Genomic DNA, 70,577 nt, shown 5'->3' on the forward strand with positions numbered 1-70,577 from the left:
GGTAAATTTGTCTATTTAATCATTTCCTCTCATTTCCATCTCAATTTTAAAAACATCCAAACAAGGGGAAGGGCTAGTTACTCTCTTCCCCCTTACTAATTTTAAAAACATCCAAATAAGGTAGAGGGTAATCATTTCACTCTACTCTCCTCCCCACTACTCTCCTCTCCTCCCTCTCTAAACTTCCAAACAAGCCATTAAAATATCACTTTTTTTTAAGGTATAACTTTACATAATACACAATAAACAAAATAAAATGATAAAAATAAGCTTATCAAAAAGGCGAAGAAAATTTTTGTCACTAAATATACATTTTATTGTAGTGAAGACTGATAGTGTGATTTTGGCAGGGAGGGTGTCAAAGTGAAGGGATACTACGTGTGGTCTTTCCACGACGATTTTGAGTGGGATGCTGGTTTCACAGCTCGATTTGGCCTTACTTATATTGACTTTAAGGACAACTTGAAAAGACACCTTAAATACTCTGCCTACTGGTTCAAGATGTTCCTCCTAAAATAAATCATCATTGTGCCAGTGTGACCTGAGGGAATAAGGAGAGCTAGCTATGTCTTCTCTCTCCAAACTTCGTCTTGTTTATTGGAGAGATTAGTGTGTTTTGTATGTGATGTCTTAAGTAGAAATGTTTGTTTATGTAAGGAGATGTAATCTTCTTCATCCAAACCCGGTCATGTTTAGACATCTGTCTAAATAAGGAAAAGTCCTTTTTTCATGTCTCATTTTATTCTATTTTACATTTTATTGTTACGCATGTTAAAAATTATCAAATATCCTAAAATATAAACGAATTAAAAATTAAAAAAATATTAAATATTTATGTTGTAGCAATCAGAAAAAGAGACTTTTTGCGTGTGCGTGTGGAGAAATACACCCATTTGGCATTCATTTGTAAGAAAATTTATATATAGTATTCACAACATAATAAATGGAACATACCTTTAACTATAATTATTCAAGTACCTTCAAGACAAAACCTAAAAATTTTATAAAGATTCTTTTAGTCTATGATCGACCTTTATAAAACTTTTTTGATGGAAACACAGAACTCAACAAGGGACTCCTTTTGTGTAGTCTCCTTATAAACTATGCCCAAGTCCCATTAAGGAGTTATTAATTGTTATTTGATGTGATTTTTCATAAATATCTATTCACCTTATAGCTCTTCACAATTAGAATCCTAATGGCTGGCTCTTTGTTTTGTGACTCATAATATTAAAGAAGCAAATGTAATAACTAATAATTAGGATAAAAACTTTATTTGGGCCATATTAAGTCTATCATACAACAATTCCCTCAATGAAATTGAATGTTCAAATAGTGTATAAAACTTTATTCAGGCCATATTAAGTCTATCCACGAGAATTCTTCTGTCTTCAAATACTTTAGTCTTCACACACTCTCTCTCTCTCTATCATACAACCCTTACAATAAAATCGCACATAAAATACAAAGTACAAAAGATTGAATAAAATTACAATCAAATTTGGCACGGAATTAAAGCCAATACAAAATAATTGTAAAACATAACTTTATAAGATATATGTTCAATTCAGCACAACCAATGCTTAAACTTCTCTTTTGAACTTGGCTCCACAACCATATCAACCACATTATTTACAACTCTCACTCTCTTCCATCCATGACTGTTTTGCCTCTACAATGTTCTAAACCAAATGCTCCTCTTTGCCTTTTGTTACACCATACACTCTACATTTAACTATCTCACAAATCAACTTATACAAATTCATGAAAGCTCTCTCTCATTTCATCACCACCAAAGCACCTTTAGTGACTTCTATAACTCCACCTTTGGTAGAATTTCCATAGCCCAATGAGGCCCATCGGGTCACACGATATTTAAAAAAAAAAAAAAAATTCCATAGCCCAAAGAATCTAGCTAGCCTAACAAAAGTAAATTTCTTTCAAGCTTGGATATATGTCTCACATTACCCAAGGTCTTAAAAGTTCCATCTAACATATTAATAATCTAGCTACCCCCACAACTTTACATTCAATCTTGGCCAACGTAATAGAATCCCATCACAAGTATTGTACATGTAAAACCTATCTTTATTCCACACATGAAAACCCACAAATTTTGATAGAATATGTAGCTCTGCTAACCTTAATTAAGAACATCACCATACTTTTCATCTTCACTATTTGTTACAATAATTATTGTATCAGTAGAATCGCTAACCCCTTAAATCTCTAACTCCTAAATCTTCTAAATGCAATCTTAGAAAGATAATCTTTCTTCGAACTAATTCTCCAGTGGTTTTACATTCAAATTCTTGACGTGTATTCTGGACAATTAGGGGTTTATATTCAAATTCTTGACGTGTATTCTCAACATGTAAGCTTGAGAAAATTTTGCAGCAAACGGAGCATGCCACTTCCCAAAACCAATCTCATCTATCATTTGGGGGTGTGTTGATTTTATCCCCACGTTCAAGGGCTATTGCATTGTCAAATATACCTGGTTGGGGGAAGGGATCCAGTGAAAATTTCCTTAAGGATTGAATGGAATGATTTTGGAATTGGAATGGCTTCAATGACGTTCTTTAATAGAGGTGGACAGCATCAACAACAAGATAAAGTAATAGAACATAACCTCAAAAGAAGCCCAGCACGAAAATAGGGTTGGGAATCTCAAGTATTGTTGGCTACACTCATTCAGCCGGATGGTTATGGCATTCCATTCACCCTAGAGTCCAAATGACTTACCAGAAACTACTATATGAAGTTATAACACATAATAAAATCAATGATTCACGAACATTTCGAGTTTGAAATACTAACATAAAAAGTTAAACCACCACCTGTCATTGTCAGCACATCAATTTCTTGACAGATTATTTCCATGAAAATTTAAGACAGCATCTACTTGAAACATAAGACTGGATAACATTTCTAATGCTATTTAGTCAAACATGGAAATAAAATATTCATTCAAATCAATCCACAACTGTCCTACAAGGCTCCTACAACTATAAAATTTTATATATATATATATATATATATATATATATATATATATATATTATTTTTCCAGGCAACAACGAAACAAATTGTAGAATGATCAGAAGCAACAATCCATTCATATATATTTGAGCCCCTAGGTCTTCCGTTTTAAACTATATATACAAAGATTATATGATGGGAAAATGTTAAAAGGGTCATAAGTGTGATATAGAGATACTGAAGAGTACACTAAGTTGCAAAAAACCCGATTGAAGATTAATCTAGAGTTAAGTCAGGAGGAACCACAAGCAGCATTTGAAGAAAAAATGACATAAATTGTTCAATTGCATGCTAATTCTATAGGTTAACTTTATTAGGGTAATATTTTCTATGTAATTGACTAATACTTTGACAAACACACATTACTTGTAATTGAGTAGATCTAAGTTGGGTTTAATGTATCAAGAAGTATGTTGTTCAAACATACCAAGAGGTATCATTAAAGACATGACGTTTGATCCAAGAAATAAGTGAAAAAAAGTTGTTTCTTTAAATCTCGACACTATTTGCTTTATGAAGAAGCTCGACATAAACTTGATCTATCGAGAATTATGATTTCAAATTTATCATATCATAATTTTGGTCTAAAAAGACATAAATAATTAGGATTTCTCTCTTTACAACCCTAGAGATATATAAGGCAAATTTTAAAAGTCATCAAGTGCGAAAACAGAGACCTAAAACTCATATACTCTGTGTGAAGCTACTATGCTTGTACGTCTTAGGTTTTTGTAATAAAGTGCTTCCAGATCTTCATCATTTATGAAGTGAAGAACAGTGCAGCTAACAACAATCATTCAAGTGCTACTTAGATTTTATACAAAATTTTACTGAAAATTTGACTTTAAGAATGTCAAGTTCCACTTAAAAATATGCATAGAACTTGACATTACTAATGTCGACAAGTTCTATGCCAATTTTGCTAAATAATTTTTTTATAAAATTTTGCGGAAAACTTGGCATTAAGAATGTCAAGTTCTACTTAAAAGTATGCATAGAAATTGACATTACTTATGTAGACAAGTTCTATGCTTGTGGGGATAAAAGGCCCAAAGTGCATTTTTGGGTCATGGGCTTTGTTTGAGGATGTTTACCTGTCCGAGGACGGATTGACAGTGATAAAGACGTCAGACCTAGAGACCCACAAGCAAATTGTGACGAAAGAAGCTAAGGGAAGTATTCCGAGAAGGGGTATCTCCTCGGCTTAGCAAAGTAAGGGTCAGATGGTATGTCATATTGTCTAAAATGATCATTTATGAGGTCTTAAGGATGAAGATATATTTCACAGGAGCACAGAGAGCAGGAACAGTTGGGAAATATCTAAGAGAAAGCTGCTACTACCGCATTGAATGTTCTGTACCTAAGTCTTTGGCCACATTAATGAAGAAATGATATCTGAACAATGATTTTCAACCTTACAGTTATTACCTAAAGACTTCCAAAAGGTGCTGATGGGATAAGTATCAACGTTAGTAGTCTAGACCTACACGTGGAGACCAAGAATGAGGGAGAGGAGGAAGTATAAGAGGGAAGAAAGTCCCAAAGAAAAAGGGGGATCGAGAAGGAAGAAGAGAAAACACTGTAGACTGAATATCTGTAATCAATCTTTAAGAAATAAAAAATATAAGAATCTACTCCTCAGCTTGAGTCCGAGGACAACTTTCATCATACAAACTAATCATTCCTTATCATTTTGTAAGTTTGGGCCATTGTTGTTGTCATAGAAGCTCATTAGAAACAAGATTTCTAACACACTATCTACAAATTTAGTGTACTAGGCTTTTTGGGCCAAAACTCTTCCTCTTGTTGGGCTTAGGTACAAATTGCAACCTTACAATGCTTATTTTGCTACTTAATTTTTTTTTTTTTTAATTTTGTGCAAAACTACTTGACATTAAGAATGTCAAGTTCCACTTAAAAATATGCATAGAACAAAACATTACTAATGTCAACAAGTTCTATGCTATTTTACTATATAAATTTTTTTTAAAAAAATTTGCAAAAAAATGTGACAATAAGATTGTCAACTTCCACTTAAAAATATGCATAGAGCATGACATGACTAATGTAAACAAGTTCTATTCTTATTTTGCTACTTAATTTTAAAAAAAAAATATTTGTGCAAATGTTGATATTAAGATTATCAAGCTCTACTTAAAAATACGCATAGAACTTGACATTACTAATGTTGACAAGTTCTATGCTTATTTTGTGACATAAATATTTTTAAAACATTTTGCAGAAAACTTGACCTTAAGAATTTCAAGTTCTACTTAAAATACATGCATAGAACTTGACAATATTAATGTCAACAAGTTAGATGCATATTTTTCTACTTAAATTTTATTAAAAATATTTTGCGGAAAACTTGACATTAAGAATGTCAAATTCCACTTAAAAGTAAGCATAGAATTTGACCTTACTAATGTAGAAAAGTTCTATAATTATTTTGCTAACTTTTTTTTTTTTTTTGCACAAAGCTTGACATTAAGAATGTCAAGTTCCACTTAAAAATATTCATAGAACTTGAAATTACTAATGTCGACAAGTTCTATGGTTATTTTGTTACTTAAATTTTTTTTAAAAACTTTTTGGGCAAAACTTGACATTAAGAATGTCAAGTTCAACTTAAAAATATGCAAAAAAAACTTGATATTACTAATGTCATCAAGTTCTATGTTTATTTTGCTAATTATTATTATTTTTTTAATTTTACGGAAAACTTGACAATAGAAATGTCAATTTCCACTCAAAAATATGCATAGAACTTGACATTACTAATGTCACCAAGTTCTATGCTTATTTTGCTACTTCAATTTTTTTTTAAATATTTTGTGGAAACATGACATTAAGAATGTCAATTTTCACTTAAAAATATCCACAGAGCTTGCCATTACTAATATAGACAGGTTCTATGCTTATTTTGCTATTTAAATTTTTAAAAATATATATATTTTGCATAAAACTTGATATTATGAATGTCAAGCTCCACATAAAAATATGTATAAAACTTGACATTACTAATGACAAGTTCTATGCTATTTTGCTATTTAAAATTTTTAAATTTTTTTGCAGAAAACGTGACATTAAGAATGTCAATTTCCACTTAAAAATATGCATAGACCGTGACATTACTAATATAGACAAGTTCTATTCTTATTCTGCTACTTAAATTTTTTAAAACATTCTGCGCAAAACTTGAAATTAAGAATGTCAAGTTCCACTTAAAAATATGCAAAGAACTTAACATTATTAATTTCAACAAGTTCTATGCTTATTTTGCTACTTAAATTTTTTTTTTAAATGCTGCGGAAAATTAACATTAAAAATGTCAATTTCAACTTAAAAAATATGCATAGAACTTGACATTACTAATGTCGACAAGTTCTATACTTATTTTGCTACTTAAATGTTCTTAGAAAAACTTGCACAGAACTTGACATTAAGAGAATGTCAAGTTCCACTAAAAATATGCATAAAACATGACATTACTAATGTAGCAAGTCTTATATGCTTATTTTGCAACTGAAATATATTCAAAAAAAAATTGTGCAAAATTTGACATTAAGAATGTCAAGTTCCACTTAAAAATATGCATAGAATTTGACATTACTAATGTCATTAAGTTCTATGCTTATTTTTCTACTTAAATTTTTAAAAACATTTTGCGCAAAACTTGACATTAAGAATATCAAGTTCTACTTAAAAATATGCATAGAACTTGACATTACTAATGTCGACAAGTTCTATGCCTATTTTGCTACTTAATTTTTTTTTTTTTTAATTTTGCGGAAAACTTGACATTAAGAATGTCAAGTTCCACTTAAAAATATACAAAGAACTTGACATTATTAATATCAACAAGTTCTATGCTTATTTTGCTACTTAGATTTTTTTTTTTGAATGTTCTGAAAAATTGACAATAAAAATTTCAATTTCCACATAAAAATATGCACAGAACTTGACATTACTTATATCAACAAGTTCTATGCTTAATTTGCTACTTAATTTTTATAAATAAATATATATATATTTTTGCAAAACTTGACATTAAGAATGTCAAGTTCCACTTAAAAATATACATAGAACATGACAATACTAATGTCGACAAGTTCTATGCTTATTTTTGGTAATTATATTTTTTTAAAATAATTTTGCACAAAACTTGACATTAAGAATGTCAAGTTCCACTTAAAAATATGGATAGAACATGACAATACTAATGTCGACAAGTTCTATGCTTATTTTTGGTAATTATATTTTTCTAAAATAATTTTGCACAAAACTTGGCATTAAGAATGTCAAGTTCCACTCAAAAAATATGCATAGAACTTGACATTACTAATGTCATCAAGTTGTATGCTTATTTTGCTACTTAATTTTTTTTTTTTTTAATTTTGCAGAAAACTTGACATTAAGAATGTCAATTTCCACTGAAAAATATGCATAGAACATGACATTACTAATGTTAACAAGTTCTATGCTTATTTTGCTACTTTTTTTAAAGAAAATTTTGCAGAAATCTTGCCATTAAGAATGTCAAGTTCCGCTTAAAAATATGCATAAGATTTGACATTACTAATGTCAACAAGTTCTATCCTTATTTTGCTACTTCATTATTTTTTAAAATTTTGTGCAAAACTTGACATTAAGAATGTCAAGTTCCACTTAAAAATATGCATAGAACTTAACTTTACTAATGTCAACAAATTCTATCCTTATTTTGCTATTTAATTTTTTTTTTAAATCTTGGTCAGAACGTGACATTAAGAATGTCAAGTTCCACTTTAAAATATTCATAGAACTTGAGATTACTAATGTGAACAAGTTCTATGCTTATTTTGCTACTTAATTTTTTTTTTTAATTTAAATTTTAGTGGAAAACTTGACATTATGAATGTCAATTTCCACTTAAAAATATGTATAGGATTTGACATTACTAAAATCGACAGGTTCTATGCTTAATAGCCATATCAAGTTATACTAAAAAATATGCATAGAATTTGATATTGCTAATGTCAAGTTTTATGCAAAAATTTTTAAAAAAAAATATTTAAGTAGCAAAATAAGCATAGAACTTGTTGACATTATTAATATCAAATTCTATGCATATTTTTAAATGAAACTTGACATTCTTAATTTTGAGTTTTGTGCAAAATTTAAAAAAATTGAAGTAGCGAAATTATCATAGAACTCGACATTGCTAAAGTCAAATTCTACTTGGAGCTCAACATCAGCAATATCGAGTTTCAAAACAATGGTATTTTGCTATAGAGTTTGAAAATGTGGCTACTTGGCTACATAATTTAAAAATTGAGGCTATTTAACCATATTTGCCCACATATCAGTATAAAAATTACTAACCATATTTATCTCAAAACACATACTCTAAGAATGTTTCATCTCTAAAACTAAACCATTCCCATAACCATAATAATTGTCTAATCATCATTTTCATCATATGGGTCAAAGCAAATTAGAACATAAAAACAAATGCAAACGCAAATGCAAATGCAATAAAGAAATAAATTTTAACCTAACTATAAGAATCCATCCAAAAAATTGAAGGAAAAGAAATAAAGAAATATACGAGTCTTTATAGTATATCTTTGTTCCAGTGTAATTTTTGGGGCCAAGCTTTAATTATTTATATTAGTATATTTATTATAAGAAAATAATTTAATTTGGGTTTAAAAGAGCTACCTGAGGGTATGCATGATTGGTCCTAACATATATAGGGCAAGTAGAGTTCGAGTTGGGTCCTATCCTCTCGGCGACCCACATCACACTTTTTTGTCAATGGGTTAGTGATGCAAATATATTCTTACAATCGTTATATTTAGTACAAAATATAGGTGTTAGTTGTGGATCCATGTATATGTGAGATATCCTATAATCTTAGCAAGTTGAGAAAACCGTCATCTCTCTCATTATTTTATTTTTTATTTTTTAAAAAGGGTTTACATCCAAACTAATTTAGAGAAAAATTCATTGAATTCACTACGTGACATTTAAGAAAAACTATTTAAATATATTTTTAATCACATAACCTATATATTGAGTCATGTTACTTATTAATAAATCGTTATATGATAAGTTAGAGAATAAGTAAGATTGACAATCGGTAGAATGTAGTTGTTTTTGGGACCTAATATTCTTTTAATGATGAATTTTTGAATTTTTTTTTGCAAATATAAATTAATAAACAAAAAGAGCTATGGAAATCTAGTTCATTATTACTTTAGCCTTTAGGTTTTTAAAAATGATATGGACATTTCTGTGTGGGCAATTAGGTAAAGTGATTGGGTAATTCTGTATAATAAAGGGGTCAAAGTGTAATTTTGGAAGCTAAAGGGTAGTTTGTTAAATATGGGAGTTGGGTTTGGGTTCGGCTTGATGGGGTATTGGGTTAGGAAGTGTGGTGCTTGGGCTTATGTTTTGGAGTGGGCTGATTGAGTTTGGGTTTAAAACATGTGGGTTTGGGTTTATTGGCGGCGGGCTTCAGGTATTGGGTTAGGCTTTAGAGGTTTGGGTTTGAGAAATTCAGAGAACCACACGGGTTGGGCTTTTATACAATCTAACGGATCGAATTTGTGCGTTTGGCTAGAGTTTATAATTTCAGTTTTTAGTTTTTAGGTATCATGTACAAGTTTTTTTTTTTTTTTAACCTAATTTTTTTCCTTTTTTTTTTCTCATTTTTTCACAATACAAATATACTTTAGTAAACTTTTAGCAAAAAAAAAAAAAAAAACTAAATTAGCTGTTCCTAAACAAAGATTGGACTAGGTTGGATCTTTATAGATTTTGCTTGATTATATATATTTTTTAATAAGGGAACAATTCTTGATTATATCAAATTATGTAGCTAACGTTCTTCATCTTTTTTTTTTTTTTTTTTTTTTGTGGGTAAGTTGAAGCTAACGTTCATCCTACTAATTAAATATGTGCTACCTAAGAATCGTTCATAATGTATACACTTTACAAAGCAAAAAGCCATAAATCACAACAAATATATTCTGCCACAATTCATATTATATTATAGGTCTATTTGGATAGAATTTATTACTGAAAACTGAAAATTAAAAACACTGTAACAAAATAATTTTTAAATATGTGAATAGTATCGTGGGACCCATTTTATTTTTTTTTTTCTGAATAAAATGCTTGTGTGAACAGTGCGTGAACAATGCATGAACAGTAACTTTGTTTCCCGCACAGTGCTGAACAATACCGATTACTGTTCATGAACAGTAACCAGTACAATGAAATAACGTGCATGAATAATATCAATTACTGTTCATGCACGCTAAAAAATAAAAATAAAAAGAAGAGAAAACGCAAAAACGCAAAATGCAGAAAAATTTCATCCGGATCCAAACGGTAACTATATCAAATGAAAGAAAGTATATATTATTTTATATAAAGTGTATATCTTGTCATAGAAATAATTGAATTTTTTGACTTTTTGTATTTGGTGTGCGTGCAACATACATAAAATGAAATTTATGTTTAATTAATTGACGTGAATCAACAAAATTTTTAATGTTGAATTTTGTTTTTTAGACCCAATATTATATCCAGATTTCTTTGTGATAGTTTTGGTAAGATTGCCAAATTGGCTTTTATTTGGTTGCATTTGGGAATCTTCATCATAACCAAAGATTTGTTGAAGTCGAGCAGAGTTGAGGGAGCTAGAGTTAGTTTCTTCCTTTCTTAATTGTTGGATTCAGTAAAGGGTCAATAATAATAGGATTTGGAATGAAACTTCATTTCCCCTTTCAAAAAAAAAATAATAATAATAATAGGATTTGGAGGGTGTAAGTCGTCTTCAGCAATTTTTTTTTTTTTGCTGAAAAAAAAAAAGTTAATTTTATGATGAATACGACTTGCACACTCCAAATCCTATTATTAATTTGGCAACAAACTTTAAATATATTTACAACTTGACATACTTCTATTTGCAAAGCTCAAGTAGTAAATTTTGCATTTTCCTTAGCATTACTGTTATTTTTTTGCTAAAAGAGGAACGAAACATAAGTACAACCCAGAAAAGAAATACAACTGGATATCCAAATAGAACAACATTGACAAAGAAGTAGCATCCCAAACTATAACACGAGTGAATGCTTCCACAATTGAAACTGCTACTGATCTTTTTAGTGAAAAGGATTAAGTAGTTGGGTTCATATGTAGCACTTAGTCAATCCATAAGACCTTGCAGGTTTTGAATGAAAGTGTCTAAATATCTCTCTTGCATGCCTTCACTAGCAAGTTCCTCCTTCAACTTGGCATGATTATATTTCACCAGCCCAGCTATTTCACTGTCCTCGTCCATCACAGAGATAATGGCCTTACTCAGGCTTTCCTTGGAAATCCACCCATTATCTTCTCTCTCCACCTTCACTGCAACTTTTAGTTCTTCTGCCATTAACCTGGCACCCACAATTTGATCACCAAGGAATGGAACGCATACTATTTGGCAATCACTAAAGAGAGACTCTCACATGGACCCATATCCACAATGGGTCACAGAATAGCCAATAGATGGGTGCTCCAATATCAATGTTTGTGGCACCCATCCCCCATACACCCATCCTCTCCCTTTAACTCTCTCTTCAAACCCCTCTGGAAAAGCTTCCTCAATTGTTGCGCAACCATCTGGAGTACTCAAGAGCCAACAAAAATGGTTGCCCACATAACTCAAACCCCAAAAGTAGCTCCTGAAACTGGTCCCTTTGTAGTTTATTTTGACTCCCAAATGCACAATACACCACAGTACCTTGCTTGAAATTGCATAACCAATTAGTCAATTTCTCGTCTAGCTTTGTGGCCAGTGCTTCAGGTAGGACAGGTCCTGTTAGCAGCACAGGCTTAGCATAATGCTGCCTTAAGTAGTCACAGTATGGCCCTTCAAACTCATGATATGTCCTATAGGCCAGGGCATCACTCCGAATCAAGCCGTAGGTAATTCGAACATAAAGAGACATCTCTGTTCCAAGAGCCTTGGCAAACACTTTTAGTTGTGCAATCTCATAGTCCTTGGACTTTATTCGCACACACGAAGGAGGATAGCCAGGAGGCGGTTGCATGAAGTCTTCTACAGTCATATCCTCTGGTTTCTCCTAAGTAGGAACCTTTAGTGCTTGCGTTGCTGGGGTTACAATGGAATAACTTATGGCCTTGGAGCCAATTTGGTGTGCTAAGGCTGGCATCCAAGGGCTGAAGTCAAAAGAAAATGAAATCAGGCTTGAGACTGCTCAGAATGGTTTGAACTTGGTCTTGGGTTTGGTCAAAGGCAACACGAAGATGTCCACGAAGTGGTAGAGGAACATCTGAGGTAGTCTAGGCACCAGGGGGTAGTCTATCTACACTGGGAACAAGAAGGGGATAGAAGTGGATGAGGTTTGGATAAAGGATGAGATGTTCTACCTTTGCTTGTGCTCCTTTGGGCAGTAAGAAAGACACCCTATGGCCTCTCTCTGTAAGCTTGTTTGAGAGGTGCAGGTAGGGAGTGATATGGCCAAAGGCAAACCAGGGAAACATGGCTACATGAAGTTTTGTGCTTCTTGAATTGCTCATCTTTGCTTGATTTTTTTTTTTTTTGGTGAAAAAATCCACTTGAGAACTAAAGGGATTCCTTTATGTATATCTGATAGAACCGGATCTTCCTAGTGGAGAGAAAAAAAAAAAAAAAAACAGTTATACCCAGTAAAAAAACTGTGATACCCCTTGATATCTTCACTTTTTCCATTTTGTCCTTAAATTCAAATCAATCCACAACTGGCCTACAAGGCTCCTACAACTGTAAAATTTAAAATTATATATATTATTTTTCCAGGCAACAACGAAACAAGGTGTAGAATGATCAGAAGCAACAATCCATTCATATATATTTGAGCCCCTAGGTCTTCCCTTTTAAACTATATATACAAAGATTATATGAAGGGAAAACGTTAAAAGGGTCATAAGTGTGATATAGAGATACTGAAGAGTGAAGAGTACACTAAATTGCACAAAACCCAATTCAAGATTAATCTAGAGTTAAGTCAGGAGGAACGACAAGCAGCATTTGAAGACAAATGACATAAATTGTTCAATTGCATGCTAATTTTATAGGTTAACTTTGTTAGGGTAATATTTTCTATGTAATTGGCTAATTTTTTAACAAAATGCATTTGACTTGTGTTGAGAGTAAAATTTTGATGTTCCCAAATAAAATATGGGGTAGCCAAGCCAAAACTCGACAATGAGCCTTTAAAATAAAGCCCAAAGGCTTTCGGTGTTGTGTAAGTCCGCCCAAGTAAGAAATGTAAGCTACATCCTAACAAGAAAACAACAATAAAACATAATAAACATGTTACTATTGTTAGTTTGTTATAATATTAGTCTTTTTAACAGCATCATAGTTCAAATAAGTCCTCCAGCGATAAAGGTGAAATTACTTTTAAAATTTTAGAAGTTAATGATAAAATAAATTTATGAAGGTATTCAGTCCCGAGGGTCTTTGTGTGTCTCGGTTAGGGAAATTTATAGTACTTTCAGCTATTATTACATCAGTGTGAGGGAAATTTCAATTGTTACAAATATATTATATCTTTCATCATAATAATAATAAAAAACAAGGATTAAAGGCTTCATAATTGCAAATAAAAGAGGAAAAATAGGATGGAATGAAGGGAGAGAAAGATCCCCAGCTTAGTGCAGCAAGTATTAAATTAAGATTTTGGGGAATGTATAATAATAAGGCATGAACGAGGTGAATGTGGGCTATTTTGAGTAAGTGAGGTGGGATTAACACCAAGATCAAGGCTTTTTGTGAGTGGTTTGTTTATGACTAGTTGAGAGACATTTATGGGTTGTGTTTGTGTGAAAAGGGGAAGAGAACATCTGAGATTAGATGAGTGTGGCCTGAGGATGATGAGTGGTGAGCTTGAAGGAAGCTAAACCATGAGCAAGATAGCAAATAAATCCAGAATTTCAGAGAGGGTAGCTGCTGTGTTTTGTGGGTTGAGTGCTTATGCTTTTATAATGGAGTTTAGAGAGGCATTAATTAACAAGAATTCAAAAAAAAACGTAGGCCTGATTCAAGGAAGCTAGACAGCTGAAGTAATAACTTGGATTTGGCCTAAAAATGAGAGATTTGCTTTTGGGGCTATTTTGCTTCTTTGGGCAATATCACACATGGGTAATATTTGGGGTAATCTTGTATTAAATGCTAAGCTTGCTGAGATTGTGTTCGGCCAATGGGATTAAGGCAAGTATTAAGGAAGAATCCTAGTGCTGCAACTGAGATTTGGACCCTAGGAAGTAGGATTCAACGTCCCAAACCAGGTGTCAAAGTTTAAGTCCACTTTAGAGGGTTCCACTGGAGATCCTTTTATGCCCTCCAAACCACATGTTCCCAATTTTTCCCCTTTAGGATTCATGGGCTTACATGAATCACGTCTTGAACGTTTTTAACACTTGTAGCGTCAATTTGTTAAAGTTTGGATAATTTGGTTTCAGCTCCCCTTCCGCTGGAGGTGCAGTCTTACGGAAGATGATGGAGTCCCATCATCCTTTAGACTTCAGCTGATATGACAGCTCTTGGGCATTGTTAACGTCAAGTAGAGGGTGGCAGAAAACTGATGGGACAACCCCTAGTTCATCCTCAAAGGTTTGGTTCTCTTGTAGGGGCTTCTAGTTGTTTCTTTAGTTAGAGATGAACAAGGGCTGGTTGCCCTCTCTCAAGCCTCTCGCTGGGGACTTTTTTGGGCTGGAACTTTGCTCCATTTCAGCAATTTTAGTTGGGTCACATGGCCTTTTCTTTGCTTGGGCTTGTTCCTTACTCCATGAAATTCTTGGTCCTACAAAATAGGCATTCAAGAAATGTTTTTCCATGGGTTTTTTACTCTTCATGGGCTTTAGTTGTTAGTAGAAATAAAATGAATTCATGAGCTTTAATAAATATTTATGATAGATTTTGAGTATTAATTTACATGGGCTTTAAATAACAACTTGTATAGTTTCTCATAATTTTTGCTATGGATTACTTTGTAAATAATCTTTTCTTTGGGGCCTTTTAAATAATGACCTCTAATATTTTTCTTGAGAATAATATTTATCATGAGTTTTAAATAAGTATGGTAACAACCACTATGATGGAATAATGTGATGTTCTCATAAAAACTATAGATAATCATAATGGACATGTAGGATGAATAATTACCACGAGTTTTGGTAATAAATATTATGAATGTTGTGACGTAAGATAAATAGTGAACATGAGTTTATATCATGAACTAAATAAAAGTCATGGGTCTAATAATAACTTTCCATGGGTTTTCAGAATAGATAATTCATAAATTCCATGAGCTTGTAATATTATAGTAATAGGTTTAAGAATCTAAAGTATTGTTCATTATTGGACTTTTAAGTGGAATAATTATGATATAGTATTTTTGCCAAGTATTAATAACCTTGGGCTTTTGATAGAATAGTGTCAAGTAGTTAGCTTGGGTTTTTAATAGTGCCAATGAAAATTGGGCTTTGATGTTGCCAATGAAAATTCGGCTTTGATATTGTTAATGAGAACTGGGCTTTGGATATTGGCATGAGTTTGAATCATGGGCTTTGATCATGGATTTGAATTCCATTGACAAATTTGTTTTGCCATGGACTTGAATCATGAGTTTTTCGAATATTGTCAAGCATAAGTATTCTTGGGCTTTAAATAGAATATGATGTGTATATTGGGTTCATAGGGCCAGTTTTGGGCTTAGCTAAATAATGATAATAAAATTGGATCAAATATGAGTTTTTAGGCTTTTGTGATAGTTTATATCATGACCCAATTTAGATAATGAGATATGAAATATTTGTGATTAATGAAATAATAGAGTAAAAATATTTGAGAAAATCCAATAACTTGTTAGTGGTATAAATAGGTGGTACTCAAATAGAATTAGGTGTAAAAAAAAAAAAAAAAAACACCCTAACAACTTGTAATTGGGTAGATCTAAGTTGGGTTTAATGTATCAAGAAGTATGTTGTTCAAACATATTAAGGTTTATCATTAAAGACATTACGTTTGATCCAAGAAACAAGTGAAGAAAAGTTGTTTTTTTTTTTTAAATCTCAACACTAGTTGCTTAATGAAGAAGCTCGACTCGAGCTCGATTTATCGAGAATTACGATTTTAGATTTCTTGTATTAGAATTTTGGTCCATAATGACTTAAATTATTAGGGTTTCTCTCTCTACAACCTTAGACATATATAAAGCAAATTTTAAAAGTCATCAAGTACAGAAATAGAAACCTAGAAGTCATATACTCTGTGTGAAGCTACTATGTTGGTACGTCATAGGTTTTTGTAACCAAGTGTTTCATGATCTTCATCATTTATGAAATGAAGAACTTTGCAACTAGCAACAATTAATCAAGTGCTACTTAAATTTTATTTAAAATTTGACATAAGAATGTCAAATTCCACTTAAATATATGCATAGAACTTGACATTACTAATGTTGACAAGCTCTATGCTTATTTTGCTAAATAATTTTTTTTGGAAAACATCACATTAAGAATGTCAAGTTCCACTTAGAATTATGCATAGAACTTGACATTACTAATGTGAACAAGTTCTATGCTTATTTTGCTATTTAATTTTTTAAATGCGCAAAACTACTTGACATTAAAAATGTCAAATTCCACTTGAAAATATACAAAGAACTTGACATTACTAATGTTGACAAGTTCTATGTTATTTTGCTGTTTAATTTTTTTTTTTTTTTTAATTTTGTGAAAAACTTGACATTAAGAATGTCAATTTCCACTTAAAAAAATATATAGAGCTTGACATTACTAATGTAGACAAGTTCTATTCTTATTTTGCTAATTAATTTTTCAAAAAATAATATCAAGTTCTATTCTTTTTTGAAACCTTTTTTTTTTCTCACTCTTTTACAAAACAAATATACTTTAGTAAACTTTTAGCAAAAAAAAAAAAATTCCACTAATATATCCTGAGGTTTGGTCTAATGCCAACGAAGTCCAAAACTTTTTAAAACTAGCCAATTTAGTCCTTAAATAATTTTTTTTTTCTCAACTATTTTAGGGTCTAAGTTGGCTTTGTGACCAAATTGGTTAGTTTTGAAAAGTCTTGGACCTGGTTGGTATTAACCCAAACCTCAGGGTATGTTAATGGAATTTACCACAAAAAAAAAAAAAAAAAACGAAATTAGCTGTTCCTAAACAAAGATTGGACTGGGTTGGATCTTTATAGATTTTGCATGATTATATATATTTTTTAATAAGCCAACAATTCTTGATTATATCAAATTATGTAGCTAACGTTCTTCATCTTCTTTTTTATTTTTTATTTTTCCTTTTTGGGTAAGTTGAAGCTAACGTTCATCCTTTTTTTTGATGAATAAGCTAACATTCATCCTACAAATTAAATATGTGCTACCTAACAATCGTTCATAATGTATACACTTTATAAAGCAAACGGCGCATAAATCACGACAAATATATTCTGCCACAATTCGTATTATATTATATCAAATGAAAGAGAAGTATAAATTATATTATATTAAAAGTGTATATCTTGTCATAGAAATAATTGCATTTTTGACTTTTTGTATTTGGTGTGCATGCAACATACATGAATTTTGTTTTTTAGACGATGATTGTGTGAATTTAATAAACAAAGACTATGAATATGTGAATAAAAAACAATTAATTATGATTAACATGATTACACTGTGAATGAATATTATTTTCATATAACAACTATCTATATTAAAGAGTGATTACAAAAGTGTTTACATACTCAAAAGGCACTTACAAATAGCTTTTACGAATTAATTCAAAGTCTCTTTCCATGTGTGAGGAGTCATGACCCAAAGCCATCAAACCTTAATATCATTGTTCATTTGTAAGATATCAATACATATTTTTTTGTGAACAAGGAATACATTCATTTGTAAACAATGAGTACTATTAGTTGTTTAAAAAGAAATATATTTACCTTCCAAGAAAACTCAATCCAAGTCAATTTTTTGAGATAATTTCTAAAAAATCTCTACTTTTGCTCAAATTCCACAAAACAAGAGTCACAAATTGAGCTAAACTCTACAACAATTCTTCACAATGGCAAATTCGTAGAGCACAAAGTTCATCAAATTCCTCTCTCCATGTACTTGTAAAGTTGTATAACAAGAGAAGTAAATGTATATAACCCATATACATCGGATTCATTGTAAATTTGTAATTAGTATAAAGGTAGCCATTAATGATTTCTACTATCAATCTCGGCAGTTAAGCTGAATCACATCAATTCTGGATTTCTCATTGTCTCTAACTCATACTACCTCTACTAACAGAGACTATATCAATTTCCAAACTAAGAACATTTGCATAGGAAAAAGAGAAGGAGAGGACATTTCATTTGAATCATAAACGTGAAATTTCAATATTAAGAATCCGTTTAGATACAGCTGAAAACTGAAAACTAAAAAACACTATAGCAAAATAATTTTTTAATGTGTGAAAGATGTTGTTCACGCCTAAAATCACTGTTTATTGGCCTAAATTCACTGTTCATGACCAATAAACAGTGAACGGTGCGCGTCTCAGCAAAAAAAAAAAGGTTGAAATGCAAACATGCGCATTTCAGCCCAATCCAAACCCTCTCTAATACCCAATGTACGTAATTAAATTATTTTCTAAAAAAAAAAAACTTTTCTCAATCCTTTACAATTAATGCTTTATGGTTCAAAAACTTTCTCCAAAAGAAAAATATCACCAGAAGGCCAACTTTGTTGTACAGTGAATTGTAATTATAGTTATGGCAAGTGTACTGATTTGTTGTATGTTGAACTAATTCTTTATTATTATTATTATTATTATTATTATTATTATTATTATTATTATTATTATTATTTTCTTTTCTATATTAAGAGGAATTGCAGCATGCATTTATTTTCAGAATTACTAATTCGGTACTTTTCTTTCATATCTAATCCGTACAATGAATCTAGTATTACAGAAGAATTTATAAATTTTTATGTGGCGAGAATCTTGTGATCAATTTACAATTGTGATGAACTTATGTGAAGGTGATCTTATATGAATCACAACTTGTTAAACTTCAATCTCAGAGAGAGAGAGAGAGAGAGAGAGAGATTGCTAGCTGATATAAATTATACATAATTAACCATAGTGTATGGTATAAGTTTTTTTTTTTTTTTTTCCTTTAAGTCAAATATTAACAGAAATTTCATTTGAAAAGGTCAAAGATGCACTTTTCTTCTTGCATATCTATCAAATTCCAACAAAATCCCAATATATAAACAAAATATATAAATTAAAAAAATAAAAAATAACCTTGGCACTAAGTGGGCGGCCCAAGATTGGATGTCGGGGGACTGGGGGAGGCAAATTAAAATTTTTAAGCGACAAATACATACACATGCATATGAGTACTTGAGACCAATCTAAATTTTATTGAAAAAAAAATTATGTGATGTAAGTGATATTTTAATGCAAAGAAAAAAAATAATATTTGTTATATTGTGTTGAACTGATAGAATTTTTAATTGTTAGACTGACTTTAATTACAACTCATATTAATTATGATATTTTTGTTAATATAGACTAATAAATAATTAAATTGTAATATTTCTAAAACTATATTTTAAAATATACTAGTACTAGTATTATTCCCGTGTGATGCATGGCTTGATGAAATTTCATATGTGAGATAATTTTTTTTAAATAATTAAAAACTAAATTATTGATAAGAACAAATAAGTTGTTTCTATCAATTGAAATTTATATGCATATTGTGTATTTTGTTAAAATATTTATTGTTATTTTATTTAAAATGTATGTTTCGTGTTTTGTTAAAACACTTATTGTTACTTTATTTGAAGAAATTGATAAGAACAAATAAGTTGTCTCTATCAACTGAAACTTAGATGCTCATTGCATGTTTTATTAAAACACTTATTATTATTTAATTTAAAGAAAATGATAAGAAGAAATATGTAGTTGTCTCTATCTAAAAAATGTTTGTATCCAAAATATTGCTGTAATTTTGTGAAGCCACTTAACACAACTACCACTTCTAAACTTAACTTTTATTATTTTATTTAAAATGCATGTTGATTATTAAATGGTGCAATAATAGAGACAGAAAGTTTCACAACAAGTTAAAGGTAATATATTGGGATTGATCATCTAACATCACTTTTATCTTGTCTCACCGGCCACCAATCCCTCAATGGTTAAAAAAAAAATTATAAATTGTGTGACCAGTGACTAGACTTATCGATAGATGTCTCAAAAAAAAAAAAATGTATCCTGAGGCGGTGGTTACCCACCTCCCTAGAACTTTCTCGGACCATCACCCGGTATTGATTGAACTATGGAAACCCAAAGGGAATGGATTGATGAGGCCATTCCGGTTCCAGACTATGATGCTTCTTCACCTGGATTTCCATAGGCTAGTTAGAGAAGCTTGGCCTGAGGAAGCCCCCTTATAGATGGCCATTACAGATTTTACTAGGAAGGCAAAATATGGAATAAGGAGGTCTTTGGAAATCTTTTTACTAGGAAAAAGAGAGTGTTAGCCAGATTAAATGGGACTCAAAAGGCGTTGGCTGAAAATCCTAGCGAGTCTCTTATGAGGCTTAAGAAACACCTTATTGATGAGTACTCCTCTATTTTGCTTCAGGAGGAGGAATTCTGGGCACTTAAGTCCAGGTTAAATGCTGCAGCGTTTGGGGATCGAAATACCTCTTATTTTCACATGAACACGGTAGTTAGGAGGCAAAGAAACAAAATAAGGTGTTTGAAGGATGGCATGGGAGAATGGATAGAGAAGGAAGAGGCGGTGAAGGAGCACATTTTGATTGGGTATAAAAGACTTTATTCCACTGGTTTGGAAGTGTCTCATAGATATTCCACAGTGTCGGAATTTTCTGGTAGCTTTCTCACTAATGAAGAGATAAATTGGTTGGGGAGGGAAGTGTCTGATGAAGAAGTTAGAACTGGTTTATGGGCGTTGAGACCTTTCAAAGCACCAGGGCTGGACGGTCTGCATGTTGGGTTTTATCAACATTTTTGGCATGATGTGGGGAAGTCAATCTGTGAGGAGGTGAAGGCTGTTTTTAAGGATGGCTTAGTCTCGGGTCACCTCAATGATACTCTTGTAACCCTAATTTCGAAGTGCAAAAGCCCTGAATCCCTGAATCACTATTGACCGATTAGCCTGTACAATTCGGTCTATAAGATCATTTCAAAGATTTTAGTGGAAAGGATCAGACCTTATTTTAGTAAGCTTCTTTCTCCTGTCCAATCAGCATTTGTGCCAGGAAGGAAGGGAATAGATAATGTCTTAATTGCTCAAGAACTCTTCTATGCATTGGATAATAAGAAGGGTAAGGAAGGGTATATGGCAATTAATGTTGATTTGGAGAAGGCGTACGATATACTGGAGTGGGGTTTTATACACAAGGTCCTTCAAGCATACCACTTTCCTCAAAATATTATCAAGGTGATAATGAGATGTGTCACTTCAACTAAAATATCTATTTTGTTTAACGGAGGGGCGTTGGAGGCTATTAACCCTTCAAGAGGGCTTAGACAAGGTGATCCAATATCGCCGTATCTTTTTATCTTGTGCATGGAGTACCTAGGCCATTTAATTGATAAGAAATGCTTAGAGGGAGAGTGGATACCTTTGAAAGCCTCCAGGGGCAATATAGGTATATCTCATCTATTTTTCGCAGATGATTTAATTCTTTTTGCCAAAGTGGATGAGAACTCCTGTGAAGCTATTTCGAAAGTGTTGGATGAGTTTTGTGAAAAGTCGGGACAAAAGGTGAGCACAGAGAAGTCAAGAATTTACTTCTCCCCCAATGTTCAAGCTGAAATGAGAAGTGAAGTTAGTTCAAGATTGGGAATTCAAGCCACGTCTGATATTGGGAATTACCTTGGGTTTCTGATTCAGCATAAAGGGGTTCCAAAGAGTAGGCTGAACTTTATTGTAGAAAAAGTGATGAGTAAGCTGGCTGGCTGGAAAGCGAGGTTTTTATCCTTTGCAGGAAGGTCGGTGTTGGTGAAGTTTGTTATGTCTTCTATTCCTAACTATGTAATGCAGGCGGCGGCCCTCCCCACCCATATATGTGAGAAATTAGACAAGGTTAACCGTGATTTTTTGTGAGGTTCAACTAGTGAAAAGAGACAGCTGCATGTGGTTGGGTGGAGCAAGATCATTAGGCCAAAGGAAGAGGGAGGCCTTGGGATTCAAGCTGCTAGAGCAAAGAATTTGGCTTTGTTAGCCAAACTTAACTGGAGAATGAACCAGAAAAAAGAAAGCCTATGGGCTACAATAATTTTAAGGAAGTATTGCTCAGTAGACAGAATGAGAGCTAGAGACCCAGATAAGCTTCTAGCCTCTCCTAATTGGAGAGCTATAAAGGCAGGTTTCCAAACCTTTGTAGATGGCATTTGTTGGGGGGTTGGTAATGGTGAAAAGATTAGAATCTGGGCTGATTGTTGGATTCGGGGTAGTTCTTTGAGAGAACTTATTGAGGGGCCTTTGACTTAAAGAGAGGTTGATATGAAGTTAGCTGATTTGCTTAGTGGACAAGATCAGGGCTAGAAGTGGGATGCTATATCGTTTGAGTTGCCTTCGAGTATTAAGGATAGGATTAAAGCTATCCCAAGGCGATAGGTTGGTAGAGAGGAAGATACTACTATATGGAAATATTCAAAGGATGGAGAGTTTACCACAAAGTCGGCCTATGCGCTTATAATTGGTCCACACCAGTTAACTATTCCTTTCCAACGGCAGTGGATATGGAAGATAGACACACTGCCAAAAATTGTTAATTTTCTCTGATTGTGTATGCATAACAGCTTGTCGATGAGATCTATGTTGGCTACGAGAGGCATTGTTTCAGATAGTCGCTGGCCTTTGTGCAGTAATTCCCCGAAAACCACAAGCCATTTGTTAAGAGATTGTATGGCGGCAAAAGACTTATGGTACAAACTGAAGGTCCCCCCCGAGATGGTTAGATCATTTGTGGATATGGACTTAAGCTATTTGCTGAAGGAGAACTGTCAAAGCAAGGTGTCCCACTATTCTTTAACGCCATGGAGCTTTGTTTTCACCTTTGCCATACGGAATTTGTGGAAACATAGGAATGAAATGGTTTTCAATAATTCTGCCTTGAATGCTAATTTACATAAAGTTAGTACAAGCCATGCCCTAGAATTTTTTTATTGTATGGGAAAGCTGAAAAACCAAAGGAGGATGGTGGTTTATAATGTCAATTGGAAAAAGCCTCCGACAGGTTGGTTTAAGTTAAATACGGATGAGGCTTCTCTTGGTAATCCGGGTAAGGAAGGAGGAGGGGGATCATTAGGGATAGTGATGGCAATTTGATAAAAGGCTTCACTAGATCAATCGGGTTCACTACTAGCATTACAGCGGAGTTTTGAGCATTAAGGGATGGTTTACTGCTTGCGAATCAGTTGGGAGTGCAGACTTGGAAATTGAATTAGATGCTAAAGTGGTTGTGGAGTTAGTTCAGTCAAAGTCTCCATCTAATGCATGCTATTCCTCTCTGTTGGTTTATTGCAGGTTGCTCATGAGTAGGTTCCAACATTGCAAGTGCAGCACGCTTTCCGTGAAGTTAATAGAGTAGCAGATGCATTGGCTAAGCTAGGAACTAATATGCAAGAGGATTTTGTAATATGGGATATACCCCCATCTGATGTAATATCTTCTTATGTGTTGTCTGACTCCTCTGGGGAGAACTTTTGTAGGCTTTCAGCCACCAATTTAGCCATTTTGGCTTAGTTTAATGAATCTTCCTGTTAACCAAAAAAAAAAAAATGTGGGAACGGCTACCAAGGCACAATTACCGCATAATGTAAATATTGTTTAGAACATCCGTATCAGTTCATGCAAATTTTTCATCTATTTTGCATTAAAAAAAATTACTTTTTTATTTTACACATCTATTTTTACAAGACACCCATATTAGTCTATCTATTCTACACATCTATTCAATAAAATATTCATTCTTTTATAATTTTTTATTATTTCCTCACCCACTACCCCTCTCTCACATATCCAACACTACCCAAAATGTGTAAAATTGACTACTTTTTGTATTTTGCAAGATTATACACAATCTGATATGGTTGCTTATATCATTAAAATAATAATAGGGATATATAATTTTTCAGAACTTTGTTTACTACTGTCTACGTGACCCAATTGTGATGGTGCATGATAAAAATAATAATTAATTAATAATAAGCATATAAGAAAGTGATATTAATTATATTATTTCATTATAATTTGTATGTAAAAAAAGTTGTGATCTTAATTAACATTGCTCATTTTTTATATATCATTAATTTTGAGTAAATTTTACTCTACTCTACTTTACTTTTCTTTCTCTCAATTCAGACGAACCATAAAGACTAGCATTGATTTAGACCATTTCAAACACTAAACCGAATAACTAATGAAGCACCAGGAAAAAAAAAATTAATAAGTAAAGAAGAAAGATTTTTTTTTATATATATATATATATATTTTTTTGCTTTTTAAACAAGAAAAATAAGTTGGTCTATAATAATATTTAATGTACATTAAAAATTGATTATATACCGAAATTTTTTGCAGACATTAAATAATTAAATATTAATTATACACCAACTCCTTTTCGAACCGTATAAACCAACATTAAATAATTAATATTTAATGTACATTAAATATTAATTAATATTTTATTTTTCTTTCTCCACTTGTGACACCACAAGTGGAGTAAGAAAAATAAAATTAAGAATACAATTAAAAAATCATATGCACATGGGCTACCATGGTCCCATTATTTTAAAAATGAGTATGGTTAAAGAACCAGAATAAATAGTGATTCTTGGCTTTGTGGTCGCACTGGAATCAAATCGATGGTCATATTAATGACATCATAAATAATTAATTAATAATTATAAAATATAAATAAATAAATAATTTTATAACTAATACTTTAACTAAAAAATTAAATTAAATAACAGTAAAACATTAAACCTTAACATTAATTTATATATTAGACAGCCATACTCAAGTCCACTGCAAAAAGTATTTTAGTTATTCTTTCATTTTCCAAATAACAAAAAGTCACTGCCCACTTGATATTTCTTTCCCACCACATGTCCTACCTTTACACGTTGATACTTCACCCACCACATATTTTGAAGTCTTACATCCGCATCTTGTTTAATTAAAGGCTCTGTACTTCTAGTTTCATCTTTCACTTTCTTTACAATTTTTCATCTCTTTGCCTTCAATACTCTCCCTCTCTCTCTCTCTCTCTCTCTTTCGTCAGTATATGTGCATCAGTGCAAGTGCAAGTCTGCAAGAGCTACAGGAAGCGAAGCTCTTAAACTGAAGCGGACAAATTGTACCTGCATCTCTTTGGTTTGGACTTTCTTGGTTCTTCCTCAACTGTGTCAACTCATAAATAGTAAATTTGATGTTTTTGGTGTCTTAGGCTTCATAGCTTTAGACTTAACCGCATATTGAGAGTCAAAATCTCTCTTCTTTTAAAATTTGAATCAAAATCCCTATTTTTTTTTTTGGGTAAAAAACGTAGTGGCTGAAGTGTTAATGAACAAAGCAGCTTAAAACCGGTTTAACCGTACCGGTTTACAGTTTTTCGGTTAAATAGGTGGTTTTCCCAATTTTTCATTTTTTTCTTAATTTCAGTTTTTAATAATAACCAAACAAGATTGAGGTCCGGTTTTGGTTGAACCGGTCGAATCAATTAGTCCGGTTTTTAAAACCATAGTGATAACCTACCCTTATTCTTTCTAACATCATTTCCATTTATTTTATTTTATACCAGATATAGATTTTAGTCTAACCTAATAGGACAAAATTTTTAAGGGTAAAGCAAAATTTAATTGCAATATTTAAGTGCTAGTTCTTAAATTTTTCTTTTAAAATTCAGTTATATGTTTTTACTTTACTAGAAGTACACTTTTAGCCTTGAAAAAAAAGTCATATCTCTAAATTTAAAGAGAACAACACACAAGCTATTTTACCCGAGTCTTGTCCCTAACTGTGTGTGTGTAGACTTGATGTCTGACTCTTGTCTGTCCCACTATATAAGTGTGCTAATTATACTTTGCTTGGCTGCCGGAAACATTCATGGGGAGTTGGAGAAAGTCAAGCATGGAAGTAATTCATCATCATCACCATCTCTTTTTGTATGTGCTGCTTTTTGTAGTCTATTTTTTCTCTTGCACTGAAAGTCTTAGTCGGAGTGATTTTCCAGCTGGTTTCATATTTGGAGGGGCCTCAAGTGCTTACCAGGTACATTTGTCACTGAACTAACACTAATATTTACATGCTTTCTACACTAATTCCCTATGTTCTTATACCCATATTATGTTGGGGGTTCTCTTAATTTCAATTGGAAGTATGAAGGGGCTGCATTTCAACATGGAAAAGGACCTAGCATATGGGACACTTTCACCAGAGAACATCCAGGTCTCTCTCTCTCTCTCTCTCTCACACACACACACACAAACACAGACACACACACTTCTGTGAATAAGCAATTCTATTTATTGAAGCAATGCTTAAGGGTCCTATAAGATAAGCAACCCAAATGAAAGTGATAAGACTAGATCAGATTGAAGTTTGTAAGGATTACTCCTATCTCATTTGTAACTGAATGTATTGTACTTATCTAAAACTCTTCTCATCTGTATCTAATATGTAACTACTGAGTCTATAAAAATGAAAGTAAAGACCACACGTCAATTGGTGTGGAGCACAACATTATTCAAAGGCTGCATAGTGCTTTGTGGTCCTCCAAAGGCTGCATAGTGCTTTGTTTTGGATTAAAATTTTGGCTTTTAGGTAAGTAGACAATGAGCTCCAAAGACCAAATTAAAGAAGATTTCTTTCAGTAAGTCAGCTTCATCATCTAATTGATTTTTTGCTAGGTTGAAATCCTCCAAATTGGTGGGTAATGAGAAAGGAAAGAACCTAATCCACCCAAAGATAGGATGTATTGACCTTTGGGCCAGTGAACTTTTATAGTCAATAGATAATTAAATATTAGAATAATGCAAACCCATCCTATATATTAAGGTGAAATTATTTTTACCGGGTGTATTAGACAATCTTCGTACATAAAATGAACGTTAGATCTATACATAGAGTATAGTACATGGGGTTTTACGAAAAAATGGATTCTTGTTAATTATTGTTTAATTGCAAATTTCTCCTTTTATTTGTAATCTTGTAGGGTCTTCCCTGGCAAAGAAAATGGGCTGTCATACTCACGTACTTAGTATAGCGTATTTTATAATCAAATGGGTGATCAACATACGTGACATAAAACTTTTTGTAATTAAAATAAAATTCGCTTTTTTCTATGTATTCTATAGTTTGATGTATAATATTTTTTTTAAGTGTATCACCTAACTCACTAGAGACAATTTTTTGAGAAATTTATGGTGTCGTTACAGAAAAAATTGCAGACCATACCACCGGAGATATAGCTGATGATTTTTACTATGTTTTTAAGGTATGGTTAATTCATGTTATTGTATTTTATTGGTTTCTATAATTTTGCCCCGCTTCGCCCTATACTAGTTTTTCCCACCCCACAAAGGTGGTGGGGTGGGGATGAGGCAAGACTTTAGCCTCATACTATAGAGCAGGGCAAAGATAGGTCTAGACTTTTTAGACCCGCCCCACCCCACCCTGTTCCCATCTCGCCCTGCATTAATAAAGGTTTTAATTGTAAATTTTTTATACCCTAAAACCTTATTATTTAAACAAACATATTAATATTGACTTATTTTATTATATGCAACGTGATTCTCTACCTCTATTTTGTTATGTGTTATACTATGAGATTTTAATTTTTGTTGTGATATTGTCTTATTAAACACTTGGATAATATTAATTAGCTTTTGCTAAAATTTAGCTTAATTTGATGGGATAAATTTAGTTGTAATTTTAAGTACATTTTTATTAAGGAAACATGTTTTATTAAAAAATAATAATAATGGTTTGGAGAAAATTAACAAAAAATAGAGTTTTACAAGGCAAGGTAGGACTATTCTGGGCCCCAAGAGGTAGGGATGGAGCAAGAAAATTTTCTTGTCATGCAGGGCGAGGCAGGGTTGAGGCAAGACTAAACCATATGGGGAGAGGGTGAAGACCCCATCATTCTACCCCACCCCGCTTTACCCCATTCCCATCCCCATTTCTTACACGTCAAAAAGAAATTAAAAAAAAAAAAGACTATATCCCTAGATACCCCACATCCACTATATTGCAGTTGAAGCTTGAAACGATGTTTTCTTTCTTTTACTTTGGCTTTTCTTTTATGGATTAAACTAATGAAAAGACAGAAAAATGTTTCAGGGGGACATAGCTTTGATGAAAGAAATTGGTTTAGACTTCTTTAGGTTCTCCATCTCATGGACCAGAATACTACCTAGTAAGAGCATTGCCTAACTCAACCTTTGCCATTTTTTCTACTGAGAACCTGCAAAAACATGTAATTTTTGGGGAAAAAATATCTTTATTTGGTATTGTATTCAAAGTAACATATAATCCTATTTATAAAGCTTAATTTTGTCCTCAGAGGGAAAAATCAGTGGGGGAGTGAACCAAGAAGGGATCACATTCTACAATAACCTCATAAATGAGCTACTATCTCAAGGTTGAATTTCCCTCCCTCTCATATGCTTCTCATAAAGCTAATATTTTTTTTATTTTTTTATTATCAATATAGGTCTCTTCCTAATATCGACTATAATTAATTAATCAGGTTTAAAACCTTTTATAACTCTATTCCATTGGGATGTTCCACAAGCCCTTGAAGAGGAGTATGGTGGATTCTTGAGCCAAAACATAGTGTAAGTTTTGAAGCACACATTAAAGCTATTATGAAATTAGTATATATGCAATTTGATCAATCAACAATCCATAAATGCCTATAATTAGGGATGATTATCGGAACTACGTGGATGTCTGTTTCAAAGAATTTGGTGATAGAGTAAAGTATTGGGTCACAATTAACGAGCCAAATTCATTTACCATTGGGGGCTACGTAACAGGAATTGAAGCACCTGGTCGATGTTCTAACCATATCGGAAATTGCACATATGGGAACTCCGGGATAGAACCCTATATAGTGGGACATAATTTACTACTTTCTCATGCAACTGCTGTGAAATTATACAAGGAAAAGTATCAGGTATGTGCTTTTAGCAATTATCAATTTAAAGAGGATATATCAATTTATGACTCACTAATTAATGAGCCATGTGTGTGTGAGACAGACATTGTGTTAGCAATACTGGGTTGTGCTTTAGATTACAAAGAATACTAGCCTTGGTTGATTTGTGCTATTAGTACCTAGAAAACTATCCTAATCCTTCTTAAGCTAAAATGACATAATCTACTGTGCTTCATATATATTCTTAATAAGTTAAAAAGAAGGTTAAGAATATTGCAAAAGTTTTTTTTCATAATCTGAATTTGAATTTTGTAGGAATCTCAAATGGGAGAAATTGGCATTTCAGTACAAAGTTATTGGGATTTGCCTAAATACCAAACAGTTGCTAGCATCAAGGCTGCCTTTAGAGGTCTTGATTTTAGGTTTGGATGGTAAGTTTTATGACTTAATTTTATACTAAACTCAATAATTCCTATAAATAGACGCATTTGTCTGCAAACATATTTGCAAAAGGCAAGTATTTTTGGCTTGAAGTAAAGTTAGTTAAGAGACGCATTCTAAGCCATTCAGCAATAACCAACAACAACAACAACATTAGCATTCTAAGTGTAACTACGATTAGTTAATTTTGTGACAAGTTACAATCTTAAGATTTTAGATTAATTAAGTAGTTAAGGTATTGTCTCAACATATTGTATCAAACCCTTATAAGAAGACTTATTATTGCTATTATTTGTGTAGGTTTGTTGATCCAATTATTTTTGGTGACTATCCTGAGATCATGCGAGTTTTGGTGGCAACTCGACTACCTATATTTACTGAATCGCAATCCAAGATGTTAAAAGGTTCTCTGGATTTCCTTGGAGTAAATTACTATACTGCAAGATATGCTGATGACTCTACATCTTCTAGTAGCGTCAACCTAAGTTACACAACAGATAGCCTCGTAAATTTGACCAGTTAAGCTCAAAATCCATAACCTTGATTTATATATTGGGTGATGCAAAGAATATGTATAAAAAATTTTAAAAAAAAATTGATCATTAGTTATCAAAAAGTATTCTAGGCATTTATTTTGTTGAAATGACATAAATTATATTCGTTGTCCCCTCAATTTGTAAATCTTTTGTTGTTAAATTGGTTGTCACTTTTTCATTTTCCTTATATTTTTTTTCCTAACACTCATGTAGTCACTCTATTCAATGCCACAGCGGAGAAGGATGGCATTCCTATTGGTCAACCAGTAATCTCTCTCACTCTCACCCAATGTTTGAATATAAATAGTATTCTACTCCTTGTATATACTAAGAAAACTATATAAATAATGGTTTTGTAGACCGCTGCTGATTGGCTGTTCGTTTATCCAAGAGGAATTCGAGAACTTATGCTATATGTGAAGAAAAAATATAATAATCCACCTATTTACATTACCGAAAATGGTACGAAACTATCTTCATCCTTCAATTTAATTGAAAATAGTTATCTGATTTTAAATCAAATACATGTATACATTTATACTTTTCAGGAGTTGATGATAATGACTCATTGCCAATTCAAAAGGCTCTCAATGATAGCTTGAGGATAAAATACTACCATTGTCACCTATCAAATCTCTTGAAGGCCATAAGGTGAGTGACTTTTTGCATATAGTGTGTGTGAAGGAATTGTGGACTTCGAAGCACATGCAAAGGATTCCATAAATTATGCCATTATGATGACTGAGCTATTACTTGAACCCTAATATTGGGTATATTATATATGTGTGATTAAGGAAATTCTATAATACCAATGCTTTTTTAGATATGGTTTCTCTACTGATAACGTGATTTCACTTTATAGTAATTTTGTCACATTCGTTATTAACTCACATCACATTGAGCATTAACTTATATTCTAATATTTTATTTTTATTTTTTATCTTAAATTATGATAAGTTCAATTAAAATAGTGTTTACCTCAGTCACATCACATAGTAACTTTTTTTATATAATAATTTCAGACATGCAGTAATAAGGTCACCCATGATGGTAATTTTATTATAATCACATGTCACATAGAACGGTAAAATCTGTAATGGGTATCATACCTCCAAAAATATTGGAGGGACTAGGGACCCATGTGAGTCAAAGTTCCCCATAAAAGTAAAATAAACAAATTTAAAAAATAATATGTAACTTAATTAGACCCAATGCTAAAAACTTTTATTAATGGTTACTTTAGCAATATGTAAAGATAAGATTAACACTCCCACTCTTTTTTTTTTTTTAATCAAAAGCAATGCTCTTATTCTCATATTGGAAACTGATAGAATATATATTACATTTTACCACCCTAAAATATCATGATTGTGTGTTTCAATAATTCTAAGATATATATTAACGTTTTGGTTTGGCAGGGCTGGGGTTGATGTGAGAGGATACTTTGCGTGGTCATTTCTTGATAACTTTGAATGGGAATCTGGTTATACTCTTCGATTTGGCATCACTTATGTAGATTACAAAAATGGGTTGACAAGATACCTGAAAAGCTCTGCCTTTTGGTTTAAAAATTTTCTCCAAAAGGAAAATGTCATCCGAAGCAAACCTTTGTTGTACCATGATAGTAATTGAATTTATAGCAACTGATTTGTTAATCATATTATTCCCATTACAACTTGCATGTGCTTACCAGGTACATATGTCACTGAACTAACACTAATATTTACATGCTTAAATCTTATATGGTATATATTCCAAGTAACATGTAATCCTATTTATAAAGCTTAATTTTGTCCAAAGAGGAAAAAGTCAGAGGGGGAGTGAACCAAAAAGGGTTCACATTCTACAATAACCTCATAAATGAGCTATTGTTTAAAGGTGAAATTTAACTCCCTCACACATGCTAATCATAAAGCTAATCTTAATTTGTTGTTTAAATATATGCCTCTTTCTAATATTGACTACAGTTAATTAATCAGGTTTAAAACTGTTTTAAAACTCTATTTCATTGGGATGTTCCACAAGCCCTTGAAGATGAGTATGGTGGATTCTTGAGCCCAAATATAGTGTAAGTTTTGACGTACACATTAAAATCTATTATGCAATTAGTAAATCTGCAATTTGATTAATAAACAATTGATCAATCTCCTATAATTAGGGATGATTATCGCAACTACGTGGACTTTTGCTTCAAAGAATTTCGTGATAGAGTGAAGTATTGGATCACAATTTGATTAATAAAAAATTGATCAATCTCCTAGTCATTGTTCTAACTATGTCGGAAATTGCACGTATAGGAACTTCGAGATAGAACCCATATTTATTTTTTGATATGGTGTTAGGGCCATATTTTTCATGTGTCAGTATATTATTTGACAAAATGCACTTTACTTGTATTTGAGTAGTTCTAAGTAGATTCTAGAATATCATGAAGTATGTCTCTTAGCTATAACAATTGGTATTATTAAAAATACAAAGACTGCACAAAGAAACAAGTGAAAAAAGCTGAAAATAGTGAATCTCGACACAATCTTGATACAAGGTTTCTATCAAGAATTAATGAAACAACTCGATAGCTTTTGATCTATCGAGCTTCGCGGATCCCAAATTTTCAAATCTGTTTTTTGGCCCATGATGACTTGGACTTCTAGGGTTTCATTCACCAAAGTTCTAAGGGATATAAAAGGTCCATTTTGTAGCAATCATCATACACAGAGACTCAGTTAGTGAATCTATATACTTATTGTGAAGTTACTGCATTTTTATGCGCCTTAGGGTTTTGTGATCAAGCGTTTCCTTCTATACAAGTGTATGGAAGAACTTTGCATCCAATAACAAATTTCAAGTTGCTGGGAGTTAGTCACATACTAGGATCCATGTAAAGGGAAGAAGTCTCTAGAAAATTAAGAACAATTGAGGATTGACGTAAGGATTGAACTAGTACGTTGGGATAGGCCAAGTTTGGGGTAAGATTTCTTATACTTATAATCTTTTGATTTTGATTTGTGATTCTTGGAAGTGGTGACTTAAAAATTACCTGATAAAGTTTTTGACTTGTGAGAGGTTTTCCTCATTAGTCAGCAAATCACAATATTAATTTCATTTCTGCTGCAGTCTAGTTTATTTGGTGTTGTTCGTGCCTTTGCTATTTTGCATGTAATTTGACCTAATTAATCAACTTGGGTAATTGAATTAATTAACTATAATCCATTTATAACCCCAACATATGGTATATATACTATACTATTAACAAGGTTCCACATGACATTTTTTTTATCACATCTATTAGTAACTCACATCACGTTAAGTAGTAGCTGATTTCATTTTTGTTCCCATCTTAAACTAGATAAGGTCAACTAAGATAGTGTTTACCTCAAATCTAATGGTAAGGTCAGTCATATATGAAAGCTCAATAGTAAAACTACTAGGGCTTGTTTAGACCCCCAATTTTAAAATTACATTTTAATTGCTTTTAGGCTACTCAACTAGATGCGGAATAAGAGTAATTAATGTGCAATTAATTGGGACTACTACCTAGTGCATGGACATACATAATTAGAAATTAAGTATAAAACACAAGGAGTAAGAGAAGAAAGATACAAACACAAGATAACATGGTGATGTGTTATCAAAGAGGAAAACCGTAGTGCTCAGCATAAAGACCTCTTCGCAACCCTCCATGCCGAATCAATCCACTAGTGTATAAGTTGGAATACAAGAATTACAATATAGGCCCTCCAAGCTTATAGACTACCCTCAATACTTAGACCCTTCTAGTCTCAGCTACCAACAAAGAAGATATATATACAGAGTTTAGCTACAAAATTGGTTGTAGCCTTCTCAATTAAATAAAAATTACTACATATTTTGAAAATCTAACCGTTTATTTACATGTTCTTTACTCTCTTAATATACATGTCAAATTTTGTGTCAATCGAATATTATTTACTATGTGATCCATAAGTTTATATTTTATGCATAATTTTAAACTACAAAAACTTGCAATTTAAACAATTTGTTGATGACATAGCTATTTATCTTTAATTTTCTAAAAATTTTGCAACTTTAGAGGTTATAAGAAAAAGATGTAATCTAATGATGTATTTGTCAAAATTCACCTTTAATAAAAAAATATTGAATAAAGTTGTAGTCTTAAGTTATAAACAATGTTGTAACTAAATTTTGTCATATGTATATCTTTTGTGGTTAGTTGGAGCTACGAATGCATGCAGCTAACGTTCCTCGTACTATTCCTAACCATCCTGTATGATTTAAGGTTTTTGGTAGTAGGTAGCGATGTGCTATGGAAGGAAGGTATTAAAAAATAATTATGAGAGAAAAGTAAATAATTAATTATGATAAAAGTGTATTACTATTATAATCCACGGGATTTTATCGGAATTTGATAGATATGCAAATGAAAATTGCATCTTTGTTGACTATTACAATTTCGCGTTCAACATACTCCAAGTGGGGGATCCAAGATTGGATGTTAGGGGAGGCAAAATTTATAAATGACAAATTCACACACATGCATATGAATGAGTACTTGAGACCAATTTAATTTTTATTGAAAAACAATTATGTGATTTAAGTGATTTAAGTGATATTTTAATGCATAGAAAACAAAATCATAGTTGTTATATTGTGTTTATCTGTAGGTGTTTATTAAACATGCATAAGCCATCTAGTATTTTTTTTTTAAGAGTTAAGATTCCACTTACAATTCATTTGAAAGAACTTTTTTGATTGTTAGACTGACTTTAAATACAACTCATATAAATTATGATATTTTTGTTAATATAGACTCTTAAAATAATTAAATTGTAATATTTCTAAAACTATATTGTAAAATATATATTTGAAATTTCATAATTAACTTTAAAATAATATATATCATTGGAGTTTATTATGCTATCATTTTTATATTTGATTACTTATATACAAATCTACATGAAGAAGAATATAATGTAGTATATTAAGAATTTTTTTTAATCACTTTTGAAAAGGAATAATACTGTTATTTAAAAACAAAATCTTTTATAATTTTTTTAACATTGAAATAGAGATTAATAAAATAATAAATATTTCTTTTTCTTTTTCAAATGAAGTTTGTTGTAGAAAAAATTTATAGTGTATAACAATTTTGATCGGGCAAGGGAGAATCCACCCCTGATCCACCATTTCATGCACTCATCCCTTTCTTAACTCAGCAAATAAATAAATTATGTTTCATGACAGAGACAAAAAGTTTCACAACAAATTTATGGTAATATGTTCGGATTGATGTAATATCACTTTTATTTAGTCTCACCAGCCACCACTAATATCATTTATATCGTATATCAATCACAATTTGCTTACACTTCAATCGTTGTTAAAAAAAGAAGTTATAAATTGTGTGACCAGTGACTAGATTTATTGATAGATGGTGTAGAATCAAGTGGGAAAGGCTACTAAGGCGCATGTACCACATAATGTAAACATTGCTCATGTCACTAATTTTAAATAAGACTAGGGATACAAATTTTAAGAACTTGTTCATCAAAAAAAAAAAAAATAGAACTTTGTTTACAATGGTTGACGTGTGTGATGGTGCATATAATAAAAGTAAGGGTAAACTACATATTTAGTCCCTAGCTTTTACACCATATTTCAATTTGGTCCTTAACCTTTCAATTGTGTCAATTTGGTCATTAATATTTTAGTGTCGTGTCAATTTAGTCTTTGCCATTATATATTAGATGAAAATTTCTTACATAGCAAACAGCCAAAATAAAATTTTAGTTTATTGTCACATCAACAGAAGCTAATTTTTTATTTTGGTCATTAAACACGTCATTAATTTTCATCCAAAAGATAATTGTAGGGATTAAATTGACACAGTATTGAAAGGTTAGGGGTCAAATTGACACAATTAAAAGGTTAGGGATCAAATTGAAATATGATGTATAAGATAAGGACCAAATACGTTGTCTACCCTAAAAGTAATAATTAATAATGAACCTATGAGCCCATGAAAAAGTAATATTAATCATATTATTCCCATCACAACTTGCATGCAAAAAAAGTTGTGCTCTTAATTAACTTTTCACATATTGTATAATTGAAAAGCGAAAAAGTTTCAAAGACTAGAGTCGATTTAGACTTTTTCAAATTAATACTAAACCGAATAATTAAAGAAGCAAGAATTTTTGCTAAACAAGAAGCAAGAAAAGTTGGTGTATAATTAATTCCACAAGTAGATTGAGAAAAATAAAATTGTAAGTACATGGGCTGGAGTGATAACCTACCCTTGATTCTATCTAACATCATTGCAATTGGAATCGTGGAATTTGAAATAGCAACACATGGTATTAGATACCAAGGCGAACGACTATAGTAATTAATAAGAGTTAGGACACAATCAAATGCAGACCTTAATATATAAACATTGAGCAACGTGATCTAGATGACCCAAATATATGTATATCCAATACAGGAAAGAGTGATGCTTACGTAAAACAATAAAATTAAGTACACTGAGAACGAGTAGTGTAATTCACTGACTATATAAGTGTGCCAATTATACTTTGGTTGGCCGATACAGGAAGGGGTTGGAGAAGACAGACATGGAAATACTTCATCATCATCATCATCATCTCTTTTTGTATGTGCTGCTTGTTCTAGTCTATTTTTTCTCTTGCACGGAAAGTCTTAGTCGGAGAGATTTTCCACCTGGTTTCATATTTGGAGGGGCCTCAAGTGCTTACCAGGTACATATGTCACTGCACTAACACTAATATTTGCATGCTTTCAACACTAATTACCTATGTTCTTATACTCATATTATGCTTGGGGTACTGTTATTTTCTATTGAAAGTATGAAGGGGCTGCATATCAACATGGAAAAGGACCTAGCATATGGGACACTTTCACAAGGGAACATCCAGGTCTCTCTCTCTCACAGTTTTAGTGAATGGAAATTGTATTCAATCAACATGAAAGTCCAAATGCACAAACAAAGGCAAACCAAGCAACTACTAGTTAGTTCTCCAGACCAACCTACATTTGCATCACTAAGATAAAGAAAACCATTCACAGTAATTAGTAATTCACTAAAGATAAATATTGTGAATTACAACTAACTTTGACTAGAACCAAATCCGCCAAAAGATAGTATTGACCTATGGGCTAGTAAAACAATAGAATAATGCAAACTCCTAATAAAGATGAATTATTCAATTCACCAAGTATCTTATACATTCTTTTCACATAAAAGTGGACATTGCATGTAGGTCGCATATATGAGAACGTATTAATGTAAAAGAAAAGGTATAACTGTACAATTTATGGTATACGAAATAATGTCTCTTAAGGTGTAAACATTCCAGTCAAAGGGATTCTTGTTAATTATTGTTCAATTAAAAATTTTCCCTTTTATTTGTAATCTTATAGGGTCTTCCCTGGCTAAGAAATGGCTGTCATACTCATGTACTTAGAATAGTGCATCATTATAATCACACTAGGAACAACATATGTGACCCGTATTTTTATTTCTATGCATAACTAAATTTTGATGTATAACAATTTTATTATATATATAGTGTACCGCTTTGACAAATTTTTTGAGAAATTTTATGGTGTCATGTCAGAAAAAATTGCGGACCATACCACAGGGGATATAGCTGATAATTTTTACCATCTTTTTGAGGTATGATTCATATGATTGTATTCTATTAGTTTCTTACACACCAAAAAGAATGATTCTGTTCTGTCCTAGCTACCCTTCTACACATCCACACTATATTGCAGTTGAAACCATAATTTCTTTCTTTTACTTTTCTTCTTCTTTTTTGCATTAAACTAATGAAAAAACCGGGAAATGTTTCAGGGCGACATAGCTCTGATGAAAGAAATTGGTTTAGACTTCTTTAGGTTCTCCATCTCATGGACCAGAATACTACCTAGTAAGACCACTACTCAACCTTTGCAATTTTCTTTGAAGACAAAATAAAAGGAATAGGCATAATTTCATGACCATTTTTTCTCTGCTGAGAACCAACATAACACGTCATTTTAGAAGAAAAAAATATTTTTATATGGTATATATTCCAAGTAACATGTAATCCTATTAATAAAGTTTAATTTTGTCCTCAGAAGGAAAAGTCAGTGGAGGAGTGAACCAAAAAGGGGTCATATTCTACAATAAACTCATAAATGAGCTATTGTCTCAAGGTGAAATTTCACTCCCTCTCACACGCTACTCATTAAGCTAATCATAATTTGTTGTTTCAATATATGCCTCTTCCTAATATTGACTATAGTTCATTAATCAGGTTTAAAACCATTTGTAACTCTATTCCATTGGGACCTTCCACAAGCTCTTGAAGATGAGTATGGTGGATTCTTGAGCCCAAATATAGTGTAAGTTTTGACATACACGTTTAAATCTATTATGCAATTAATAAATCTGCAATCTGATTAATAAACAATTGATCAATCTCCTATAATTAGGGATGATTATCGCAACTACGTGGACTTTTGCTTCAAAGAATTTGGTGATAGAGTGAGGTATTGGATCACAATTAATGAACCAAATTTATTTTCCATTGGAGGGTATGCAACAGGCACCAAGGCACCTGGTCGTTGTTCTAACTATGTTGGAAATTGCACATTTGGGAATTCTGGGACAGAACCCTATATAGTGGGACACAATTTACTTCTTTCGCATGCAGCTGCTGTGAAACTATACAAGAAAAAGTATCAGGTTTGAGTTTTTAACAATTAATTTTGTTTCTCAAAAAAAAAAACAATTAATTTTAATTAAGTAATCAATTTGAAGAGGATATACTAACTTTTGACTCACTAATTAAACATGTGTGAGTTACATACATATACATTTAGATTAAATTAGAGTAGAATTTTTATCTTGTATAAAAATAATAAAAAATAATAATAATAATAAAAAATAAAAGGAACCGTGTGTGTGTGTGAGAAACATCGTATTTACCTATTAATACCTATAAAACTATCTAATCCTTGTGAATGAGAAAAAGATAATATATATTCTTAGTATGGAAAAAAAGATGGTTAATTATTTTATTGGATAGAATTATCTGATTTTTTCTTTTTTTTTTTGGTAGGCTTTTCAAATGGGAGAAATTGGGATTACAGTAGCGAGTTATTGGATATTACCCAAATATCAAACAGTTGCCAGCACCAAGGCTGCATTTAGAGGTCTTGATTTTATTTTTGGATGGTAATTACTTAATTTTATACTAACCTTATGAATTCCTATAAAACAAGCACGTTTGTCTGTAACTGTTGTGACCAGAATACACCGTAATTCATACATGCATGATTTAGGATTAAAACCCTGTTGCTGTTATTGTATACAAAAATAAAAATATTACATATCTGTGCAATGGGAATGAAGATCATTTTGTAGCCTTCATCACTTCACTTAGCTCATGACAATAAAGATTAATGCACGTTTCCTTGCATGTAGGCTAAGTGGTAAGTGAATATTACACTTTAAAAAAGTGGGAAATGAATAACTTGTACATTTTCTATGGATAACATTGGCTTTGTTTTCTTTAAAAATATATTTGCAAAGAGCATGTATTTTTGGTTTGAAATGAAGGTAGGTAACAGTAAACAGATGCATTTTAACTTCTAATCCTATCTACCACGATGCATGATGCTAGCTTTCAATGTATGGTTCGGTCCCTTCTCTTGTGGTCTATCCATAATTGTTTCGTTCAAGAACAATGAATAGCTATTCTTCAAAATGGAGAATAATTATTCCTCTTTAAAAGGTTGTATTAGTTATTCCTTAGTAAGTGCAATAATTTCAAAAGTTAATATATTTCTAAATAAACAAACTTTCCATATACATCTAACAATTATAAAAATAAAAAATCATAAAAAATAACACATATCTCTCTTAAATTTAAAAATAACAATTTTTAAGTAGATATAATTGTATGAGTAAAATATTTCCTAAAATAAATGTTAAGTTTTATTCTAATATTATAACTTACAACCAAACTAATGAATAAGTATAATTATTATATTACAACACAATTTATTACTAGTAATAAAAATTACAATTTCTATCATAATCCACATTCAGTGTACCAAACGTACCCTAAAACATTAAAACAAATTGCTTTAAAAAAAAAAAAAAAAACTGCAATACACCGTAATTCATACATGCATGATTTAGGATTAAAAGTTTAAAACCCTTTTGCTTTTATTGTATACAAAAATAAAAATACTATATATATATATATATATATATATATATATATATATATATATATATATATATATATATATATATATATATATATATCTGTGCAATGGGTATGAAGATCATTTTGTAGACTTCATTACTTTACTTAGCTCATGACAATAAACATTAATGCACGTTTCCTTGCATGTATGAATATTACATTTTTAAAAAGTGGGAAATGAATAAATTGTAAATTTTCTATGGATAACATTGGCTTTGTTTTCTTTAAAAATATATTTGCAAAGAGCATGTATTTTTGGTTTGAAGTGAAGGTAGGTAACAGTGAACAGATGCATTTTAACTTCTAAGCCTATCTACCACGATGCATGATGCTAGCTTTGAATGTATGTTTCATTCCCTTCTCTTGTGGTCTATCCATAATTGTTTCGTTCGAGAACAATGCATGGTTAGCCTATTAACTTACCAACATACTAATACTCCTTCTTGTTAATTTTTTAGACAAAATTACTACATATTTTATTTCCACAGCTTTCAAACTCTACTTGGAAATCAAGGTCAATCTTCACTTAAATTCTTTAAAGTAGAAGTTAATAAATTTCTTAAAGGTATTGATTTAAAAAATATTTTTAGAAATATTTTATGCAAAAAGAAAAAATTCATTGATTTTTTTACTAATTTTTTATATTTTCTATAAAAGTGGTATCAAAACGTTCTAAAAAAAGTTTTATTAAGAATTTCTTAAAAGGCATTTGTTAATCATACTCATTCTTTAATAATAACAAGGTCAAAAATATTATTTTACTCACTAATCACGCATCTCGATATAATGTGCATTTGAGTTTTTAACCGTGGCTTAATTCTAGAGTGAGATTTTTTTTTTGAATAATCTAGAGTGAGAATCTTGATGTACTAAGATTCTCACATCCCAAACTGTAAAATAAGCATTAAGCCATTATTTATACATAATGCAACATCCACGCTTACCTACCACCAAAATCTTAAATAATGTTGCATTATGTGTAAATAAATGCAGGCGTATTCTGATAAAAAGATAGGTAGGTGTGTATATATATATATATAAACACATATTTTCTTCTAATAAATAATTTGGGGAATTATATTGCCTTCTTATGCCTTCTATACTTATAAAGTATTAATGAGATATCAATAATTATCTTATTTATGACTACCAAAAAACACCCTATCTCATTATAAAATATTAAAATATTTAAATTTCAAATATTTTTTACTTTAAAATCGTACTCAAAATATAACTTTGTAAATTAGATAGTAAACAATATCCAATTAACATAAAATTTAGCTAAATAGATTGTAGTTTGATTCAATATTAAAAAACTTATAATAGATAAAGGAAATTTATTAGAATATTTATATGTGAGTAGTGCGGATAGTGTTACCAATTAAGTTACTATCTTAAACTTTTAATTAAGTCATTGAAGTAGTGTCCCAATATTTTGTATCAAACCCTCATGAGGAGACTTGTGATTATTTCTATTATTATTTTTGTAGGTTTGTTAATCCAATAATTTTTGGTGACTACCCTGAGACCATGAGAGCTTTGGTTGGAACTCGACTACCTATATTTACTGAATCGCAATCCAAGATGCTAAAGGGTTCGTTGGATTTCTTAGGAGTAAATTACTACACCGCAAGATATGCAAATGACTCTACATCTTCTAGTAGCATTAACCTCAGTTACACAACAGATAGCCATGTAAATCTAACCAGTAAGCTCAAAATCCACAACCTTGATAAGCCTTATAATTCATATTTTGAGTGGTGCTAGAAATAGGAATTACATATTTTATTACATAAATTTTACTAAAATTATGTGTCATTAGTCTTCAAAAAGTATTTCTAACATTTATTCTGTTGAAGTGGCATAAATCATATTGATTTTCATTTAGGTTTGAAAATTTTTTGTAATAAAATTAGTAGTTGCTTTTGCATTTTCCTTATATTGTTTTTCCTATACTCATGTAATCAACCTATTTGATGTCACAGCGGAAAAGGATGGCATTCCTATTGGTCAACCAGTACTCTCTCTCTCTCTCTCTCTATCTGAAAAGAGTATTATACTCCCAACTCCATGCATATACTAAGAAAACTATGTTATAAATCGTTTTGTAGACTGCTACTAGCTGGCTTTACGTTTATCCAAGAGGAATTCGAGAACTTGTGCTATATGTGAATAAAAAATACAACAATCCACCTATTTACATTACAGAAAATGGTAAGAAACAAAATCTTCATCCTTTTGTGATTTCAGTAGTGTAATTGAAATTTGTATCATGTCATGAGATCCAATATACTTCTACATTTGTACTTTTTAGGAGTTGGTGATAATGGCTCATTGCCAATTCAAGAGGCTCTCAATGATAGCTTGAGGTTAAATTACCACCGTCGTCATCTATCAAATCTCTTGAAGGCTATAAGGTGAGTGGCTATGCATATAGTATTAGAAAAAAATTCCCCCCTTATATAGGTAGATGGTGGAAGTGAGAGACATGTGACACCCTAAATGATTCCATTTTGACTAAATGATCACTTAAAGGCCTAGTCTTAGATATATTATATATGTGTGAATTAGGGAAAGTCTAATACCCACATTTTTTCGATATGGTATATATGCCATACTAATAAGAAGGTTCCACATGACATAGTTTTAAATTTTTCACATCCATTTGTATCTCATATCATGTTGAGTAGTAACTGATTTCATTTTTTTTTTTTTATCCATCTAAAACTGAGATAAGGTCAACTAAGATAGTCTTTACCTCAAATCTTGTGGTAGGTTCAATCACATCACATAGTGATTCTTCTTCGTTTTTAATAAAAAATTTTAATCATTTTAGAAATGTATCAACAAGGTCAGACGTTCATTAACTTTGTTATATTTAGTAGTAACTCATGTCACATTAAACAGTAACTTGATGATGGATATCATACCTCCGACAATATTAGAGGTAAGGAGTAAAAACCCATAAGAGTTAAAGTACCCCCCACTATAAAAATTAAAAATAAATAAAAATAAAAAAACCTTAATAGAGCATAAGTAGACTCAGATCCATATACTTAAATTTTTATTAAGTATATGGATTTGAGTCTAATTATGTGTTTCTCAAAAAAAAAATATTTAGTGTTTCTCAAATAAAAAAATTTATTAAGTGTTTCTCCAAAAAAAAATTATTAAGTGATTTACCCAAAAAAAAAAAACTTTTATTAAGTGTTATTCTAGTAGTACGTAAAGATAAGACCTGCCTGACCCTCCTACTCTCACTGATTGGTAATTGATGAATATATATACATATCATACCCACATTTAAATAACAATGTCTAAGATATTTGTAGACGACTAAATTTCTTAGTTCGAAATAAATCAAACAAGTAAAATAGTTTCACAAATGCGAATTTGTGTTGATAAATGTGTGGTACAATTCTCTGTAATTACAAAAGAGTGATCCTCTGATTCGATCTCCTTGAAAGATTTATTGATTGGATTTGTGGTAATGTGATTTTGATTTGAACATAAGATATTCTTCAATTTGGCTGAGGAATGGATCGAAGATCTTTGAAACGGAATTACAATGAATCTCTGGCTATGAGCTTGTTAGAAATTCTGTGTTCTTCGTGTTCTTCGTGTTCTTCGTGTGTTCTTCGTGTTTGAAGGTTTGTGGTGGAAGTTCTTCGGTGCTTTAGAGGCTTGATTCCGTAGAGCTCCGTTGATTTATGGTTTGTTGAGATTTCTGGAGGCTTTTGAGCTTGATTCCAGTGAATTTTGAGATCTGGACGAGTAGTTTGGATGATTTTGCTTCGAATGTTTTTTTGTATTCGAGGTTGAAGTTCTTGAATTTCTTGGAGGCTTTGAGGTTTGATCCTGGCAGAGCTTCTGGGTTTCTGAACTCAAGCTATCTTCTTCCTTCTCTCTGTTCTGTGTCCTCCTAAATGTTTTAGGAAGGCTTCTATTTATAGGAGTTTAGGGGTAGGTGAGCGACACGTGGCGGAGTTTGATTGGTCCGCTTATGTCATCGCTTACACGTGCTAAGTGCTTGTGTCATTGCTTACACGTGCGAGGCTGCATGTGTCATTGCTTACACGTGCTGATTGCTTTTGTCACTGCTTACACGTGCGAGGCTGCTTGTGTCATCGCTTACACCTGCTGATGCAGTTTCATGCCTTCATTTCAATGACACTTGGCGAATTTTTACTGGTTTCTGAATAGTGATGGCAAAACCTAGCAGCAGTACGTGGCGCTTTGTAATTGGTTGTATTTTGTGGATTTTGGTAGTATGATGTGTCAGCTTGTGATAGGTCGGGAATTTTCCCTCTCTACAAATGCCCCCTCGAGACTCGTTCGTGCACACAGTTTTGGAGTGTGGTGAGCGAATGAGTCTTGAAAAAAATGGATTTTTATGCTTGACTCTTCTAATGAAATAGCTGATGGTGGTGGAGCTTTTACCGGGATGAAGTAATTGCGAAGAGTAGTCCCACCTATATGAAAGGTTTTGATGAGGCCGAGAAGGGGTCTCGCCCGTATTTGAATGTACTCGTGTGACCGAGCTTTCTGAGCAAAGGTTAAGTCAAAGTAATTTCAGAAGAGTATTCAATGGTACTTGGAATGGGTTGGTGGGGCTGAAAGTTATTTGCAAGAAGTTGGATGTACTTGCAAGATTGAAACATTTCGGTAGATGTTAAGTGAAGTAATTTCGGAAGAGTATCTTGGATGGTTGGTGGCGATCACGGGGTGTTGAAGATGGAGAAGAGGTGAGAATGTTGGCATACGGCATGCGAGCTCTTGGAGCTAGCCTCTTATTTTTAAGGATTTACGGTGAAGTTATAGTGAAGGGTATACTTCGGATCACAGAGAGAACATGTGGGAGTGTGGTTGAATGTGCTTGCGTTATTGCATCATTCTGGTTAAGTTGAAGTAATTTCGGAAGAGTATTTTGGGATTGTTGTTGTTGATGGTGAAAAAGATGGTGATGAAGCCAAGTGGATGGGTGGGATATATGACATCATGGCTCTGACCCTGCATGTTGGGGATTCTCTGGAGTAGATGTCTTTGGGACGTACACCTTCGGATGTGGGACTGGCTGCATGCTGAATGATGTTCGTCAGCGAGTCGTTGAATGCGCCTGTGTGACTGGACCATACTGACGGACATTAAGTTGAAGTAATTTCAGAAGTATATTTTCTGAAATTCTTCAAGCTGATCTTAAGTTGGAGTAATTCCAGAAAGTGTGCTTTGTAGTACCAGCAACGATGACATTTGGACCCCATGATGGCGGAAACATGGGATGAGGCTTTGGTAACCCTTCACCGACACCAAAGACTAATTTCTGATGAGCTGGTACCTTGGAGGTCATCACAAGTGTTGGATGGGAGACAATTTGTAGGATACCCCAACACTTCTTACCATCTTCACTTGATGCATTTTTATTGGGAAAGCATAACAAATGAAAGATGGAGCTAACTTGTGATCCTGGTTTTAGAAACCAGCCATGCTGCTGTTTGTTCCGAACCACCGCTTCTATTGGGAGACCAAACAGTTGAAGAGAGACTACGGAAGCCCTGGTCTTAGGAACGGGTGTCTCTGCTGGACTTGGATTTCCTGGTGAACCAAATCCAAGAAAGCATGGAACAACGATGCCGACCTTGTTATGAATAACTCTATGAACAAACGTGGTCATTATGTGAGGAAACAAAATTTGTTTGAAGCCTAAAACAATGATGATGTTGTGAGAAGGGTTGCTGCGAACCATGAAGGGGTTGATTTCAAACCGATCATGAAGTGATCTTGGTTGCTCGGTATTGAGAATGACGAGACCATAGTGAGAAGCTTTTGTGAGAAGGAGGATTTGAAAATTTGAAAGAAGCAAATTTTCATTTCATAACTCAGTGTATGTGTTTTTTTTTCTTGATGGACTTAGCGAATCCGGCCCTTCTATTTATAGCGAGGAGATGAAGAATGGTAGCTGGGTAGTTAAGAATGGCGGATGAGACTTCTCGGTCGGAACGGTGGATGAGAATGGTAGGCGCCGAATGGGAACGTTAGGTTGGAGACTGGTAGGCACCGACGAAAATAATAGGTTGAAGCGGTGACCCAATGTAATTTCAATTCGAGACATACTTGTGAGAGTTCGTACGTTTCGAAAGGGGAGCCTCGATCAAGTCTAGAGGATAATTTTGAGGGAATCCGGACCAAATGGATGGATCTCAAATTATGATCTTGAGAGTTTAAATTTTGGATACCGCTAGTACTTTGGAGAAGCGGATGTAGTCTCTAAGTCCAAAACAAATACCTAGATTTCAAAATTAAAATCTTTGCGAAAACTTGATAGGACAAGTTTTGCTTGAACATCTTGATTTTCGGTCAGAGTTTACATCAAAGCCAATAGCTGTAGAATCACACTGTTTGAGCAATTTTTGGATTCTCAAATGAATAAATAGAACCAAAAATTGGAAAGCACACGAAAAATTGAGCAAGACAGGTCAATCTTAAAAATTTTGACTTTTGGTCAAAATTTGTGCAAAAGTCAAATTTTTTTAGAAATTGGACTGTTGTGCAATTTTCGAGCTTCGGTTGAAGAAACAGGCCCCAAAATTGGAAAGTACGTGAAAAATTGAGTGGGACAGGTCCATTTTGAAAATTTTGACTTTTTTTTTTTTTGGGTCAAAGTCTTAATTTGTCATTTTTTTTTTTTTTTTTTTTTTTTTTTTTTTTTTTTTTCAGGCGGTCCGGATCCGGGTCGAACCGGGTCTAAGCGGATTGAACCGGCCAGAGGATGACGTCATCCGTGACGTCATCGACGAGGAGCGCGTGTCACGCGTGGCGCGTGAGGGAGCGCCGGCGCGTGGAAGCGCGTGAGGTCATTCAACGGCGCGTGGAAGCGCGTGCAACTGACGCTGGGATGGCCGGACATTCTGGCGGCGCGTGGAGGCGCGTGGCTCATCGTTTGGGCTTGAAATTTTCAAATGTTGCAGTTACAAGGCCGTAGAAGACTGCTATATGGTCAGTTTTGTGAAATTGTGCATAGATTTGCTCAGTTTTGAATGAGAAACCCGCGGGTCACTGAGAATTTGTGGCGGCGCGTGGTGGCGCGTGGCCGGGTATCTGGGCCTGTAACTTTCAGGTTTGGCGGATCGAAGGCTGTAGAAGACTCCTGTGGTGTCAGATTTGTGAAATAAGTTCTGGATTTTCACCAACTTGGACGAGAAAGTCGTGGGTCTTTGTTGGACTTACAGCTTTCTTCTTCTCTGGTCTTATTTCGTGGTGGCCGCCTTGACAGGATGCAGGAATTCTGGTGGCCTCCCTGACAGGATGAAGACATTATGGTGGCTGCCCTGACAGGATGAAGACATTGTGGTGGCTGCTCTGACAGGAGATTTTGAAAATTCTGGAAGGGAAGCTTTGATTGTTGAACTTTGTTACTTCTCCTCCTTTTTCTTGTCTGTTTATCCCAGAAATTTTCTATATAAAGCCCTACGGGCATGCATACATTTATTCAAAGTGTAATCTTCTGAATAAAAGTGTAGAGATTTTATTTTTTTATTATTATTATTATTATTATTATTATTATTTTTATTATTATTTTCATTTATTCATTTGTTATTATTATTAAAATTTTTTTTTTTTTTTTTTTTTTTTTTTTTTTTTTTTTTTTTTTTCAGGGAATCATGATGCTTTATTTCAAGGATTCGAAGATTGGGCAAGAACCAGCCTTATTTATTTGTAAAGAGAAAGACGACAAGGATGCAAAGGCTACAACTTTGATTGTTCGTCCGCCCATAATTGGAAGATTTTCAGAGAGATGGGGCCGTAACTCTTATCCTCTCAATTTGCCAAAATGGTCACAAATTATCCACTCTGATGGCGGCTCTAATCCGGAGATAGTTACTCTTCTTGCTTCGCATCACAAAAATGTTGCCAAGTCAAAGTCGTACAACACTTTGGGACGAGAGATAATCGCAAAATGCGCCAATTGGGATTCTTCCTTTAGCATGAATGGAGGGTTTTCCTATTTTTTTCTTTATTGGGATTGGCTAGAAGATGTTCTTGGTCGGTGTAAGCACCTTCTTGATGCGGTCCACCTCTACGATGCTGTCTTTGCCTCTCTATTCACATATGATCATGATGAGAATCTCATGAAGGCGTTGTGTGAATGTTGGAGTCCGTCTACCAATACCCTCCATACCTCAGTTGGGGAAATTTCTATCACACCATGGGATCTTTCCATTCTTGGCGGACTTCCTTGCACCGGTGCATTTTATGATGAAGTGGTACCCAATGCACAAGAGCTAAATGGCACAAATGACGAAGGACGACCCTATCTACCGCACAGCTGCCGCTACCTTTTCATGGCGTATCATCACCTTCAAAACCGGATGAAAAGGCAAGGGAAAGTGAGCGTTCGTGACTGGATTACTTTTTGGTACAGAGGAAACAGCAAGTACCCAGCTCCCAGAAAACCAGTGAGACGGGCAACCATTCCCAAGTGGAGTCAGAATCCCTTGGGCGAGATAAACGAGCACGGACCATGGTACGATAAAGAACACGGGGTCTTTGCGGATCTTCAAATTGAGGGTGACTCAAAGGAGGAGACTTACCTATCGGCACTCCTTTCCCTGTGCATATTTGTCTTTCCTAACAAGGATGCGAATAGCATCCATCCCGGCACTTTCAAGATTGCTAGTTCTATGGCCAATGGTCGTTCATTTGGCCTTGCCCCCCCAGTACTGGCTAGCATTTATCGTGGGCTTAACACCATTTCTTCCTCTCCTACTCCGAGCAAGTCTGGAGCTAGTTTTGCTATTCATTATGTTTATGCTTGGGTGGGTCATTTTTTCAAAAGCAACCGCATCGTTCATGCCAAACTATCCCCTCCTTTGATGACTAAATACTCGGTGTGGGTTCGCCGCTTCGTATTCCGTGAATTGTCCGCACGAAAGCAGATACGAACGCCACCGACTTCTTTTGGCAAGGGACCGCTTTTAGTAGAAACTATGACCGGACATTTGTTGATAATGATCGTTTATCCATTCAGAGGTTCGGATACTTTATGAGCCTTCGCTCAGGGTATTTGACATTTCGATGTGAAGACCAACACATTGTAGAAGCATATAGCCCCCACCGATTCAGTCGGCGCTTTGGATTTCATCAAGACATTCCAAGTGACTTAAAGGAAGAAATTCATACGGGTTCTTTAAAGGATGCGTACCAATTCTACCAATCTTTCACCTGTCGCAACACGGATTCTAAGGTACTCATTACGGCTTTTGCGTCGGACTTTGGAAGCCGAGTCAGACATAGCTACCAACAATGGTGGGAAGGAGTATGTAAAACTGATTTTACCAACGGAACAAATTTACTAGTTGAAATTGCCTCCTCTGTTAAATTAGTGACGCCCAACAAGCCTCAGAAGGGAAAGGGGGATCTTCAAGATTCAGACATCCCACAACCCTTGTCAAAGTTTGCACCAAGTCAAAGCATCAAAGGTTCGCTTCCGTACCGATTAGGGATGCCATTGAAATTTACGAAAAGGAGGTGTGTGACGACTTCAATCCTAGTTGGAAACATTCGAAGAATCCAATGAAAGGTGTTGATGCGGAGACTTCTACTGATCATGCACATCTTTTTACACATAGTCAGTCTTCTACCTCAAAGCCATCTACGAAGAGTTCAGATCTCAAGAGGCGTAAGTTTGCTGATGCTGGCACGTCATCCAAATTTTCAATTGAGACAGAAATGACACCTCTCTCTCCCTTGCAACCAATCGACCTTCCAGAAGCCTCTATATTCCATGCCAAGGTGCATATTTCTTCTGTGCGTAGGACAGGAGCTTCTATGCTGGGAGATGTTCTTTTAAACAGGCTTTCGAATCTTTCTACAGACAATATCCTCCCACAAGCCGAAGCACATGAAATTTATAGTGAGATTGCCATTCTTGGAGTGGACCCTCAATACTTGCGCGAAAATGTTGACAAATATTGCAAGGGTGTTGCAGACTATTTGAAGATGAAAGAATCTCTGACTACACGACCAAGTTCTGCTGTCTTAATTCAACGCGAGACTAAAGTTGAATTCCTCCTTGCTGAGGCATCACATAAGAAGGCATCTTTGAAGACCGAGCTTGATACTGTTACTTTGAGGATGGCTAATTTGCAAACCGAGCTTGGCCATTTAGAACAATCATTGTTTCAAATCGAATCTCATCAAGTTGAACAAGACGACGTTGTGCAAGCTTTGGAGGAACAACTTGAAGAAGTCAAATCCGCTCCCGTTCTTGAAGACCAAGATATAGAGGCTTTAGAGAGGATACGAACCTTGCTGGAAGATCGTCGTTCCAGTTTGAAAGACTTAAAATGGATGTCGTAATCTTTTGTATTTCAATTCCTTTCATACGTGTCATCATGCTTTCTCCTGTACCATTTTCCTTTAATCAATAAAGAAGACTTATTCCCTGCTCTTTTCTTTTCATGTTTTAACAATGAAACCATTTTTTTTTTGAGTGACTGAACTTAGCAAAAAGGTACTAAGTTGCCTACGTACCCTCGAGAGGGATCAAGTCATTACGTAGTTCAATGATTTTTTTTTTTGTTTTTTTTTTTTGTTTCTTTTTTTTTTTACAAAAAGGGAGGGCTCACGTGTGTAATCCTTGCCCTACACCCCACGGCATTTCATGGGTACCAATTGTGCAATAGTGGGTATCATCTCTAATCGAACCCGAGACCTTGGCCTCAAGGGTGACATGGACATCCAACCACTACGCCACACTCACAATTGGTGACATAGAGTGGGATTAATTTCTCCTTATTTGTGCACTTTCAAAGGTAATGGGAAAACATCATGTATCCTTGTAGTGCTGCAGTGGGTAGTTTAAACTCTTACCGAGGAGCTATTCTTGATTTTCAAGCATAGAAGCGTTTGAGGAACTTCCCATTGATGGGGCCGATCCTTACACCCTCCTGGTCAATCAACTTGTAAGCTCCATTAGTGTAGACTTCTTGTACAACATAAGGTCCATCCCATTTCGAGGTGAACTTACCACCGTACGATGAGTCATGATGATAGGTCTTCGAACGGCGAGGACTAAGTCACCAACTTGGAATGATCGTGGTTTAACTTTTTTATTGAATGCGCTTGACAAACGAGCTTGATAGCACTCAAGGCGTTGTTGGGCCTCGAGCCTTTTCTCATCCGGTGCCTCCAACTCTTGTAACCTAAGCTTGGCATTTTCCTCTTCGGTTAACCCTTCTTGAATGGCAATCCGTAGTGATGGGATGCGGCGTTCTAAGGGAAGGATAGCTTCTACTCCATAAACGAGAGAATACGGGGTCGCTTGAGTAGGCGTTCGAAATGTTGTTCGATATGCCCATAATGCTTCTCCAATTCTTTCATGCCGGTCTCGCTTAGTTTTGGATACCACTTTCTTTAACAAGCGCCAAGAGTTTTGTTAAAGGCTTCGGCTAATCCATTCGGCTGGAGCATTGTACATAGAAGAATTGTCTTGTTTGAATGCGAATTTCTCGCACAATTCTGTCATCAACCTATTACGAAACGGTTTGCCATTATCGGTTATGATATATCGAGGGACACCATACCGATAGATCAAGTGAGTTCGGATAAAATTGACCACCGTCTCTTTCTTTACTTCCCTAAGAGGCACGGCTTACGCCCATTTCGAGAAGTAATCGGTTGCAGCCAAGATGTACAAATGGCCGCCGGATGATTTTGGTAATGGTCCTATTGCGTCAAGCCCCCATGCATCAAAAGGCCAAGAAGCTACGGTTGGGTGTAGAGGTTACGGTGGTTGATGGATGAAGTTTGCATGATATTGACAAGCTTCGCACTTCTTAGCATACTCTATGGAATCTTGCACCATCGTAGGCCAATAGTAACCCATTCGCTTGATCTGTAGTGTAACTTAGGACCTGATTGGTGTGCACCACATATTCCGGAATGAGCTTCTTCTAAGGCTTGTTTAGCCTCTTCCTCTCCTAAGCAACGGAGAAACAAACCATCAAATGAACGGCGGAAGAGAGTTTCTTTATAGTAAATAAATCGAGCAGCCCTTCGCCGAACTTCGGTCTTATGGCGTACATCATGCGGGAGTCTTCCATGTTGAAGGTACTCAATGAGCGTTTGTCGCCAATCTTCCTTTTCGACAAGGCATACGAAATGACGTTGGCCTGATTTTCTTCTTTTTCTTCTTCAATCACGGAAGGCACCACCCACCTTTGGGAAACAGCAACTTTGGCGATCTCTTCTTGGGATAATGCTAAGGTGGTAGCCGGATTAGCTAAAGCATCGGCTGTCTATTCTCCTTCCTCGGTATATGCTCCAATGTAATTGCCTCAAAATTTGTGAGCAATTTCTTCGCATATTTGCAATAAGGGACAAGGTCCTCTTTCTTGACATCATCTTGCTCCAAGGTTTGGTTGATAATTAATTTGGAATCCCCAAAGACTTCGTGATGCGATATGCCAATTTCAATGGCCATTTGTAGACCAATGATCAATGCTTGATATTCGGCTACATTGTTGGAGCAAAGTTCACTTAATGAGAACGAATATAGAAGTATTTGTCGTTGTGGAGAAACAAACACTACACCTGCCCCCGCTCCTTCTTGACGTGCGGCCCCATCGAAAAACATCATCCATGGTGGCATTACTTCAATGTAAAACACATCCTCGTACGGGAAATCATCGAGAATTCCCAATCGGATGGGCTTGGGTGATCGGCTAAGAAATACGCCAATACTTGTCCTTTGATGGCTTTTTGCGGAACATATGTAAGGTCGTATTGTTGCGGCAAGACCGCCCATCGAGCTATGCGACCCGAAACCAACCGGCCTAGAGAGGACATATTTAACCGGATCCACTTTTGCTATCAAACGGACCGTATGTGCTTGCATGTAATGTTCCGGTTGTCTACGGCAAAGAAAAGAGCGAGGCACATCTTTTCAATAGGAGAATAATTTAATTCAGCTCCATTGAGAGTTCGACTCAAATAATAAAGGGCTCTTTCTTTCCCTTCTTTATTTTCTTGTGCCATAAGAGCACCTAGAGACCTTTCTTGTCTTTGCGATGTACAACACCAAAGGCTTTCCCGGGATAGGAGCACCTAAAACTGGAGGATTAAGCAAGTATCTTTTGATGCGCGCAAAAGCATTGCTGCAAGCCTCATCCCATTGAAAGTGTGCATCCTTTTTCATTAATCTATTGAAAGGTTGACATCGACCTGCCAAGTTTGAAATGAATCGTCGTATGTAAGCTAGTTTTCCTTGCAAGCCTCTAAGTTCTCGCAGGTTCTTAGGCTCTGGCATTTTCTGGATGGCTTCAATTTTGGACTGGTCAATTTCAATACCGCGGTGCCTAACAACGAAACCAAGAAATTTCCCGGATGTTACACCGAAAGCGCATTTGCGAGGGTTCATTTTAAGCTGATACTTTCTTAAGCGGTTGAACACGGATCGCAAATCTACCAGATGGTCTTCCCTCCTTTTTGATTTAACCACCAGATCATCGACATAACACTCCACGTACTTATGAAGTACATTATCAAAGATCTTTTGCATGGCCCGTTGATAAGTAGCACCAGCGTTCTTTAATCCAAAAGGCATCACTTTGTAACAGTAAATACCTTTAGGGGTACGAAAAGCTGTGAACTCTTCATCCTTAGGATTCATTCGAATTTGGTTGTAACCAGAAGAGCCATCCATGAAAGATAAGGCTTCATGACCAGTAGTGGCGTCAACCATGATCTCAGTGATAGGCAACGGAAAATCATCCTTGGGACACGCATTGTTCAGATCACGGAAGTCAACGCACACCCGGATTTGTCCATTCTTTTTTTTGACAGGGACGATATTAGCGATCCACTCCGGATACTGTACTTCACGGATGAAGCCTGCCTCAATTAGCTTATTGACCTCAGTTTCTATTTGAGGGATAAGCTCCGGCCGAAAGCGTCTTTGAGCTTGTTTTACTGGGTGCACGCCCTTCTTTACTGCCAAATGATGTAAAGCAATACTTGGATTGAGCCCAGGCATTTCTTTGTAAGTCCAAGCAAACACATCTTTATATTCTACCAGGAGCTGGAGGTATCCTTCTTCTTCTGCAGGAGTGAGAAGGGCACTAATGAAAGTTGGTCGAGGTTCTTCAGTAGTTCCTAAATTGATCTCTTTAAGTTCATCAACTGTAGCCTGTACTTCATCCTCCAAGGCCAGGGGAGCTTCATCGACCTCATTCTTTGCGGCTTCATCATCTGACAGTGTATCTTCTTCTACTGTGATGTGAAACGAGGATGATACTTCTTCATTTTGCTCATTGTGGGCGAGTGACTGACTTGTGTGTACAATCGTTCGCCTTTTGACTTTGAGAGCTCCTTCAGTGCTGATATCCAAGATAAAGTTACGCTTCATGCGTGAAGGAATATTACTACATATCTCATCATTAGCTTTCTCCTCCTTTTGGTCCTCAGAGTTTATTAAACTTTCAGAGCAAGTATCAATGGGCCTTTTTGTTGCCCCCAATCGATTAAAGACTGATCCACACGCAAGAGTGTCCCGACTTTGCATTAAACAAGCCGTATTCAACCTGTCGAACACTGTAATTCGTGACGATGAAGCTTTAATGCGATCAAATACTGAGATGCGTGATGAAGAGTGATTTTTCTTTGATTCGGACTTTCATCAACCTCTGCTGTTATGTATTGGGAACTTGAAGCATTGCTTCTTTTATTGATCCATATTTGAGCCGGTGGTTCTGGAGTATAACCTATTCCGGTCTTTGGGATAGGAATTTCATGCCCTTCAAGTCGCATTTTCCCTTGCGTTTTACTAAGACCGTGCATCTTTTCTCCGGTAGCTTCTGGAATTAGTTTCCCTAGGCTGCTTTGTTTTGAGAAATCATAGCCTGCTTTGGCTAATAGCCTATATGCCTTTGGGTCAAACCATTCTTTCGTCTGTTTACTTGGTAGAACACCATGCTCTGTCAGACTTTGTGAAGACTTCACGAATCCATTTAGTGGCTTTGAGGGCAAAGGATTTGTGGATGAAGTTAAAGGCATTACATGATTTTCTTTCAACATGGCTACATCCTTCATCGTGAGCTCTGTAGGAGGTCTTCGCATATCCATTGTAGATTGAAGGCATTCCGTGAATGGTGATTGTCCGTTTTTGCGGCGTGACAATGGTACATAACGGAGGAATGGAGGGTTATTGGAAGGCGTAGAGCTTTCATCTGCTTTCTCTGAATTGCTAGTAGACTCACTAGACTGGTTATTCCCATGTCGTGGATCTTCCTTTGAGGAAGGAACATCCTTTTTAGTGATGAATTTAACATGCTTCTTTTCATCCTGCTTGCTTTTCATGGACGGGACTTCAACTGGGAGAACTTCATTAGGGATATCATCTTCTACATAAAACTTTGCGTCAGCAAAGTGAGCTTCAGTTTCAGAAAAAAGGCTTCAAGTCGGCATCTACTTTCTTTATTCCACCCTGAAGATACTTGAAACATTGATGCAAAGTTGACGGCACTATTCCGTTTCCATGAATCCATGGACGTCCTAACAACATGTTGTAGGTTGTCTTGGCATCAATGACATGGAACAGAATATTACTTGTCAATTCTTCAATAATTAACTCCAAGTGTATCATGCCGATGGCGCGTTGTCCTCCTTGGTTAAAACCTTGTATGACCAAGCGACTGTGTGATAATTCCTCCATAGCAAGACCAAGTCGTCTCATTGTCATTTTCGGCGGTATATTAATAGTGAGCCTCCATCAATGAGAATGCGATCAATTTTTTGTTCACGAACATAACCGAGAGACATAAAGTGGACGATTGTGAGGCTTAGGGCCTAATAATAGATCTTCGTCAGTGAAAGTCAAGTCTGGGGAGCACGCGAAACATTCCTGTGTTTGTTGAAGTGTATTGGCACAAGGAGTGTAAATCTTTGGCTTTTCAAGAGCTTGGGTGATCCCTTCTTTCGGTGAGGTGGAGGATTGTGAGGGTTCCACTTTATCAACCTGAGTTTTGAGTTGTTCTAAAGGCGACAAAGTCTCATTTGAACTACCATGGTCAACACCTTTACGTTTTTCATCAACCTCACAACGAGAGAACGTGTGAACAGCCTCAGATGACTTGTTTTGAAAGAATTTTATGGGGTATAAGTCTTCCAATGTGACAAGAATTCGAAATTTTTGGGTGTGTGCCGAATCATCGCACATTTCCGTTCTTAGTCTTTCTTTCCTTTTATCATTCTTTCTTCTTGGCTTGCGGCTGAATTTGGTTTTGTGTTTTTACGGACTCTTGGGTGATGAAATGAAGAGGGAATACTCGTCTCTTCTTCCATCTCTTACGAGTAACCAACGTCCAACCCTCTTCCTCATCCATTGTTGACTTTTTATCATCATTTGAATTATAATCGGATGCTTTTTGTGAGAGTTGAACTTGAACGGGTTCCAAAGAACCAAATCGGATGAACGTGGTATTCACCCTCTCGCTTAGTAGTTAGAGACATGCAACTAGGCGACTCGCAAGCAAATGTTACAAGGTTTGACCGAGCAACATCACCAACATCTAAGTCGATTTTCCTTTCCTTGGCTAGCTTCATGATGAGTTCTTTAAGAACAAAGCATTTTTGGATCGGATGACTTATGATGCGATGATACTTACAATAGTTCGGGTCATCAACCTTTCTGCTTCTTCGGTCGTTTGCATTCGGCAATTCAATTAATTTCAAGTTGAGCGAGTTGTTCTAGCATTTCGGGTATATCGGCGTCAAGGAAAGGATACACCTTTTGTTCCCATTCCTTGAGTGATGAGCGACGTGTCTCACGTCGTTGACCTCCCTCGGGCCTCTTCTCGTTAGCCTTTTCATTTGCCGTTGAAATTTTGGTAGGGCGGGGGTTGACATTCATAGAGTGTTTGACATTACTTTTTGTATTCCTGTCATTTCTCCTTATTTCTCGCCTTTCTTTCTTTTCTTCGGGTACGGGAGGTTTCACATTTTCATGGCAAGAGATACTCAATTCCATGTCGTGCGCACGAGTTGCCAATTCTTCGAATGTTCGGGGTTTTACCCCTTGTAGGATGTACGAAGTCCCCAATGCATGCCTTGGATGCACATTTCTACGACGAGATATTTCGGACGGTCTATCCTTACAATCTAAACTCAAAGAACGCCACCGACCGATGTAGTCAACAACGGGTTCGTCTTTCCTTTGCTTAGTATTGGTAAGCTCCATCATGCTTACCGTGCGGCGCGTCTTTGTAAAACCGGTTAAGGAACTCCCTTTCCAACTGATCCCAACTATCAATTGACTCGGGTTCCAAGTACTGTATACCAATCAAAGGCATTCCCTTTCGGTGAACGAACAAGCTGCTTTACAAAGAGGCCTCCTTGAGTCCTGCGTTCTCACATGTTTCTACAAAGTGAGCAATGTGTTGCTTAGGGTTTCCCTTGCCATCGAATTGCAAGAACTTGGGGGGTTGATACCCATTTGGCATTCTCATATTGTCAATGCGCTTCGTATATGGTTTTGAATACATGAGAGAATGTGTGGAAGAACCTCCATATTGTGCTCGTATGGTGTTCGTTATCATGTCCTGCAGTTGTTGGACAGATATCGAGGCCATTGAGGTGGAATGTCCTTGTTGAGAAGTGCCTTCACCTCCTTTTCCCTTATCACCCTTAGCGTTTTCTCCCTTCAAGGTAAAGCCAGGAGGGTGCTCAAGGTCTGGATTTGATTCACCCGAATCTTGGACTTCCAGTTTATTCATCAGAGTTGCAATTTGGACGTCCTTATCTTCAAGTGCTTTTGTGAGAAGGGTGACCCTTTGTTCCATTTCAGCCATCTTTTCTTCCACAGTAGAGGTGTTGGTCATCATTACTGGCATGACCTCTAGATATGATGGAGAAAACGATGAGACAGGATGAGTCAAAGGCATTTTGTTCCTTAGGCTTCTCATCACAGGCGAAGAGTTGATAGAAAAGGTCTTTGTTGAGGATGATTCATCATTGATCTCAAAATCCTTCGAGACAGATGAATCCTTAGCGGTGGCTTCCCTTTTTGCAAGAAAGTCTAGAGAGATGATATTATGAAGCTTGCTTTCCTTGGTTGATTGGGGTTGCGGTTGATCAAGAGCTTTGGATCGACTACGAGTGATTGGGCCGACATAATCATCCGCAATGGAAGCATCCATCACCGATTTTTGAGCATTCTTGTTAGAAGCCATCGAAGCTAGTAGCAGATCGAATTTCTTTTCTTTTGAAGGAGAAAGAGATGAGAGGCAGAGATGTCCCACCGGGCGTGCCAGAATTTGTAGACGACTAAATTTCTTAGTTCGAAATAAATCAAACAAGTAAAATAGTTTCACAAATGCGAATTTGTGTTGATAAATGTGTGGTACAATTCTCTGTAATTACAAAAGAGTGATCCTCTGATTCGATCTCCTTGAAAGATTTATTGATTGGATTTGTGGTAATGTGATTTTGATTTGAACATAAGATATTCTTCAATTTGGCTGAGGAATGGATCGAAGATCTTTGAAACGGAATTACAATGAATCTCTGGCTATGAGCTTGTTAGAAATTCTGTGTTCTTCGTGTTCTTCGTGTTCTTCGTGTGTTCTTCGTGTTTGAAGGTTTGTGGTGGAAGTTCTTCGGTGCTTTAGAGGCTTGATTCCGTAGAGCTCCGTTGATTTATGGTTTGTTGAGATTTCTGGAGGCTTTTGAGCTTGATTCCAGTGAATTTTGAGATCTGGACGAGTAGTTTGGATGATTTTGCTTCGAATGTTTTTTTGTATTCGAGGTTGAAGTTCTTGAATTTCTTGGAGGCTTTGAGGTTTGATCCTGGCAGAGCTTCTGGGTTTCTGAACTCAAGCTATCTTCTTCCTTCTCTCTGTTCTGTGTCCTCCTAAATGTTTTAGGAAGGCTTCTATTTATAGGAGTTTAGGGGTAGGTGAGCGACACGTGGCGGAGTTTGATTGGTCCGCTTATGTCATCGCTTACACGTGCTAAGTGCTTGTGTCATTGCTTACACGTGCGAGGCTGCCTGTGTCATTGCTTACACGTGCTGAGTGCTTGTGTCACTGCTTACACGTGCGAGGTTGCCTGTGTCATTGCTTACACCTGCTGATGCAGTTTCATGCCTTCATTTCAATGACACTTGGCGAATTTCTACTGGTTTCTGAATAGTGATGGCAAAACCTAGCAGCAGTACGTGGCGCTTTGTAATTGGTTGTATTTTGTGGATTTTGGTAGTATGATGTGTCAGCTTGTGATAGGTCGGGAATTTTCCCTCTCTACAAAATTAATGATTATGGTTTTGGCAGGGCTGGGGTTGACGTGAGGGGATACTTTGCATGGTCATTTCTTGATGACTTCGAATGGGAATCTGGTTTTACTCTTCGGTTTGGTGTCACTTATGTAGATTACAAAAATGGGTTGAAAAGATACATGAAAGCTTCTGCTTCTTGGTTCAAAAATTTCCTTCAAAAGAAAAATGTCACCTGCACCAGCGAACCTTTATTGTACTCTGAGTAGTGATTTAATTTATGGCAACTGATTTGTTGTTAAGTAGTTGAACTAATTGTTTGTTTGTTATATTTAATTTATTGCATGCATTTACTCTGGAGAGTGAAAACCAGTTCTACTTGACTACTTCTACCATGTATAAGTTCAGCATGATCGGTTATTGTTTCATCAATCTTGCACAAGGGTTGAAGCATTAAGCAAACTTTTTTTCCTGATCTCGCTTGAGCATATTTGAACTCGTTTAAGCCAGTGTTTTAAAACGTGAGTTCTCCAATTAGCTTCTTGACTTGACACATTAAGGACTTATATATAAATGAGGGGAATGATTAGGTGAAGAGGGAGAAAGAGGGTATTCTTCTTAAAGTCTAGTGAATAAGTGCCGTTAGAACATTTGTTAATTAATAAAATATTTTAGGAAATTTTTTATACCACATTAATTTATAGGAAATATAAAAGACGAAAAACTTATTTTAGTCCTTACATTTTCACACGATTCCCATTTTAGTCCCTAACTTTTTTTACGACTACTTTTAGTCCCTATCCTGGAAAACGCCTCTCGTTTTGGTTCTTTCCGTCAGTGCCCTAACGGCAAAATCCTACGGGGCAGACGGAACTATTAAAATAATAATAATAAATTTATTTTGACATTAAAAAATGTCACGTCAGCATTTAAATTAAAAAAATTAATTTATTAATTTTAACTTAATAAAAAATTAAAAACAAAAAATTACAAATCTAGAAATTAAAATCCAAACGAAGAAATCTAATTTACGACCAAGAACATTTTCCTTTTTTTGAAATTTTCTCTTTTTTTTTCTTAGAAAACAAACAAAATTAAGCATACACAAACCCAAAAAATTAAAATAAACCCAATAAATTAAACCCACCCATCACTTCCACACTCTCTCTCGTGGTTCAGCTTCTCCCTTTTTCTTTATCTGGTTCAGCACTTTAGCCTCTCATTAAGCTCGATCCTAGCCATGAGAGATGAGAGGGAAAAGAGGGAGGAACTGAAACCCAGGTGGACACGAGCAAGAAGAAATTATCGGAAGAGAACTTGATGTGAAACCCATAGACCAAGCCCAGAAAGGACTCACCGCTGTTCGTGGCTATTGTGGTCAACGATGAAGGAATGAAGCTTGAGGAGCTTTGACCTGGGTTCCTTGTAATGAAATAGAAGTAGAGGTCGAAGGTGGTGGATCTAGTGGGTTTGGAGGTTTCGGATCGGTGATTTGAGATGAGTTTTAGATCATTGGGTTTTAGATCGGTGGGTCATTGATCGTTGGGTTTCAGATCGTTGAGTCTTCGTCCTCATCGTTGTCAGTTGTTGGGTTTGTGTTTGTTGCTTTTGTGTTTGGTTGACAAGGAAGATCTATTGCTGGGTTTATGTTTGTGTTTGTGTTTTTATTGTTGCTGGAAATCAGTTTGTGTTTATGTTTGGTTGACAAGAAAGGGCAAGAAAATGCTAGAAAATCTGGGCTTACGTTCTTATGTTGAAATTTGAATTTGTGTTCTTTAGAGTTCTTGAAGATGAATTGGATTTTAATTTTGTTTTTTGTTTTTTGTTTTAATTTTTTTTTCATGTTTAATTTTTTTGTTCTTATTTTCTGGGTTTGTGATTTTTCGATTTTATTTTATGGTTTGAGAAAATGGTGATTTTGAGATTTTTAATTTTTGGATTTTAATTTCTGTGTTTGTGTTCTTGGATTTGAATTTGTGTTCTTGTTCTTAGATTTGTTGTTCTTAGATTTTAAATTCTGGATTTGTAATTTTTTGTTTTTAATTCTGTTTTTATTTTTTTTATTTAGTTAAAATTTATAAATTAATTTTTTTTAATTTAAATGTTGATGTGGCATTTTTTTAATGTCAAAATAAATTTTTTATTATTATTTTAATTGTTCCATCTGCCACGTAGGATTTTGCCGTTAGGGCACTGACGGAAAGGACTAAAACGAGAAGCATTTTTCAAGATAGGGACTAAAAGCAGTAGAAAAAAAAGTTAGGGACTAAAGTGGGAATCGTGTGAAAATGTAGGGACTAAAATGGGTTTTTTGCCAATATAAAATGTTATTAAAAAAAATTAGTTGCTTTTTTATTTTCCTATAAAGAGTTTATAAAAATATTTTCTAAACCAATATCCTTAAGACATCCGTTAATTATTCGTCACTTGTTCTTATATTGCTACATGACAAAAACGATTTTTGTATCAAAACTTAATGATCGTTCGTGTTAGGCGTCCTGATTTAATGCTGTTGGTGCAAAACACAAAGATAATGGAAATAACACGAAGAGAAACTGAATAATACTTCTGAATTTTTTATTAGTTTAAAGAAAGATATTACACAACACTATTTGGACTGAGGCGCAGCACTCGCTCTCTTTAAGGAGATTCAAGCCCTTGGTTGGCTAAACTTTGTAACTGGCGCAGACCATTTTTGATTTGTCTCCCCCAGGATACAACAGCCCAACAAGTGTTGTATGACTAGAACAACCTTTGCATAAAGTGTTCAAGCCCAAAGCTCCACCAGAAAGAACACCCTTCCTTGCCAAAAATCTCTCTATTTTTTTTTAGTGTATATTGCAGTAACTTGAATTGTGTCTGAATGGGTCTATTTATAGGCTCAATGGGCCTCACGAAATTACTACCCAAATTAATCTGATTAATTAGGCCTATTATTCTGATATAGTGGGTGTTACAAGATTAATTGTTGGATATTATTTTGATGGGCTAGAGTTACACAATTAATGGTGAGATAAGAAGTTTTCTGAATAATGAAAAGGCCCAAATGGATAGTCCATTAAGTGGGTTAATGGCTTATTATTTTCCATAATAAAAATGGAATATTAATTCGGGTCATTTACTCACCAACGGATATGGTAATTACTCTGAATGGGCTGTCAAGTAGGAGGATCCAAGGTGCTGATTCATTTCCAAATTTGACACCTCCACCCTTCACCTCCCCCTTTCGCACGTATCTAGCCTAATATTTGAGACAATTCATGTTAGCCCATTAATCATCACAATTAAAAAGAACAAAATAGTCTCTCTCTCCTTTTCAATGTGGGATTAAACATTTTTATTAACTCCTCATCTTCCACATGCACTCCCACATTTTTACATTTATGTTATAAAATTTATTCATTTTAATTATTTAATATTAAAATGCTCCAACAAATGCTAAAGCCTCTTGATTTTTATAACAACTTGGGGATGCTGTGGAAATCCTTCAAAGAGAAAAGGGAACCTAAAGCTTTGGGCAAAGAAATATATGGGAGGTTGGGGTGATTCCATTTTGCTCAGGTCTAGTGCAGTTTGGTTTGTTCTTATAAGAGGATTTTTTTTTTGTTTTTTTTTTTTGTTGGAGTTATTAAATTTGTGTGTTCATGATAGTGAGCATTAATTGTGACTAGGCTAGCATTAATTGTGTACTTGAGATTGTGTGAAAGTTTAAAAAAACCCATAAGTATTCTCAAAATATAGTGAAATTGTATTCTCTCTTCTCATATCTACTATAAATGTATAAGAAAATGGAGTGCCATTTACCATACTTTATAGAGTACTTAAGAATTACTAATAAGTTTATGGGTCATGCTAAAGAATGTCCTTAGGACATTAGTTTACAATCCATTTTAGAAAAGTTTTGACATTACTTTTATAGGAAATGAAAAAAGCTGTCAAACTATTAATTAATTTTTTTTCTATTCCTATAAAAACTTTCTTTAAATAGATTATTAACCAATACCCTAAGAGCATTCGTTAGCATTTCCTTAAGTTTATATCCAACAAGTGCAAAAGTCTACCCAATGCATTACGCTTTTTACACATGCTTACCTGGACAAATCGGCCCAATACCATCATTTCTAAAAAAATTTAGGCAGAAAACACTGTTTCGGAACTAATTCGAGATATACCACTTTTTCCAGTACTCGAGTTCACCAAACTCGAGTACTAGATTTTACATTTCCGCCGTGGCATGCCAGCGTGGCATTTTGGATTTTAAAAAATGTCGCCTAGTACTCGAGTTCAATAGGCTCGAGTACTGTACGATCTGGTACTCAAGTTTAGGGAACTCGGGTACCAATCTGGATTGACACTGGAATTGCTGTGGGTTATGCCCGAGTAAGACTCGAGCTTCATGTACTCGAGTACTGTGAACAGTACCCGATTTTTTGAAGCTCGAGTACTAATCTGGATTGGCCCGAAGTTCTTGGGTCATGCACCTTTTTTTAACCGGATAAAAACAAATCTATTAAAAAAATGAGGAGCCAAACCATAAGTCTCCATGACAATGATGGAAAAAAAAAAGGACAACCAAACATTTATTAAGCTCAAAACATCAACCACTACAACCAAAGGTTTTTTTTATATCATCACTGGAGGTACAACAGAAAAGCATCCAGTGAACAAAAGAATGATCCTGATATTTCCAAGGAAGATATCCAAAGTTGTATCTATAGAATGGCTTTCTTTTTAGTTTTTACTGCTAGTTGGCAACTTGGCAGTTTCTTTAGGCCAGTCTAATTAGCCTTCCATCCATTGAATAAAAAAATGCTATGTGCACAGCTTCCGCTGCACCCATTAAAAAAAAAGGTACTCAATTGCACAAATTACAGAAAAATGATTGAATTAGATTGGTCATTGGAATTCAGTCTGCATTTACAAAGAAATACCTAAAAATATCTATGCATCCCTAAGGTGAATGTATTCTAATTTTCTTTTCCACTCCTTCACCAAGAGGCAATCCCATGGGCATTTGTCGATATAGTTACAACTTTTGAGGAAAGAAAGACATAGTTACACCTTACAACCGACCACGCCCTACAGCCGGTTCACTCGCAGTTGTGGGACGCCGACTAGATGCATGGCGCTGACTAGATTGACGACCTCCATGCCCTCGACGTCCACCTGCTTGCCGACCACGCCCTACAGCCGGTTCACTTGCGTTGCCCACAGTGCGTGCACCGTCCAAGGTCAATCGACTGATCTCTTCAACAGATTGTAAGGCATTCATACAGTCGGTGTAGATCTCAGACACGTTCGAACTTCGCCATAATCCTCAACTGTGATTCAACCTGTCACAAGTATACAAGAGTAGTGTTAGGATTTGGAACTAAAGTATGCGAAGCGAGGTACATTTATAATAGAACAATCTTTGTAAACTTACCAAAGTGTCCCAGTATGAGGTCTCTTTTGTAATATGCCGAACAGTGATGGGACGATACCACACCATATACTCGTCATTGTAGCTCATTACCCCATGAAAGGGCGGTGCTTCAGCAATGGTGGCATGCGCAGCCCATCTAGCAATATGAGTGGCATGTTCTTGAACCCAATTTTTTTCATGCTTGCCTTGGAGTGTTATCTTGTGAAGTTCAATTGAAGTATCAACATTGTCCGGTACGCCTTGCTTCATCCCAAACTGTCGAAGAACACGTTCAGGGTGATGGCCTTCAACTACCCAAAAATGTATGAGCGGCACGATGGACCTCCATATGTGTTGGCCTGCCGTACAATATGCGGGCAGGGAACCCAAATAATCTCTATATGGCTCCCAGACAATCTACAATGATCCAACAAATGCAAACAACCATATTAACAATATATGTGTAATGATATCTTACAAACAACCATACAAACAACCATAAAGTGGTTGGTTCCCACTTGTAAGGCACGATACCTGATTTGGCTGGAGCGAAGCAAGCGACACACGATAGGCGCGTAGGACATGCATTGGATGGTCAGTTGTTATCTTAGCCCCTTTCCATCTACCAAACAACACAGACATAACCTTCATATTAGCTACTTACATAATTCCCATGCGAAAAAAATTAATGCGGAAATGTAAAACGATAACTAAGTTGAAGATCCTACATACCTGACAGCAAGTGGACCTGGGGGCAGTGCCTGGTGTGGATGCCTCATCACAGGACATATTTGTGGAAACCTCGCCCACGCCCACAACTGCACTAATAGCAGTGCACCACCAATTTGCTTGGCTGTCTTCTCTGATGCCTTACAGAGGTGTCTATATAGCCAACTTAGTGTTGCACTACCCCAACTATAATTCTTTCCATTGCTGATTGGATTGAAAAATTGTAGATACATGATTGAGAGCCGTTCGCCAGACTTGTCCATAAACAGTATACTACCCAACATTTGGAGTATGTAATACCGAGCATACTGTTGCACACGCACCTCGGCGTCGCAGAAGAGAGGGTTGCGAAACTGCTCCTCCAGCCATTTGGCTTTTATCCTCGGCCCTTCCAACACTGCAGTGTTCTTTTTTGTACCAAATGGTCTGTCCGGTGGAGGGGGGTACCTAGCAAATCCATGCAAAAGTCAAGCCAGTTGTCCATATGGGTAAATCCTACCATCGGCAAGCCATGTACAGGTACCCCCATGATGACCTCTATGTCTTGTAGCGTGATGGTCATCTCACCGTGGGGCAAGTGGAATGAGTGCGTCTCTGGCCGCCATCTCTCCACTAAGGCCGTGATCAGTGCATGGTCAAGGTCCATATGTGGAACCCGAAGTAGCCCATCTAACCCCGCATCTGTGATATAAGCGGCAATCTGTGGATCTAACCCACCATCAAACAGACCTTTATCTCGGTGACGACAAGTCAGAACACCTGGCACTTCCTGCAAACAAAGCAGCTTAGTATTAATAATAGCATTCACTAACCACGTAATAATTACACTTCAAACATAATGCCCAAAATCTTTCTACTACATATATTGATTACGATTTTGGACACAAGTGCATACCTCGCCTGCCAAAGAAGCATCCCAAAGCAAACTTGAACGATGCATAGGTTGCCTCGTCAAGACAGTCCCTATAGAGGGTCCTGCTCGATGTGGGTCCATACCTGGCATAAATTAAAGGTGATTAATGGCCCATTAGCATATTCATCAAATACCCATAAGCTAAATCAAAATAATAGCATCTCATTGATAGCATCTCACTAATTTTTTTATTTGTTTTTATATCAATAATTTTTTGATGGCCTTTAAGAGGGGAAATGCTATTGTTGAGGGAGTATCAAGTGTAATTTTATTGAACCAAATTGCTAAAGTCAGTACCTATTTATACATGTTCTCTTTCTTCATCCCTTTGTTTAGTTTTAAGTTATATTTAATATTTAGTTGTATTTTAAAGTTAGTATTGGAATTTGTATATCAATGAATATACCAATTGTTTGATTAATTGCAAAATATAAACAATAGGTGTAGGAACTACTCTCGACCCTTATGCAGAATTACATTACCAAACTATGGTCCAAAGTTAGGATAAATTCTTCAGAAAGTGTTAGACACTCAAGTATCCTCAATTCAATGGATTGGCCTCCACTACAGACCTTCTATCCATATTCTAGGAAGGGTTTTCTAAGTGGGATATGTCCTAAACATGCAAATTGCTTTAAGAAAACATAGATCAAAATAAACACAAGCACGATTCAAGCATACACAAGCACTATTTCTAAGTTTTTAGCTTAGACTAACATCAACCAAACATGCATTAAATTAACTTCAAGCGCAAAGAAAATCCTTCATTTCATTTGTCTGATTCATATCAATTAGTCTTTGCAGGAAAATTAACTTCAAGAGCATTTATTTTGCTGTTAAAGTTTGAAATTTCCTGACATGTTTTACATTCTAATGTTCAGTAGTGTAAAATGAATGTACCGATAGAGCTATGATTAGCAATAATTTCCAAAATCTGATTGTGGGAATGCAGGGTTTCTAAATTGCAGGAGAAAAGTGGTCAAGCTGCTAGAGAAATAAAAAACAATGTACCTTATGTTCATTCTTAATTCAAATTATTACAATGTAAATAGAATTGCATTATTGATTGATTGAAAGAAAAAAAAATATAAACCTTCTCTTATTCAATTATTAAGTAGATTAGCTTAATAAGAAATTAACTAATATCTACTCAGTTTGAAATTGTCAAATGATTAAGTTAATTGGAGCTATATGATCCAAACAAATTTATCAGTAGCACCATTTTTTCTTTTGCCCAAAAATCTTTCTGGATTCGTAGGACGTTCACTATCAAACAACAACAAAAGGGTAAGTACATATTCAGAAAGAATATCCACTCTACTCAAACTTAAAAAAGTTATAGTAACCCATCTTCAATTGAACAATGTAGTTTTATTTGTTATGTATGAGTCACATACAGTGAAAAATACTTTCACCATGCTTTCTTTGTAGTTTTAACTGAAGTACTCATCACTCTAATCAGCTAACCTAATCAATTGTGTGACCTACATTTTAATTAGAATGAATATATGAAGCTGAATATCAGAAAATAAATCCATGATTGGATGAGGCTATAGATGCATTGACTATTGTTAGTATACTTAGTTTCAATTCTTTTTCTTATGCAGATTCAAGTCATCAAGCATTCCAAGCACTGTATTGAAAGGGGCACCAGATTTCTGCTCTATATATGTGATCTCAAAAGGGAAGGTCTCGTCAGTTCAAAATACTTCTTGTCCAGCCCCCTATACTTCCCCACTACTTGAACATATTCAGAATATAAACAGCAAACATATTCATCCTCCTGCCTCACCCTCCAAACGTACCATGAACTTAAGAGGTTTGCTCCTCTCAATTATAAAGATTTCTCAACACAATTAATAATCAAAATTACCACAATTACTTAAAAACTCATGGAAAGAACAAAAAAAATTACCAAAATTGCTAACCTTTGAGTGCGAGGTCGCCGGCGATGAAATGGGTTTGGGGTTTGTACGGCGGCGCCGGCGATGAAACGGGTTTGAGAGTCCGAGATTGCCGGCGATGAAAGGGGTTTGGGGTTTGTACGGCGGCGCCGGTGATGAAACGGGTTTCGGAGTCCGACTTTGCCAGCGGTGAAATGGGTTTGGGGTTTGGAGAGTGAGAGTGTACAAGTGAGAAATGAGAGATGAGAGATTAAAATTACCGGTTTTAGTGAGCAATACTCGAGTATAAGAGACACGAGTACTAATCTGGATTCCCATCACTTGTTCCCGGACAATCCAGATTGGTGCAAAATTGCAATCCAGATTAGTACTCGCATTTCATATACTCGAGTACTTTGAAAAATACCCGAGCTAATGAAACTCGAGTACTAATCTGGATTGCCATCACATGTACCGGACAATCCAGATTGGTACAAAATTGCAATCCAGATTAGTACTCGAGTTTCAAGTACTCGGGTATTATTCAAGGTACTCGAGTACATGAAACTCCAGTATCAATCTGGATTATCCAACCACAGCCTGTCGGACAATCCAGATTGGTACCCGAGTTTAGTGGGCTCGGGGACCAAATCATACAGTACTCGAGTTCGACATACTCGAGTACTGGATGAATTTTTTAAAAATAGAAATTCCATGCTGGCATGCCACGGTGGAAGTGTAAAATCCAGTACTCGAGTTCACCAAACTCGAGTACTGGAAAAAGTGGTACATCCTGAATTAGTTCCGAAACAGTGTTTTCTGCCTAAATTTTTTTAAAAATGATGGTATTGGGCCGATTTCGCCTGCTTACCTTCCATGGGCTTAACAAATAGTCCAAGCCCACTTACAAAAGTTTCTCCAAACCACAATTCTCATACTCTTTCCCTTGGGTTTTCCATATGGACTTGGAAAATCTAGCGAAAAGTGAAAAAGATGATTATTTGGGCTTAGGCCCAAATATGCCCAAGGCCTCACAAATCCCTTACCACCATCAAAAGCCATAGATCTGAGCCATCGAGCAATCCAAGCCTCCCTTCGTACTTGTGAGTTTTCTTCAGTCCCTTCGCAAAACCAATCCAATCTCCATCCTCGACCTCACGCGCATCTTAAAATTTTTAACTGTCAATACATGTCCTACACGCGCCGCCTAAGATTCGTCGTCCACTGGTGGTGATTCGAGAAACCAAAGCCACAGATCTCTTCATTGGACTCCGATATGCAAACCCAAGACTCTGGCCTCCATCGTCTCTGTCATGCACCTCCACGTGTAGCATGCAATTTGACCGTCGAGTCACTACCTTTTTCCTACTCCGATTTCGACGACTATGGCCTGAAGGTTTGCTTCTGCTTCTGTTTTTTGAAAACACAAATTGCTTATTTTCTAGCCCTTAGATCATTTTATTTCAACGTGTCATTCATCCATTTTAAAATGGGAAAATATTGCAGATTTCCAAACTGAGGTGATCCTTTCCCATAAAAAATTAGTCCCAAACCATCTACAAAAGTATGTACTTCAGAGTAACCATACCAGCTTAGTCTTCTAAAATTTAAAAAAAAAAATGCTCAATTTTGTACATTTTAACTCAAAAATGACTCACACCAGTCTTTGTAAAAATGTCTAAATATACACAATGGTCTTGTAAATAAACAGTAATCATACATATATATACAGTTACTGTTCATCGTGTGAATAATTTTTTAATTCTTTTTTCTCTCTCCTCACTTTCCTTTTCTCATTTTCTTTCTCAA

At 34.8% G+C, this 70,577-nt stretch overlaps 4 protein-coding genes and 1 pseudogene across 12 annotated transcripts in view; 3 read left to right on the forward strand and 2 right to left on the reverse strand.

The window, feature by feature from the left end:
• Window positions 1-735, forward strand: part of LOC142617205 (vicianin hydrolase-like) — a 6,214-nt gene extending 5,479 nt beyond the window's left edge. The window contains exon 13 of the mRNA XM_075789968.1: window positions 351-735. Within this exon, the coding sequence (XP_075646083.1) occupies window positions 351-519 (169 nt within the window). The 3' untranslated portion in view covers window positions 520-735. The remainder of the gene's footprint in view (window positions 1-350) is intronic.
• A 10,264-nt stretch (window positions 736-10,999) lies between these two features.
• On the reverse strand, window positions 11,000-12,632 carry LOC142615400 (UDP-glycosyltransferase 79B8-like; annotated as a pseudogene).
• A 12,761-nt stretch (window positions 12,633-25,393) lies between these two features.
• On the forward strand, window positions 25,394-31,972 carry LOC142618083 (beta-glucosidase 17-like). 9 transcript variants are annotated; one of them, XM_075791055.1, is made up of 13 exons: window positions 25,394-26,425; window positions 26,533-26,602; window positions 27,592-27,650; window positions 28,499-28,574; window positions 28,722-28,799; window positions 28,908-28,995; window positions 29,084-29,336; window positions 29,634-29,749; window positions 30,060-30,163; window positions 30,509-30,561; window positions 30,655-30,757; window positions 30,844-30,946; window positions 31,714-31,972. In XM_075791055.1, exons 1-13 carry the CDS (start codon window positions 26,261-26,263, stop codon window positions 31,925-31,927), a joined length of 1,482 nt encoding a protein of 493 aa, XP_075647170.1. In that variant the 5' UTR covers window positions 25,394-26,260; the 3' UTR covers window positions 31,928-31,972. The 9 variants fall into 9 exon arrangements, with proteins under 9 accessions (XP_075647170.1, XP_075647171.1, XP_075647174.1 ...); XM_075791056.1 differs by having other exon boundaries at window positions 30,530-30,561; XM_075791051.1 differs by having other exon boundaries at window positions 25,395-26,425; window positions 30,060-30,277.
• Window positions 31,973-36,903: 4,931 nt separating this feature from the next.
• LOC142614927 (beta-glucosidase 17-like) lies at window positions 36,904-60,108 on the forward strand. The gene is made up of 13 exons (XM_075787567.1): window positions 36,904-37,050; window positions 37,158-37,227; window positions 37,930-37,988; window positions 38,169-38,244; window positions 38,435-38,512; window positions 38,614-38,701; window positions 38,792-39,044; window positions 39,421-39,536; window positions 42,066-42,283; window positions 42,561-42,592; window positions 42,687-42,789; window positions 42,890-42,992; window positions 59,898-60,108. Exons 1-13 carry the CDS (start codon window positions 36,907-36,909, stop codon window positions 60,106-60,108), a joined length of 1,551 nt encoding a protein of 516 aa, XP_075643682.1. The 5' UTR covers window positions 36,904-36,906.
• A 6,240-nt stretch (window positions 60,109-66,348) lies between these two features.
• Window positions 66,349-66,966, reverse strand: LOC142617046 (serine/threonine-protein phosphatase 7 long form homolog). The gene is made up of 2 exons (XM_075789746.1): window positions 66,868-66,966; window positions 66,349-66,741 (listed from the first exon to the last, which is right to left on the reverse strand). The coding sequence occupies exons 1-2, from the start codon at window positions 66,964-66,966 to the stop codon at window positions 66,349-66,351; spliced, it is 492 nt and encodes a 163-aa protein (XP_075645861.1).
• Between the last annotated feature and the right edge of the window lie 3,611 nt (window positions 66,967-70,577).

The sequence above is a fragment of the Castanea sativa genome, chromosome 11 (assembly GCF_040712315.1).
Source record: "Castanea sativa cultivar Marrone di Chiusa Pesio chromosome 11, ASM4071231v1".
Classification (NCBI taxonomy): domain Eukaryota; kingdom Viridiplantae; phylum Streptophyta; class Magnoliopsida; order Fagales; family Fagaceae; genus Castanea; species Castanea sativa.

Excerpts from the sequence above, each read along its gene's own strand:
- LOC142618083 (XM_075791051.1), top strand. The coding sequence starts at position 26,261 with ATGGGGAGTTGGAGAAAGTCAAGCATGGAAGTAATTCATCATCATCAC. Across the intron at positions 30,562-30,654 it reads GCATTCCTATTGGTCAACCA|ACCGCTGCTGATTGGCTGTT; the intron begins GTAATCTCTCTC and ends ATGGTTTTGTAG. Across the intron at positions 30,947-31,713 it reads AATCTCTTGAAGGCCATAAG|GGCTGGGGTTGATGTGAGAG; the intron begins GTGAGTGACTTT and ends TTGGTTTGGCAG.
- LOC142614927 (XM_075787567.1), top strand. The coding sequence starts at position 36,907 with ATGGAAATACTTCATCATCATCATCATCATCTCTTTTTGTATGTGCTG. Across the intron at positions 37,989-38,168 it reads ATTTTTACCATCTTTTTGAG|GGCGACATAGCTCTGATGAA; the intron begins GTATGATTCATA and ends GAAATGTTTCAG. Across the intron at positions 38,513-38,613 it reads AAATGAGCTATTGTCTCAAG|GTTTAAAACCATTTGTAACT; the intron begins GTGAAATTTCAC and ends TTCATTAATCAG.
- LOC142617046 (XM_075789746.1), bottom strand. The coding sequence starts at position 66,966 with ATGGACCCACATCGAGCAGGACCCTCTATAGGGACTGTCTTGACGAGG. Across the intron at positions 66,742-66,867 it reads ATGCTTCTTTGGCAGGCGAG|GAAGTGCCAGGTGTTCTGAC; the intron begins GTATGCACTTGT and ends CTTTGTTTGCAG.